At 39.1% G+C, this 72,089-nt stretch overlaps 1 protein-coding gene across 1 annotated transcript; it reads left to right on the top strand.

The window, feature by feature from the left end:
- The first annotated feature begins 39,707 nt into the window (after nucleotides 1-39,707).
- Nucleotides 39,708-62,453, top strand: si:ch211-286b4.4 (uncharacterized). The gene is made up of 29 exons (XM_052109940.1): nucleotides 39,708-39,811; nucleotides 40,550-40,689; nucleotides 40,832-40,957; nucleotides 41,072-41,251; nucleotides 42,405-42,629; nucleotides 43,031-43,157; nucleotides 43,278-43,477; nucleotides 44,688-44,900; nucleotides 45,576-45,721; nucleotides 45,815-45,942; nucleotides 46,433-46,580; nucleotides 46,755-46,887; nucleotides 48,269-48,418; nucleotides 48,514-48,640; nucleotides 50,805-51,016; nucleotides 51,188-51,350; nucleotides 51,773-51,843; nucleotides 51,937-52,097; nucleotides 52,186-52,276; nucleotides 55,028-55,179; nucleotides 55,290-55,356; nucleotides 55,448-55,585; nucleotides 56,838-57,161; nucleotides 57,281-57,384; nucleotides 57,459-57,565; nucleotides 60,214-60,293; nucleotides 60,418-60,458; nucleotides 60,574-60,705; nucleotides 61,878-62,453. The coding sequence occupies exons 1-29, from the start codon at nucleotides 39,708-39,710 to the stop codon at nucleotides 62,160-62,162; spliced, it is 4,275 nt and encodes a 1,424-aa protein (XP_051965900.1). The 3' UTR covers nucleotides 62,163-62,453.
- Nucleotides 62,454-72,089: the final 9,636 nt, after the last annotated feature.

The following is a 72,089-nucleotide window of genomic DNA, read 5'->3' as shown; positions in this document are numbered from 1 at the left end:
TACATCTCCTTTTGTGTTCCATGTAAGAAAGAAAGTCATATGGGTTTGGAACGACAAAGGTATATGATGACAGATTTTTCTTTTTTGTCTTTTTGGTGAACTATCTCTTTAATGAATGCTTTGGTGTAATTTCTGAAATATTTGGAATCCCAATTTGCATACTATCCATCATATGTAATATTAAAAATGAGAGTTAATGTTTCCAAAATCCTAGTACATTAAAAGGTAATATGTCAAAGGAGCCAAGACAACTATACTCTTACTGGTTGATTTTTGAAGTATACATTAATCCGTGCTTGTTGGGTTGATATTTCCATAACTCCTTGAATTACACATTAGGATTAGATTGCAGAGTTTTCTGATGGGGTATCAACACACTTTTTAATTTTAAAATGTTGTAGTACAGCATGTCCCAGATGAAAATTCTCTCATCCTTTACTCACCCTCATGCCATCCCAGATGTGTATCAATTTTTTCTTCTGCTGAAAACAAATGATTGATTTTCTTGAATAATATTTAAGCTCTGTAGGTCCTCACAGTGACTGGCTACCAAAATTTTGAAGCTACAAAATGCACAATAACTAATCCATAAGACTCCAGTGGTTAAATCCATGTCATATCATATCATATCCAAGCGATATGATAGGTGCTCGTGAGAAACAGATCAATATTTACGCCACCTTTTACTATAAATCGCCACTTTCACTTTCACTTCCACTTTATTCTAATTCTGTTTTTGCTGATTTACTTTCTTCATGCATATCACCATCTACTGGACAGGGCTGGTCAAAGGTGGAGATTTAAATTAAAATAGGACTTAAATATTGATCTGTTCCTCACCCACACCAATCATATAGCTTCAGAAGACACATATTTAACCATTGGAGTCATGTGGATTACTTTTATGCTGCCTTTGTGCATTTTGGAACTATCCTTTAATGATGCTCCAAGCCCATGTTATATTTGTTCTCAGAGGCAGCGGCAGCCGATTTTGCCGGGGCTTCAGCCCCGAATGTTTTGAGTGTAGCCCCGAATGTATTTTGAAATGTTGACTGACAAATATGAAACCGGACAATATGCGTATGTAAACCCCCGTAATCATAAATTGCCTTATTTCATTGTGCTTTGGCTTTGCGCATACTGCATACAGCCTGTAAAAATAGACATAGGCATAATCTAGCCTATAGAATAAGTTCCTTTGCTGTCGGTAACCTATGGGCGACTCAGTTTCTTCCACTCTGTTGAATATGCAGCAGGTAGGGGAGGAGCTTGCACAGTCGTTGACATCAACTAACATTACTTAGTGGCGAGTTAACGGCAATTAGCAGGAAAGACAGCAAAAATGAAGCAAATGAGGCTTTGGGGATTTTTCCGAAAGAAGTCAGTGGGTAAGAATTCACATTTGTTTTTGTCCTTAAAGTCTGAAGATCATCATCTGGCTGGCTTTCACCCACAGTAGGCTAAACGTGAAGAGGTGCACTACCGACTGTCAATACATGTTTTAGCCTCTGATTTGATTAAATGGTTTTGTAGAGGGTAGCAAAGATGAGCTCCAGATTGAGGAGCAGCAGCAGCAGCTGTGCCAGAATCAGGCATGGAAACTGGTAACAATTAATCAGTCACTTTACTTTAGAGAAAGTTAAAAGTGAAACATTGTTTATCCCAATGCTCATAATGATCCTAATGAAAGGATTTTGACAGATGAACATGGAGAACTATATACAGTTTGATGCCATGGTGTGTCAATGAACTTAGACTAAAGTCATTCATGTATTGCTTTAACTTAGGATCTTAAACATCATTTTGACTATTTATGTCAAAAAATATAAATTATTTATATATAAAAAAAAAATTGTTTTACTTCACTTTACTCACTATAATATAACTCTTTTGTGATGACTTTATGTTAATGTACATGAAAATTCAAGAATCATGATAGATATTAGGGCAATCCCACTGATCTGCTCTTCCCAATACATTTTCTTCAATGGTATTGGTCTACACTTTGACATATGTAGCACTTGATGAATTAGTTGTTTGAAGCTGATTTGCAATAAGTTATGTGCTGTATCTGTTCTTTTGCATCACAGATGATTCAGGGAGAAGAGAGGATGAGTTAGTTGAGGATAGTACTAGAGTGGAAGATTTAGGAACTGTAGAAACAGGCCCAGCCAGAGCAGAAAAAAAAAAGAAAACCCTCTCACCAGCTTTGGACTAAAGGGAAGTGGTTGCTAGTGTGAAAAAAAATTGTCTGGGCTAAGCCCCGGATGTCCTTCAATGCTGGAAACGCCTCTGTTTGTTCTTCTGTGTAACAAAATGCAAACCCTCTTTTTTCAAGCTTCACATACCAGGGTCACTATTTATTTGCATTTTATGGCAAATAAACACTGTGAAAAATTCCTCTTTTTTGTTCCACAGAATAAAAAAAGTCATACAGGTTTGGAGCAATATTAAGGTGGGTAAATAATAAATGAACTATTTAAAAATATATACTAGGCCATCAGTTTATACTTTTTGTACTTAGAAGTATGCATATTGGGATTCAGTGATAGTGTTCACAATAAAATTGGTTATAACTATTTGCATCTTGTCTGTTCTTTGCCTTCAGCTCATACACATTTGCTTCATTCACAATACCAAGTCAAATCTTAATAAAGTAAGTTGTGCAGTGTTTGAATGACATGTAACATTGCTAATGTGTGTGCTGTGAATGCAGGTGCTGCAGAATGCAGTGACTGTCCCCTTGGATGGCTTTGTCTGGAGGGGGAGGAGCTCCAGTTGTGTCCAGAAGGACATTACTGCCTGGGGGGGACAGTGGAGGACATCCTCCCCTGCCCTCCAGGCACATACAGCCCCAAAGCAGGACAAAGCCAAGTAGAGCAGTGTTTACTGTGCTCAGCTGGTGAGAGCAGTGCCCCTGCTTTACTTACACCATTGGCAGTTTTAATAGCATTGGTCTAGTATTATGTTCATCATACCCACCTATCATTTTAAGGAATGTACTGTGAAGACTGGGGACTAGTTGAACCTACTAGTCCCTGCCAGGCTGGGTATTTTTGCCTTGCAGGTGCGTCAAATTACTTTGACATCTGGCTTATTGACAATCAGTGGCTTTAGCATGTTGATTCGGATTATGGCACCAGCATGTTAAAGGTGTGTTATTTTTGTATGCAATCTTGACTTTTACAGGCATAAATTTCAAGAATCCTGATGCGAATATTAGCACGGGGGTGGGTGGACCGTGTCCTGTGGGTCATTACTGTCCTGAGGGCACTGGTCTCCCTCTACCCTGTCCGCTTGGCACCTTCTCAAATAGGTACCTAAAGCGATTTTACCTTACTGAATAATTATAAAGAAGACTGGATGAACAGATGAATAGATTTATAAATTAAAGTCTTCCATATGTGTCTTCATAGTCTCTATGTCGCAGACAGATCGGGGTGCATAGTGTGTCCTGCTGGTCAGTTCTGTGGTTCAGTGGGCTTAAGACGACCATCTGGATTCTGCCAAGAGGGATTCTACTGCCCTGCCGGAGCATCTTCATCAACTGGTGCGACCATCAAACCATGTTTGTTAAAAATGATGTGTGTAATTTTTTTCGATGTTAAACCCTATTCTTGGATCCTAATACAGTATGCAATATTAATATCTTGTAACTTATTATGCAAAGACATCTACTGTTTAAGTAAGCCATTTGTGGGTTGATTTCAGCTAAAAGTCGAACACTTTGGCTCTATAAAGACCTATCCAGTTCTCAGTCCTCAGTCCTCTGACAGAGCAATATTTGTGCAACCAATGGTGTGAGATTAGGGTGGGACTATCAGTTTGTACAACCAATGGCAGACAGGGAAGTTTTCTGGAATCTGTTTGAAAACAGCGATTATTATTTCAATTTCATGTGGTAACGCTAGTGTCGCAGAAATTATATGCTTCAGTTTTAACTAACTGTAACTTGATTGGGTCATTAGATCATCTGTCTGGAGGTATCCTAAAAATGAAAGAAACCGTTTACTTACTGTATAATATATAATATGTGATTGTACAAGTATGTGATACTATTTGGTGTATTTTGTTTTGTGCAGGTTCTGATTCTGAAGGTGGCCTATGTCCCCAAGCGCACTTCTGCCCCACAGGCAGTGCCATGCCTGTCCCTTGCCCTGCGGGCACGTATACCAGCCTTACAGGGCAGATAAAGTGCAGCCCATGCCATGCTGGATACTACTGCCCAGAGAGTACCAACACATACACATTATTCCCCTGTCCACCAGGGTTTTACTGCCCTGATGGTAAGAAAAAATGGTTTAGTTTAAAAGAATGATCTGGGTTCAAACCAAGTAAAGCTTAATCGACAGCATTTGTAGCATAGTGCTGATTACTACAAAAAAATTATTTAGACTCATGCTTTGTTAATAAAAAAACCAACAATATGTAAAAAAATAAATTGTGGCTACAGTAAGGCACTTACAATGGAAATGAATGGGTCCAGTCCATAAACATTAAAATACACACTCTAAGTGTGGCCATGTTATACATGTTAATATGATATCAGAGAGTTAAAATAGCTTACTAACCTTATCTGTGTAAAGTTATACCTAATTGTATAATTTTGTTGTTACGCCCATGTAATGCTGGTAAACCCTGTACTTTGGTAAACGTTGTTATGCCAGTAAATACCTGATTTTATAACACCAAAATAACTGGTTAACTTTTGGCTATACATTTGAAACAGTGTGTATGTCAATGTCTATGGACTGGCCCCATTCACTCCCATTTAATTGCCTGCAATCTTTAAATCAATGAGTCCATCCATCCATCCATCGTCAACCGCTTATCCTGTGTACAGGGTCACGGGGGGCTGGAGCCTATCCCAGCTAACATTGGGCGAAAGGCAGGGGACACCCTGGACAGGTCGCCAGTCCATCGCAGGGCTAAATCAATGAGTGATGAGTCTAATTTTTTTTTTGTGGTGATCAACATTGTGCTACAAATGCTGTCGATTGAGCTTAATGTGTATTCAATCTGGAACATTCCTTTAAAAACTATTAAATGCCAAATCTGAATGTGTCTGGACAGGATCTGATGAATTAACATGCAAATGACTACACAGACGTAAAGTCATGCCGTATCAAGGCAATAATGATTTTTCACAGGCACAAAGCATGCCACGCAGTTCCCCTGCCCACGAGGCTATTACAACCCAGAGCCGATGACCCACAGCTTGGACAGCTGCCTGCCTTGTCCTCCAGGTCACTACTGTGAGAAAGAGAGACTATCTGCGGTGTCTGGGAAATGTAAAGCTGGTAAGGTCATCAACTGAGTCTGACAATATTCAGCCATGAATTCAATTTGAGTTTCAATCAATTAAAGGAAATGTTCACCCAAAAATACAAATTCTGTCATCATTTACTCACTCTCATGTCATTCTAAATGCATATGACTTTCTTTCTTTTTAAATAATGTTGCGATCACTAATTTACATGCAATAGCAGTAAAGACTCGCTATATAGCTTAAAGGGATAGTTTACCCAAAAATGAAAATTCTCTCATCATTTACTCACTCTCATGTCATCACAGATGTGTATGCCACTTTCTTCTGCAGAACACACACAAAGGTTTTTTAGAAGAATATTTGAGCTCTGTTAGTCCATTCAATGCAAGTGAATGGTGGCCAAATCTGTGAAGCACCGAAAACTCAAAGCCAGCATAAAAGCAATCCATAAGACTCCAGTGGCTTAATCCACATCTTCAGAAGAGATATGATAGGTGTGGGTGACAAACAGATTCATATTCTTAAAAGTTATTTTTTATTATAAATTCTCCTCCCTCACCTGTAGGAGGCAATATGCACAAAGAATGTGAATCGCCAAAACCAAAAGAAGAACAATGTAAAAATGGAGATTTAATATATAAATAAGGGCTTAAATATTCATCTGTTTCTCACCCACACCTATCATATCACTTCAGAGGACATGGATTTAGACACAGGGGTCATATGGATTACTTTTATGCTGCCTTTATGTTCTTTTTGGACCTTCAAAGTTCTGGCCAAAATTCACTTGCGTTGTTTGGACCTACAGAGCTGAGATATTTTTCTAAAAAATCTTAATTTGTTTTCTGCAGAAGAAAGAAAGTCATGCACATCTGGAAGGGTTTTAGGAAGAGTATATGATGAAAGAATTCAAATGTTTAGGTAATCTATCCCTTTTAATAGCACCCAAAAAGTGCCGTAAGGAGTCCATATGATCACTTTGTATGATGAATCGACTGAAATTTATGTCAAGATTAATTGTCAAATCAAATCATTGAACAACTCAAGTATAAAGAGCTCAAATCAAATATGGCAACACATAAATAACATAAAATATCATTGGTTCTTGCGACTTCATTGGAACAACATATGTGTGAGTATATAAGACAGAATTTTAATTTTGAGGTTTTCTATTGTTTTAAAGTGATATGATCTTGTAATACGATGTAGTATTATAGTTAACATTTTCTCATAGGATGGTTCTGCGTCTCTGCTGCCTGGAACCCTCAGCCCTTTGACCTAGACAACTACACTAATGCTAACTGCCTATGCCCCGCCTCCTCCACTGGGGGCAGGTGTCAGGAGGGCTTCTACTGTCCATTAGGGAGCTCTGAGCCTCTGTCCTGCCCTCCAGGAGCCTTCTGTGATGAAACAGGTGAATAACCACATAGATGCAAAACTCACAACTCTGAAACAATGTCCATATCTGGTGTTTATAAAACACTATTAATATAACCATTATTTTTTCAGGTCTAGCCCTACCAAGTGGACCATGCTCTCCTGGGTATTACTGCACAAGAGAAGCAACTTCATCCAGACCTACAGATGGGATCACAGGAAATATCTGCCCTCCTGGGACCTACTGTGGTAATAATTACAGTTTACTGGAATTAAGTTCAGCTCTATTTATGTCTCTTAAATCAGCATCAGTCTAGCTGTTTAAGAATACATTTCAGTTATGGATATCTATCTTTTTGCCCAGATGAGGGCTCCAGTGTACCGGAGCCATGTCCAGTGGGGACTTTCTCCCCAGAAGCAGGTCTGGTGAGTGTGGATCAATGTCAGCGCTGCAGAGCAGGTTACTACTGCAGCACCACAGGCCTTCAAGTTCCTACTGCCCCCTGCAGGCAGGGTGAGAACAGCACAGTTGATATCAAGCCCATCAAGCTTAAACGCACACAAACTAAACAATGCAAATTGAACGCAGTTTTGACTATTTATGATCTTTGTCCTTTTCCTTTTTTTGGTAGGTTACTGGTGCCTCCCTGGTCAGACAGATGACCTAGCTCTGCCATGTCTGGTCGGTCATTACTGTCCCCAAGGAAGTCCTGTCCCAATTCTTTGTCCCTCTGGGACTTATCAGGACAAGCAGAAGCAGACAAACTGTACAATCTGTAAATCAGGCAAGCAGTAGTTTTCTAAAACTAAAAAAATACCATGAATGACATTTCTATTTCTGCAATATTGAAGCTTGTATCCAATTTTTGTGTATTCTATTTTTCTCCACCAGGTTTTTATTGTGATGAAACATTTGGGGTTGCAAATATGTCTGTTCTGCAGCCTTGTCCAAAAGGACATTACTGTCCTCAAGGAACAGGCTTTGCCAAACAATTCCCATGCCCCGCTGGCACCTATAACCCCCGTGAGCACATGGAGAGCCAAGGTGACTGTCTACTGTGTCCATCAGGACATTACTGTCCAGATATGGGCTTAGAAGAACCTGCAGGTGAGACTGACATACTTCTGATTTTCACTTTCATCTCCAAAACATAGACAACATTATCACAAACAAAAATGGCTTTTGGATGACCCAAATGATTGCTTTTACGAGCCCTGTGTTCAAATTATGCTATTGTAGGACTGTGTTTGGCTGGATTCTGGTGTAGAGAGGGCTCCCACTCATCTAGTCCTGTAGACGGTCCTTCGGGTGCTATATGTCCACATGGTTACTACTGCCCTAAAGGTTTTACAATAATTTCATCAGCTCACTTTCATGCAACATTTCATGCTAAATAAGAAATAATATATAAAAAAGAATGCACAAACATGTGTCAAATAAATCAATCTATGTGCTATTTTGTACAAAAATAATTTGGCTGTTCTATTTTTTGGTTTCATTATATGTCACAGCATTTGATATTGAAATTATATCTTAAAGGGATAGTCCACCCATAAATGAAAATTCAGTAATTTTTTACACACCTCATGTTTTTCCCAAAACTATATGACTTTCTTTCTTTCATGGAACACAAGTCACCATTCTATGTATCTTTTTTCCATACATTGAAAGTGAATGGTGACTGAAGCTGGTCCTTTTGTGTTCCACAGATGAAAGAAAATCCTACAGGTTTGGAACAAAATGAGGTTGAGCAAATGATAACAGAATGGTGATTTTTAGATGAACTATCTCACCCTGTCTACACCGGAGAAGAGTGGCATGTCACGTCAAAAACAATAGATCCCATTACAATCAATGATGCTACACACGAAGCATCCATTGCATGCACTGGTGCTACTGCTGCCAACAACACAAATAAACGGTTTACAATGTTTGTGTCAACGCACCCGGTGTAGACAGGGTGCCTCTTTAAGCTGATCAGAATTAAAATGTTATTAATTAAAATATAAAATTTAAATGTATTACAATTTAAATATCCTTCATAGCATTGTTTAAGCTCTCTATTCTTTACTATAGGCTCTCTCAGTCCTGTGTCCTGTCCGGTGGGCACCTGGTCAAACAGCACAGGGCTCAGAAGGGTTGAGGAATGCCAGTTGTGCCCTGGAGGGTTTTACTGTGCCTCTACTGCTCTCACTGCGCCCACTGGACTTTGTTCTGATGGGTATGCGCCAACCCATATACACATGATAACTGCAACAGATGCACAGCTTAACTAGCTCGTATTGCATCATTTTCCCCCAAAGGTATTTTTGCACTGAGAAAGCAGTGACACCCACTCCCACTGATGGGATCTCAGGCCATGTCTGCACAGAGGGTCATTACTGTCCTCCTGGAACCACTTACCCTGTGACATGTGATCCAGGGACTTTCATGACTATCACTCAAGCCTCTCAGTGCTGGCCCTGCATGCCTGGCTGGTATTGCGTGGATGGAGCCCGGATGCTGTGCCCAACTGGTTGGTGCTTTGGTCTCTTGTTGACAATTTAATTTTAGCATGCAGTGCTTATAGGATACAGCAATTAGCATTATTAAACAGTAGTATGCTACATTGTTATCACATGTCCTCATCGTGTACATGTCTTAATTCAGCAAGTGGAATTAAAACAAATATTTTGCATTTTTTACTATATACCACAGAAACAGTAAGGGTAGTATGGTAGTTTGCTATTCCAAAAAAAAAAAGGTGCTAAGATACTACACTAATTTCTGCTAATCTAAATGTAACTTTCTGAGTAATGTGAAAGGCGTAAAGCGATTAGCTGTCTCCCAAATTACACACTATAAACTATGCACTCGACTATGTAGTGTATGAATTTTCAAAGTGTAGTATCGTCCCAAATGAAACACTTTATGGAGTTTTATTACACAGAAGCATTTGCTGTTTAACACTGACGGAATCGACATTTCAAATGCATGCTAGCTTTAGCACATTAGCCATTCTCAGTTCAAAACTTGTATCTCAGATAATGTCCATATTCACACATTGTTGAGATGGTATGAAGCATTCAACTTACATTTGTAAGGTGCTGTCTTCACTGTAGATTTGCTAGTTGCTACATTCTCCATTATTCACAATTTTGTCAGACCAGCAGTGCAGAAATGTAACTCCGCCCCTTTCGCTATGTACGGCAATTCGCGAGCACTGAATGCATGAAGTGTCCAACATTCCACACTCCGTTTAGATGGCTGAAGAAGTGTATCATCTGGGTGTGCGGTTTGGGGCACACCTGTAATTTACCCAAAAATGAAAATTCTGTCATCATACTCTCCCTCATGTTGTTTCAATCCTTAGGGCCCAGCAGCCTCAGTCACTGTTACAACCCATTCACTTTCGTTGCATTTTTTTCCCCATACACTGAAAGTAAACTGAAAACAATTGATTATTAATGATGTTGCATCCACACCACTAGGTGTCACTGTGGAAAAAAGTTATTGAGTGCACCTTTAAGCTGTTATCTATTTGCCTGTAGGTTTCTATTGTCCTGAGGGCACAGGTTATGACTGGAAGCCTTGTCCAGCAGGGACATACAATCCTGATTCTGGCTTGAACGCCCTCTCCCAGTGTAGGGTATGTGACGGAGGACACTACTGCTCTCTTCAGAACTCCACCTCTGTCTCAGGAGAGTGCTCTGAGGGATATTACTGCTCGCACGGGAACATCTCACCTCAACCTCTCACACAGTCTCCAGGTAAAGTGATGTGAAACAGCAACACCAGACTGTTTTCTTTTCATGTGAGGAAACCACATTTTCTAATGCCATAAATGAGTATAACTTTAAAGGTATGCTCATTAATATTCTTATAAATATTCTACAATTAATGTAGATGCAGCATCACGCAAAAACACAAGTTCTCAGTTACAAATATTATAGGAGAAATGCACTATTCACAATCAGCCATTATTCATTTAATCCGCAAGTGAAAGTGTCCTACTACAGGGGATTATTGAGATAAAACAAGCAATATTGGCTGGGCGTATCTGAACATGGCGGTGCTTATAAATGTGCACCCAACACCATAAGACAGCCTTTTTTTTAAGACTGATATGACTGAAGTCTTAATCTCAGTATGGTTATAAACATATTGTTTTTTCAAAAATGCTATTCTAATATTAATATTTCTTTCAGTTTAAATGTTTAACAATTAGCAAAAAATAGAGAGACATTTTTTTTATTACACACTACACCTTTAAATGATGAAAATAGAATCATAGTGTGATATAGCTACTTGATTTTTTTCCCCGTATCATTCTGCAATAAGGAATAAATGGTTGTTCTTTTCCCTGAAGATGGAGGACCTTGCCCTGCAGGCCACTTTTGTCCACGAGGCACCTCTACACCTCAACCGTGCCCAGAAGGCACTTTCAGTAACAAAACTAAGCTGGTCAAAGTGGTATGAGAAATTCATGCTTACTCATTCCTTCATGTAGATTGTAAGTGTAATAATTTGAAACCCACAAATCTCCCACAGCCAGTTCCGTTTGTTAATCCCACTGTTTTCCTGCAGGAGGAGTGTTCGCCATGCCTCGCCGGTCATTATTGTGACATATCTGGGCTGACTGCACCCAGTGGAGAATGCTGGGAAGGGTTTTACTGCAAACAGGGAGCCATCCACCCCAACAGCCTATTCACAGATCATAGAGGAGGACCGTGTCCAACAGGTAACTGACAGATCCCCCGATTCACTATAGATTAAAAACACCCACCTTCCCCTCAAAGCGGCCCACCTCATCCCGTTTTCCGCTCCACACGCAGGTTATTTTTGTTCCAGAGGCTCAGCTGCTCCTCAAGCCTGTCCAGAAGGATCCATCAGCAGCAGAGAGAGACAGGCCAGCTGCAGACTGTGTACTCAGGGGTAGATGCACTTATACACACATTATCATTAGCTCATATGATCAGATTGTATTTTAATCATTATGTAAATCACAAACATTTAATTCAAGTTTAATTTAAAAGAGCCCATAAAATCAATTATGGAGTTTTTTGGCTTTTTGTCCATGTCTAGTACATTTAAAACACTCAAAAAAATTATGAAAAAGAAAAGAAAAGAAACAACACATGTTGCACTACACAGATTTTGGTCCAATCAAATGCTCTTTAGAATGAGAACATCCCTCCCCCTAAAACAGCCTGCAACTGACAAGTAGAAAATGCATGGTTCATGTCTGTGACATAAATAAAGACTATATAATATAAAATATAGTTTTATATTATATTTATATATATATATATATATATATATATATATATATATATATATATGTATATATATATATGTGTATGTATGCAGTGTATATATATATAATATAATGAGATACAATATTATAAGTTGTATTATTAAGAATAATATTATAAAACTCACAGTACTAAAATTCAAATTTTGTAATATACATTTTTTTCCTGGGCAGTTACTACTGTCCTGTCAATGGATCTTCTACTGAGGGCATTGATTGCCCAGTGGGCCATTATTGCCCTACAGGCACCTATCTACAAAATCAGCACCCCTGTCCGGCAGGGACAATTAATCCTCATACAAGGATGACCAGCCATGAAGACTGTTTACCCTGCCCTCCAGGTACAATTTCTAAGAGCAACTGATCTCCTATCATGCCATTTCTCATGTTACACATTTTTTATTCTCAGAGGATGATTCTGGCCTATTTTTTCACAGTTGTTTAGTCTCACCATTTTCAGTTGCAGCCCCTAGTGCTTTCAGCATCTGTCAAAACTCAACTGACGAATGTCCCGTTCTGTCTGGCAGGGTTTTTCTGCAAGACTCCTGGGCTGAGTGCTGTGTCTGGACCATGTGCACCTGGACACTTTTGTTTCTCAAGGGCCGTGTCCCCTGCACCTGTGGATGGAGAAACAGGTGGCAGATGTCCTCCTGGACATTACTGTCCCACAGGGTCCTTGTTCCCTGAGCCTTGTCCACTGGGCTACTACAGCAACAGCAGCAGGAACACTAAGCTGTCTGACTGTTTGCCCTGCCCTTCAGGTCAGTGCTCCTCTTTTGGAGACTTCAGGCCTCCTTTTAGATTTTAATTTCAAACCTTTTCACTAAAATAGGGACATTTATTCTCTTGCAGGATTTGCTTGTTCCAGTAGGGGGCTCTCCTCCCCTTCTCACATGTGTCAGGCGGGCTTCTACTGCCCACAGGGTCAAAACTCCAGCCAGCCAACCCAGTACATCTGCTCACCTGGGCATATGTGTCCACCTGGCAGCCCTGCCGAGATCCCCTGTCTCCTTGGGACATATCAGAACCTTCACAGACAGGTCAGTTGACAGGGAGACATAACATTTTCAGACCATTTTGAAATGTGGGTAACACTTTACAATAAGGTTCTGTTCATTAACATTAGTTAATATATTATCTCTCATGAACTAACTATGATTTTTTTTAACAGTATTTATTATTCTTGTTTAATGTACATTTTTAACATTGCGTTCATAATCCATTTACGTATGTTAATGTATATAACTTTTTAAGTAAAAAAGTAATTGTGTAGGAATTAGCATTTACCAAGAACTTTTACAAATAAATAAATTGTATTTAACAGTATATAAACAGTATTTTTTGGAAAAGACTAAGAAAAGACTCTAGTCATATCGTTCTTATAGAAAATATCTGCTTGCGGATGTACTTCTACTCTGTTTCCATAGGCAGAATGTTCTGTCTGTCCGGCTGGATATTTTTGTGCTGGTTCAGACACAGTTATAGGCGGAACCTTCACACCTGTGCCCTGTCCTAAGGGATATTACTGCCCTGCAGGTACTGGCAAAATTGCTATGAAAGCATGATTAGGACATCTGATGCCTTTTTGCTCAATACTTTATGTATTTTCAAAAGGCGCAGACTCAGGAGAGAGCTTTCCCTGCCCTGTGGGCACTTATAATGGTCAGTTAGGCCTGTCCAGTGTGGATCAGTGTGTCCCATGCCCCCCTGGTAAATACTGCAGCTCCTCTGGTCTGGACGCCCCTACGGGTAACTGTTCTCCAGGGTGAGTGAGATAATTAGCTACCTCAGTGCCACAATGTCAACTATCCCCTGTCTTGTCAAATAATATAAGACAGTTTTATCATGCATGGTTTGAGCCAATCATTTTTTTGTAGTTTTGTGTGTAACCAGGGTGCCACTCTATCAGAGCCAGTTGGAGACTCCTCTGGAAGCAGATGCACAGCTGGCTTCTATTGCCCGGCAGGTGCCAGTCATATGGAGCCTTGTCCGCTGGGCACATTTGGTTCATTAGAAGGTCTTATTCCAACCAATGTAGCATATTTAGCATACTCAAGTTGTTAAATATGGATAAGTAAAACTAACATCACAGGTTTTCTGATAGGAGCAGCATCTGTAGTGATGTGTCAGCTGTGTACACCAGGGCAGTACTGTGCACATCCTGGGCTGAGTTCACCCTCTGGTCCCTGTAGTCCAGGATACTACTGTACTGAAGGATCACACATACCGACACCTCAGTATTATAACAATTCTGGTACTTATGCCACTCACAACACATATTTATCAGTCTTAATGTTATGAGTTCAAGCATCATAACAGTATTTATTATATGTTCTAGAATGTGAAGAGCACAGGGTTCGTTCAGTGAGGGAGGTCTATTCTCTGATTCAGTTTATTGGGGATATCTGTCCTGCAGGGCACTACTGCCCAATTGGGAGTGCACGACCAGAACCCTGCCCACCAGGTAAAGTTTGAACCACAAACTATCAGCTCTTAGCAGGTTGAGTAAAACTATCATCTTAGTATGGCAGCAATAGATCATCCAAAAATAAAACTTCTGTCTTTTTCTCACTCTTGTGTTGTTTCAAACCCATACAGGAGGATATTCTCTGTTCCATGTAACTCAAAAGGCAATATTTTGCAGAATATTGATGTTGTTGTATTTTTACAAGGCATACAGGGTCTTTTAAACTCCAAAAATGTTGTTGCAAGGTTATTTTCCTTCATTAAGTTGAAAACTAGCATTAATACTAATATTATTATTATTTTTTGTTAACTAAAAAACATAACATTTTATGGAGTAGGCTAATTTTATGGTGCTTTTTGTAGTATTTAGAGCTGACAGCCCAGGGTCACTAAGTCATATGGAAAGAGCAGCATCAGCAATCTGCTAAATTTCTTATTTGGTGTTACACGGAAGAAAGAAATATATACATGTTTGGAATGACATAAGGATGACAAAATTTAGATTTCTGGATATCTTGCAATATTTGTATTAAATGTATTAAGAGACATTACTCTCACCTCCAATTTACAGAAGTATACTTAACACTAAACTGTGCAGTATTTTTCAAAACGTATGTTTTAAAGATGCAATTAGTAACTTTGTTTGTGACATCTGTGACTTAGACAGCTAGCGGCTTGGATGCAGCATCATTTAAAGGAATAGTTCATCCAAAAATGAAAATTCTTTCATTATTCACTTACCCTGATGCCATCCCAGATGTGTATGACTGTCATTCATCAGCAGAACATAATTAAAGATTTTTAGAAGAAGATCATTATAATGCAAGTAAAGAAGGGGAGTAGTGGTTCCGTCCGCCAGGGGTCGGAGAACTCGCTGCCGTCCGCCGGGGGAGGCCTTGTAATAGTATATATACTGGCAAAGTGAAGGCAGGAAACGGCTGAACAGTCAACATAAAGTTTAAGAAACTCAACATAAAAAAATATAAATAAACACAGACACACATGAAATGCAGCTGCGTGCATCTCTCTCCCTCTCAAACTGGTTCCTCCGGCTCCCCTTTATCTCACTCTCTTGTTGATCAGCTGATTAAGCGCCAGCTGTGCATCATCATGGCCCGGCCACACCCTCCTCCTCACCACAGCCCCTTAAAGTTACTTTTAGTTTCTTAAATTGCTTTTATAGTCGGCTTCAAAAATTTGTATGAATGCACTTTTGGTGTAGTGATAACTTTAAGATGTTTTTGTGATGCTGATTCAAAAATATAACTGGTCTGATCTCTTACCACACGTGGATGATGTTTGTAAAATGGCGAAATTGCATGATCAAATTTGTGTTAACGTGCCATGGGAACCTGTCCATAATTTTTGAAACTCCAATAAGAAATGCCGGTTAAACTCAAACATGTTTGTGTCTGTCATTGATATAGGGCCTTGACCTCTAGCATTATGGGGGAGACATGAAAATAGGAAAGCTTTCTTCATATTTTTAAATTTGTAATCATTTTTCTGAATTTGTGGACATACGCACCACTCAGACGATTGTTCATTTTAATGTGAGTGGCCATGATTTCCTACAGCCGTGGCCAAAAGTATTGGCAGTGACATTTTGTGTTTCGCAAAGTTTTCTGCTTCAGATGTCGTGGTGTTGATTCACATTGTTTCTAAATTATTGTGCAGAGTGATCAGATGCATTTTAAATAAGTGCAAAAAGCTTCATTGGCCAAATAAATTAACTTTATCACAAAAACCCAAATGTTACTGTTTTTTGACCCTGGCACAAAGTGACCAGCTAACATCATTTCACTAATCATATCAGCAGCACCTGGGAAAGTGTGAACGAGTACTAGTCAGATGAAATCACTCTATCAATCTGATTGGATTATTAGAGCAGACTGATTGCTATAAAAGGAGGGAAGAGGTGCTTCCAATCATTGTGTTCTTTTTAGCAATGGTTACCTCTAAAGAAAGACGTGCAGCCATCATTGCTTTGCATCAAAATGGCCTCACATGAAAGGAAATTGCTGCAAAGAATATTGCAGCTGAAAGAACCATTTAACGGATCATCAAGAACTTCAAGGAGAGAGGTTCAACTGTAGTGAAGAAGGCTTCAGGATGTTCTAGAGTGTCCAGCAAGTGCCAGGACCGTCTCCTCCTGAGGAGTCAGCTACAGAATTGTGCTTGCTCAATATTGGCAGCAGGTTGGTGTGAGTGCAGCTGCACGCACAGTGAGGCGAAGACTTTTGGACAATGGCCTGGTGTCAAGATGGGCTGCAAAGAAGCCCTGACTGTTTGGGACATCTGGAAAATCGATAGTCCGGAGAAGAAAAGGTGAACGCTATCATGAGTCCTGTGTCATGCCAACAGTGAAACATACTCAGACCATCCATGTGTGGGGTGCTTTTCATCCAAGGGAGTGGGCTCTCTCACAATTCTGCCCAAAAACACTGCCATGAATAAAGAATAGAATCAAAACGTACCATGTCACAAGGCAAGAGTGATAATGAAGTGGCTCAGTGATCATTACATTGAAATTTTGGATCCGTGACCACGCAACTCCCCGGATCTTAATCCCATAGAGAACCTGTGGTCAATCCCCAAAATGCGAGTAGACAAGTAAAAGCCCACAAATTGTGATTAACTCCGAGCACTAATAAGGCAAGAATGGACCATCAGTCAGGATTTGGCCCAGAAGCTGATATCCAACATGCCAGAGCGAACGTTTTTACCAATAAAAAATCTTTAAAACTCATGAAATTGAATCATTGTTTTCCAGTATAACATAGAAATATGTGAAAAATTATCTACAAATACTGAACCAGCAAACTTTGCCTAACTCAAAATGTATGTCACTGCCAATACTTTTGGCCACGGCTGAACATATATTGCAAAATTACAATTAATGTATTTTAGAAGTTAAACATTTTTAATGAGGAAAAAATTACTGAGTGCACCTTAAGTTTAATTCATGACTTTTTTTGTATTCAGTCAGTGGGTAACCAAATTATTTCTGCTTGCACTCTATAACAGGTTTCTTCCTGGGCCAGTGTGGTGCTATATCACAAATAGACTGTCTTCCATGTACCCCTGGATTCTACTGCCCAGGCTGGGGTCAGAGCTCTGCACAGCATCGCTGTCCTGAGGGCTGGTTCTGCCCAGCAGGCTCTGAAACAGGACATCAACCTGGTAAGATCCAAAACTGATAAGGCAGAAATTCATATCCATAACTGGGCTGCTGGATTTATAGAGCTCATGGACTACAAGGTTAGGTAGGTTGCATAAATAGACAGAGACACTGTCTACTTCCTTCAGCAATTTATCTTAGTGACTAGCCACAGCATCTCAATAGGGGTGCCCTAATGCTGTCTGAATTATTAAGCACTGCTTCCATGAGAGGTCTAGACATAGCCTATTTATATACTCTTATTCGCGTACCTTTATGTCCTGCCTGCTTAGACCTTCAGTGTCCGTCTGGTCATGCATGTCCGTGTGGCAGTGTCGAGCCTGCCATCTGTCCACCTGGTACTTATCAGCCTCAGCCATCTCAGTCTTCTTGCATATCATGCCCACCAGGTAAATATCATTCTATACAAAATACTGACATAAACAAAACAAATACTATGTTTAATTTGTTTTAGATACATTGAATTTTCTCTTCTACTAGGTTTTTACTGTATGGAGGGTAGTTCTGCCCCCCTTCATTGCCCTACTGGAACTGTAGGTGCCATTGAGGGATTGCACTCTCAGCTGGACTGTACTCCTTGCCCTCCTGGATTCTATTGTAACACCAGCGCATTAACCAGCCCCTCAGGACCCTGCTCTGCAGGTCAGTGCCACTGAGATCCACATTAGAGTTTGTTCTGCTGGTGTGTATCTTAATTTTACATCTGGTTCTTCCTCATAAAAGGTCATTTCTGTTCATCTGGAGCCACGGAGCCAGTCCCAATCTCTCAGATGTATGGAGATATCTGTCCAGCAGGATATTACTGCCCTGAGCAGAGTAGTGCTCCTCTGCCCTGTCCTGCTGGATTCATTCTCAAAGACAAGGGGGGCACCTTCTCTACAGACTGCTCCCCTTGTCCTCCAAGTAGATATTGTATTTCACCAGGGTCCTCTCAGCCCTCAGGTTAGCAGATCTTAAAAATGATGCTGTAAACAGGGTTAATGTTTTTTTTTTTTTTAGATATTGCATTAATAGAATGTTATAGATATTGCTTGGGTTGATTTCCATTTGTACAGTATGTCATGTACCAGTCTTTGGAATTAATAAATATAAATAATATAATAATGTTTTTAAAGTACAGATGTATCCAACAACGCCAAGTTTTACTCTACACCACTTGTTCTCAACCTTTTTGGGTTCAAGTTCCCCCATTGTCCAAGATAATGTTTATGTGGAATAGTGCACCGAAAAAAAAATACAATTCTCTCATAATTTAATCAACCTCATGTCATCCCAGATGTGTATGACTTTATGTCTTCTGCTGAACACAAACATAGAAGTTAAATGCAAGTGAATTGTGACCAAAATGTTGAAGCTCCAAAAGCACATAAAGGCAGCATAAAAGTAATCTATACAACTCCAGAGTTTAAACCAATGTCTTCAGAAGCGACATGATAGGTGTGGGTGAGAAACAGATCAATATTTATGTCCTTTAATATAAATTCTCCTCCCTGTCCAGTAGGTGGCAATATGCTTGACAAATGTAAATTGCCAAAAACAAAAGAAGAAAAACTAGGAAGTAAGAGTTAAATATTGATATGTTTTTCAACCACAGCTATTAAATTGCTTCTGAAGACATGGATTTAACCACTGTGGTCATATGGATTACTTTTATGATGTCTTATATGTGCTTTTTGGAGCGTAAAAGTTTTGAGGGTGAGTCAATGATGAGAGAATTATCATTTTTGAATGAACTATTCCTTTAAGGCCTCTCACCCAGAAACTAGGAGTGTCAATAGATTAAAATAATTAAATTAGAAATAATTTCGTAATTCCAGTTTCATGAACTGTCAGGTTATAAGTTGTATAAGTTGTCTTGATTTCTTTAGCAGTTTTAAAATTGTAATATTATTTTAACGTTTATTTGAAACTTACTTTAAAGTTAGCTGATGCCTCCTAGTGGGCCCTGGTTGCTCTACACAAATATTCAGAAGAGCAACATCTAGCCAATTAAATATTGTAGAACAAAAATATATATTTTGACACTCTAGACATTTCCCTGATTTTGTAAAGAGTTTACTTTTACTTTTAAAGTCCTTTAAATTACAATCTAACTTGATGTCAAAGATGATGAGAAGGGGATAAAGTATCTGTTATCTCTGGCCTGCTTCAGGGTTTTGTGCTCCTGGTCACTATTGCATTGGAGGCGCAGATACTGCAGCACCTCAGACAATGCCCTCTCAGCAAAACTGCTTCTGTGATCTCATACCAGCATCCCACCTACAAAAGTATGATGTTTGCCTCCAGAAGTACAACTTAACCTGCTCAGTTCACACTTCAGGTTGGATGCCAGGCATGACTTCAAATATTAAATAAGATGATGGATGAGCCTGTTACACTATAAAAACAAAATAAACACTGTTCAACACCCTTTTCAAGGAGATTTTGCCAAAGTCTGGACTGATTTGGATCCCAGGCCTGTGTTAGATCTAGTCCAATCTGAGGTTTATATGGAATCGTCTCTGCAAATTACATATGCGTGTGTTGGCTTCAAAGGAGACTTGTGTCCTACAGGTACTCAATGCACACTACTGGAACAGTACTTTTTGTTATTGAAATATTTCTTCAACATTCCATTAAGGGATATCAGCCGTAAAGACTGGTGATTACTGTATATATGGTGATTAGCCAATATCGTCAGCACTTCTCACTAATGTTTAATGAATCTTTTCTTCAGGGTCTTATTGCCCAGTGGGCTCATCCCTGCCCCAGCCCTGTGATGCAGGCTCATATTGTAACCAGACTGGGCTGCACTCTCCCGTGGGCCTCTGTTTTGCTGGATTCTACTGCCCCATAGGCTCTTCAAATCCAAATGCTTTGTTTTGTCCCCATGGTCACTACTGTCCTAGAGGCACCTCATTACCCCTGCCCTGCCCACAAGGCACCATGAGGAGTAAGTACATATGCCCATAGAGCTTGGAGGATCACTGTCCATTCCATTATTTTACAATATTTGTGAATAATGGTAATTATACAGTAAACTTTCAATGAAACTCAAATATCTGCATTGCTTCATAGTTACATTCTACAAATCTTCTTTTAATCAGAAAGCAGTCTCGTTAAAATGACTTGGTGTCCTCCATTTTCTGTCAATGTTACCTATTAACATTTTACTTGCCATTAACCAATTAAAAAGCTTTTAAAGCTCTGCCTCTATTGTGGCTGCTTGCTTATCAATCACTTTGTAATATTACAAGTCACTTTATGGTTTGAACTCTTCTGGAAGCTTTGTAGTTCCACTGTTTAATACTCAACAGGCTCTCCTGGGGGATCCAGTGCAGAAGATTGCCTTGCATGTCCACCTGGATATTTCTGTGAGCAAAGAGGCCTAACAGAGCCGCTCTGGTCTTTGTTCTGTGGGTTATTACTGCCCTGGAGGACAGAGCACGTCAAGACCACCCGAGTATGTGTGTAATGCAGGTCATTTCTGCGAAAGCGTAAGTGTTGCACCCCTCAAAATGGGATCTAAATAATGTCATGCTCACTGAAAACTTAATATACAGCCATGGCCAAAAGCATTGGCAGTGACATACATTTTGTGTTTGCTGCTTCAGTATTTGTAGATAATTTTTTCACATGTTTCTATGGTATACTGGAAAACAATGATAAGTATTTCATGAGTTTTAAAGATTTTTATTGGCAAAAACGTTCAATATATGCAAAGAGTCAATATTTACAGTGTTGACCCTTGTTCTTCATAACCTCTGCAATTCGCTCTGGCATGTTGGATATCGGCTTCTGGGCCAAATCCTGACTGATGGTCCATTCTTGCCTTATTAGTGCTCGGAGTTAATCACAATTTGTGGGCTTTTGCTTGTCTACTCGCCTTTTGGGGATTGACCACAGGTTCTCTATGGGATTAAGATCCGGGGAGTTGTGTGGCCAAGGATCCAAAATGTCAATGTAATGATCACCGAGCCACTTCATGATCACTCTTGCCTTGTGACATGGTGCTCCATCATGTGGAAAAGGCACGGATCGTCACCAAATTGCTCCTGGATCTTTGGGAGAAGTTCCTCTTGCAGGACGTTTTGATTCCATTCTTTATTCTGCAGAATTTCAGTCTGTCCTTGATGTTTTTCTTGGATAAAAGTGGCTTCTTTGCTGCCCTTCTTGACACCAAGCCATTGTCCAAAAGTCTTCGCCTCACTGTGCGTGCAGCTGCACTCACACCAACCTGCTGCCAATATTGAGCAAGCACAATTCTGTAGCTGACTTCTCAGGAGTAGACGGTCCTGGTGCTTGCTGAACACTATGGGACGTCCTGAAGCCTTCTTCACTGCAGTTGAACCTCTGTCCTTGAAGTTCTTGATGATCCGTTAAATGGTTCTTTCAGGTGCAATATTCTTTGCAGCAATTTCCTTTCATATGAGGCCATTTTGATGCAAAGCGATGATGGCTGCACGTCTTTCTTTAGAGGTAACCATTGCTAAAAAGAACACAATGATTGGAAGCACTTCTTCCTCATTGTATAGCAATCAGTCTGCTCTTATAATCCAATCAGATTGATAGAGTGATTTCATCTGACTAGTACTCGTTCACACTTTCCCAGTTGCTGCTGATATGATTAGTGAAATGATGTTAGCTGGTCATTTTGTGCCAGGGCCAAAAAACAGTGGCCAATGAAGCTTTTTGAAATCATTTAAAATGCATCTGATCACTCTGCACAATAATCTAGAAACAATGTGAAACAACACCACAACAACTGAAGCTGAAAATTTTGCGAAACACAACATTTATGTGTCTGCCAATACTTTTGGCCATGGCTGTACAGTATAAAAGGAAAATATTTTTATTAATTAAACGTTTATAAATGTTGCACATTCTATTATCAATCCTTATATACTGTATACACATTATTGTTTTTAATTAGCATTTTATGTTATGCAACAAGCATAAACTATATTTATTTATTTTACGTAACATATTATAATATGACATATTATATTCATTGCCATTTCCGAGTGAATTTTTTTTTTCTCAATTACCCTTTCATAATATTTAAAATTTAATTAAAGAAATAAAATGATATGCTGAGTGACTCCAGCCAGGTTTCCTAAGCAACCAAAATAGTGCTGGTTGCTAGGGAGGGTAGAGTCACATGGGGCAACATCCTCGTGGTCATGATTTGGGGTTCTCACTCTCAATGGGGTGTGTGGTAAGTTGTGTGTGGATCGCAGTGAGATTGGCATGCCACCACGAGGACCTACTAAGTAGTGGGAACTGGGCATTCCAAATTGGGAGAAAAGGAGATGTTTTGATGGCACATTTTTCATAACATATCGATTCACCCCACTTTCAAAACAAACAAACAATGTGTTTAATAGGGTCCTTTAGTCAGGGGCTTTTTACTCCAAATACTACCCTTTCACTTATTGGACAGTTATTGAAACATGTTTGATTTAATGACCTTAAACTGAAAATGATAAACAAGTATTTTGTCTCAAAATCAACCTTAGACACCACACACAAAGATCTCATGGAACAGAACAATTTTCCAGTGCATAGTGTTAAGGAAAATGCAGTGGTAGGTTTTGTTGCTATTTAGTGTTTTGGGAAAAAATGTAATCAGTAGAGACTTTCACCTAGTGGAGTCTTCAGCCCTGCTGTACACTAAAACCCAACTGAGTGCACCTGTAAAAATTTGAGAAATAAAAAAAATGAAACCCCCCTGAAGTGGATAGTTTAGGCAAAAATTCCAGCATCTTTGAACTTGATTGACAGATTGGAAATTGCAAATAAAACAAACTACTGTAAACGTAAAAAATTAAACCATTTGAAATATTTATACAAACCAGATAACAGCATATTTACACATGAAAAATTACATTAACTGTTTGATGCATTACATCCTCCAGAGTAGACCAATTGTCACAATTGTTGTCTGCCCCGTGATTCACTTGTCATAAACTACACTTCCCATAATTCCCTGCCCTCATCACTGCCTGTGCACTTCATTGTTCTCACCTGTGGTTAATTTAATCATGATTATCCTTGTGTATTTAAACCCTGGTTGTTTGGCCAGTCTTGGTCGGTCGTTGTATGTTTGAATGTGAATGTTTAGATGTTCCAATGTCAATGTTTAAAGGTAAATGTTGAAGTCTTGTAGTTTCTGGTATGTGTTCCTGCCTGAGCCGGTTGTGGATGTTTTCCCTTGTTTATATCTTTTGTTTCCCCTCGTGGATGTTTTGGTTTGTTCCAGTCTTGGATGTGTTGTTAATTTCAATAAACCGCACTTAGATCCCCACTCCTCGTCTGCCTGCGTAACACCGATATTAGCAATATTTAACATTTTACGATGTGATGTTACATACAAAGCTCCAACAGGGATGATTTCATTTGAACTCATCTTATATTCTCCTTTTTATATGTGATTTACCTATATATTTCTTGGTTTTATTTATTTATGACAAAATGCATTCAAAATGTCTGGTGAAGCAGTGATGTACCAAGTAGGCCTACCTCTGGAATTAGCCTACAAATTATCTTCTGTTGCAGAATCCTTTTTTCCCCCCTTAGTGACTAATAATTCATGCATAAAAGGGTTAAAAATGTTTGGTAAAAAGTAAAATGGCAGGAATTAAGATAAATTAATAGTAATGCCTTAAGTAATTCCTTATTCTTAATAAATTGAAGTCTCTTTTACAACATTTCAGTCTGTCAAACAAGCATACAAGATTAACAGCATGGCCTTCATAAAACACTGGCTGCATGTCATTTCTGCCCTTACAGGGAAGCATCATGGAGAGACCATGTTTCCCAGGAAGTTTTCAGCCCAGTCAAGGCCAGTACAGATGTGAGGTGTGCCCTGCCCGCTTTTTCTGCCCTGAGAACTGTGAGTGTAATATTTATATTAATTAACAGACAGTGGATATCTGTATTTTATACCTTTGCTTAAGGATGTTTTTCTTAGTTTAGGTATGACACAACCATTTCCATGTCAACCTGGGTTTTATTGTCCAGTTGGGACAGCCAATCAACAGCCATGTCCTCCAGGGCGTTATGGAAACCAGTCTGGATTGGCAGAGTCTTCTGAATGCTCATTATGTGAGCCTGGGACCTATTGTATGGGGTCAGGTATGATGCAGGAACCATGATTATTGTCCCCAGAGAAAGCATGTTAATCCTGCCTGGGCTTTAAGATTTTGTAGCTGACATTTATTTGTCTGTCCAGGAAATGTGTCACCAACCGGCCCTTGCAGTGCAGGATTCTTGTGTTTTGGAGGAGCTTCTTTTCCTTTCCCAAATGATAATGAGACTGGAATACCATGCCCCTTAGGCTCTTACTGTCCTTCTGGATATTTTGTAGCAATACCTTGTCCTAAGAGCACATTTAGGTAACAATTTGACACAACAGTACAAAGCAAACTGAAAAATTACCTGTAGCTCATTTTAAAAATCAGTAATTCCCAATCTGGAAGATTGTATACTTAAGCAAATTCTAGGGGGTACATGAAACAGTTAATATTATTTTATAAACTTATGAAACATTGACTTTAAATTATAAAACATTACAAATATTCAAAAAATTATTATAACTTTTTAATTATTTATTACAACAGCTTTTATTTGTTATTACACCTAAATATATATATATATATTATATATATTTTTTTGGACAGAAACCAAAATGCTTTTTGTATGCATTGTCGATTTGCGTGGATTTGATTCAGTGTGATTGACTATATAAAAATGACACTGCAATTAATAATAAATACATGTGTGCAGTAGTGCTCTTTACTCATCTCACTCACACTTCTCCAGAACAATACAACACAACTTATTATTTTTGTTGATAAAAATATTCTTGAGCTTTTCTGAAGGAGCTGTGTGTTTAAAAATAAATGGTTGGGAAACACTGTTATAAATTATATTTAAAATGTGTTCAAAATTATTTACAGCAATCAGCATCAACTATCAGAGCTTAGTCAGTGTCAAAATTGCACACCAGGGTTTTACTGCTCAGAACCAGGCCTGACTGCAGTCAGTGGACCTTGCTTGCCAGGTAAGAATAACAGCATTTATGTCAGACATTTGTCTAAGCCTTTGCATGGGTTCCTTAAGATGTTTAATGACATCATTTATTCCTAGGGTTTTTCTGCAATGAAGGATCACCAACTGCAGCTCCTGTGTCAGCCTGGTATGGTGATGTTTGTCCACCAGGTTACTACTGTGAGATTGGAAGTGCTGTGCCAACTCCTTGTCCAGTGGGCAGCCATCGCTCTAATAGTGGGGGAAAGGGCACAGAGGACTGCATGCCTTGCCCTGGAGGTAATGCTCTATACTGGACATAAAATCTCCAATAAAAGTGTGCTGTTTATTACAGTGAAACTCATAGAGGGTTAGTACAACTTCTTTTAGAAGAGGTAAAATACAAAATTGCCTCTACTCTTGTTCAACAGTTCAGGTTCTTCTTATAGGACGATGGTTCTTTTTTTCTAATCTGCTATTGTTTGACCACAGGGCATTTCCAGAATCAGAGGGGGCAGAAGGAATGTAAACCCTGTCCTCCTGGGTTCCACTGCATCAACCTCACAAGGGGCTCTACTGGGGTCGGCACTCCTCTCATCTGTCCTGAAGGCTATTACTGCCCAAATGAGACTCAGCCTGGAATCCCAGTTCCATGTCCTAAAGGCACATACAGTGATTCTCTAGGCCTGATATCATTAGGTGATTTTTATTGATTTTTTTTGTCTACGGTATTAAAATATCTGAGGAACTTGTTATTAAAGTTTGATGAGATAAAAATTAAGAGATTTGTGGCTTTTAGTTCATGTGTGTTTGCTTTAAGGTCATTTATGTGCCATTGTACTCGTAAACTTTGAGAAGATTGACATTTAGCAGATTTAAAATGTACATACAGTTAAGCTAATTGCAAGAAGGCATGCATTATATTAGCGGTGACTCTTTACCTGGCCTCATTTTACAGGGGTGCTTAATGGTGCTAATTACTTAGGTCTAGGATTAGTTTTTTTTTAAAGCCAAATCCAAACCTTAAAGGGATAGTTCACCCAAAAATTAAACTTCTCTCATCATTCACTCACCTCAGATGTGTATGACTTTCTTTCTTCTGTAGAACACAAATTAAGATTTTTAGAAGAATATTTCAGCTCTGTTGGTCCATACAATGCAATTGAATGGTGGCCAGAACTCTGAAAATCAAAATATCACATAAAGGCATCATAAAAGTAATCCACAAGACTCCAGTGGTTTCATCAATGTCTTCTGAAGCGATCCAATAGGTTTTGGGTGAGAACTAAAATTTCCAAAATGTAATTTCTTTTCCACTATAAATCTTGATAGCAGTCTCCTTGGCGATTTGTGATTTCAAGCTTAATTATGTGATGGAGTGCAAGAGAAGATAGGATAAATTAAATTAGTTTGGATCCTGCCAAGTACGTCAGATTGTAGCGAGGAGCGGAAAGGGGAAAAATAAAAGCACTTGTGAGTGGGGAGGAATAACTCTTCTAGGGAATACCAATAGAAAAGATGACTATGCCACCCTGTTATTAACAGGGACATACTAACCCAATCAGAAATAGAAAGAGCACACTGGTTCGTAGTTCCAAAACAAAAGGGCAAGAGGCAGGGATACCAAAATAGCAAAATAGATATGTATCAGAAGGACATTGGACACTCATTCCATCTTTTAAAAGTGCATTGAAATTATGATCACAGACAATCAGCTGCATGATTCACAATAGGCTTCACATTCAAGAGACAAAACAAGCATATCTTTACTTGTGCAACGCCGAGGGCTGAGGCTTACCAGGAGCAGGTAGGCTAGCCTAGCGCAGCGATATCCATATAAAACATACCTCACCCACAGGTGTACAATAAAACTCATGCACACAGGTGAAATCAGTTGTGAATAAATCACACACAAAATGTGATTGAGGTAACACCACTGTAAGCAAGGAACAGCCCCTATACTGGTCTTCAGCTGCTGAGAGATATAAAGAGGAGGAGATTAATACAAACAATAACAATAAATGAACGTCATATAATAAACTGCAAAACAAAAAGACAAAACGCTGGCCACCATTAAGAGGACACAGAGCGAATATAAACTCAAACCAGGGTTTTAACCCACACAAAACAAAATATAAAAATGTGAAGAGCAGGGGAGAGGGAGGATGATGACAAATCGCCCTGCTACAATCAATTTCACAGAAATAATAAAGAAAAGTCCAAAATTGGAACAATTAGCAAAGTTTCCAAACCAAAGACGATCAATGGTTCCAGACATACACATTCAGAGAGAATGATCAAACTTCCCTCTGTGAGTACCAGAACGGTATTTTTTAAGAGCCAGTGACAGGGTTTGAATGAAAACCAGTAGAGAATCAAAACAGAAGAAAATAAAACAAACAGAAACAAAACAGAAAAAGTAAAACAAATCAAAACAGCAGGGTCAGAAGTTCTGCCTTGCTGCTTCAATGCAGACATGCACATGCACAAGCAGACTGGAGGAAGGCAGCAGTCAAACAGCAAAGCTCAAACCGCTTAAGAGCAGAAGCATCCGATACCATTAAAGGGGCAGTCATTTGACCATGATGCATGACTAGGTGGTACATAGCCACTCTTATGTACCCCACAAATGCAAGCTGATAGGCCATGACTGTCCTGGCTTGTCCATTTACAATGTAAACAAGCCACTAATTTTGCATTTGGCAGACACTTTTATCCAAAGCGACTTACAGTGCGCTTATTACAGGGACAATCCCCCCCGGAGCAACCTGGAGTTAAGTGCCTTGCTCAAGGGCTCAACAGTGGCATCTTGGTGGTGCTGGGGCTTGAACTTCCTAGTGCTTAACGCTTAACCCTGAGCCTCAACCACTGAGCCACCACTGCCCCATAATCCAGGGAGGGTTCAAGATACCCTGCCACAATTACACTTCATATATTGCTATCTAGCACTCTGTGCATGCGTTAAGCACTAGGAAGTGTAGTCAAGCTTAAAATCATGACCGTTCCTAGAGAATGAAATGGCAAGATGTACAGTAATAAAGGAGTTACATTTTGGTCTGTTCTCCTACCCAAAATGTCATATGGATTACTTTTATGTTGCCTTTATGTGATATTTGGACCTTCAGAGTTCTTCATTTTTGTTCTGCAGAAGGAAGAATGTCATACACATCTGGGATGGTATGAGGGTCAATGATAAGAGAATTTTCATTTTTGGGTGAACTATCCCTTTCTCTGTTAGTGAAACATGAAAACTGATTCTAGATCAGTGGTTGCAGATAATATCATTCAATATAACTTGCTGAATTCATGCACAGAGAACTGAGAAAAGAGAACACCGCTCTCTGCAAGAACAAAGCCATTCCCCTTCTGTCACTCACTCGAAGTTGTGTCGATGTAATGACACTAGGGGTCACTCTTTGAGAAAAGGCCAATGAGAATTGGTGAGTTTAATTTGCATGCCACTTCCCCGGACATAATTTTTTCTTCGGAGCCGAGCGGTTGTGTGTCAGCGAGCTGAATTCCACTGCCGGTCCATTCACTTCTAAAACAAAGAAGCGTATGCTGTTGGATATATGGCGCATTTGCAGCAGCTTCTCTCCTTTTGCACAATCAGTGTAGAGTACGCCCCTGGGTGCTTCAAGCGCTAAAAGGTATATATTCCTTCAAAAGAGTAGATTTTTCATTTTCATGTACATGGGTGCTGCCTCACGTGTCTGGGCCATGATCACAGGCAGCGTCCGTGGATGGTTCATGTTCTCATTGCGAGAACATGACCATGACAACGCTGCGCTTGCGGGTTTCCTTCTTTCCCCAATTCTAATTACGGGTATGGGCCATCCCGGCTGGCGCTGGAGGTGATTTGGGGACTCCAATGGCGCAGCCCCATTGAGTAAATCCCTGCAGCCCTTCCATTCCCAGCACGCTTGTTTGCCCCCGTCAAGTTCCGAGATGAGACTAGCTTACCTTACGGCCTGCTTAACGTCTCTTTAGAAGCTCACGAGCAGGATGAGTTCTCGATCGCTGCATCAGAGAATGTGCTGGCGATGTCGCACACCGAGGACTCGACTGGACTGCCACCTTCTGGTCTGTCCGCCCAGTTTGAGGTCGACGCAGAGCTGACCGCCATGCTTTCCCGGGCCACCGCGAGTGTCAGGCTGGAGTGGAACCCTCCGCCCTCGTGGTTGGATGATTGGTTCCTGGGATTGGGGCGATGCTCACAAACGCACTTTCTTCATGAAAGTGCACAATGAACTGACAAGGTTGTGGAGGACACCTTTTTCTGCCCGAATCCGTCTTCCGTCTTCCAATCCGTCTTCGTCCGCTCTCACTACTCTCGATAGCGGGGTGGCCCACGAGTACAAGGAGATCCCTCAGGTGGATAAGGCAGTTTCGTGCACCTGTGCCTGAAAAATGCAGCCACCTATCGGGATCACCCGGCACTCCCCTCCAGGGCCTGTAGGACTACGTCGTATATGGCGACCAAAGCCTACAGTTCCGCTGGACAGGCATCCTCCACTTCGCATGCCATTGTCCTCCTGCAAGTCCACCAGGCCAAGGCACAGAAAGAGCTGGGTAGTCCTGATCCTGATGCTCGTTGACCGACCTTGCCCTCTGGGCAACAAAGGTCATGGCCCGAGCACTTGGGCAGGCGATGTCCACCTTGGTGGTCCAGGAGTGCCACCTATGGCTGAATCTGGTCAAGCTGAGGGATGCCGACAAGGTTCAATTTCTCAACAAGCCCATCTCCCAGATCTGACGACACCGTCAAGGACTTTTCCCAGCAGTTTTTGGCCGTGATGAAGCAGATGGAGGCAATACAACACATCTTGCCCCGGCGTGGTTCAAGACCCCATACCGTGTCTGCTCGCCGAGGGCATCCCCCTGTGGCGATGAAAGCCCAGGCGGCTCAGCCACAGCCCGAGCCCAGTCCTCGGCCCCAGCGTAGAGCCCCACGCAGAAAACAGATGTCCCCCACCTCACGGCCTGGCAACCCCAAGGAAGGCTCCTAAGCATCCCTGAGACAGATGACCCCAGAACCCTGGAGCTGGTATCCGGACCACTCCATCCCGGTGGAGAGCCGGGAGGTAAATCGTGTGTTCCCTTTTGTGTTAAGTTCGCCGCACCCCGAACACGCTGCGGTACCCACATTTAAAAAAAAAAAGAGCGGTTTCTTCACTCCTTTAGTTCCACAACCGGTGCTTACGACCGCCGTTATCATGGTGAACGGACACTGAGCACCTGCGACTTGGACACCATGAACACGGCCCCCCACCTTCATGCGCCCGACCGCACCACACTCAAACCAGGTGGTTGTGACGAGCTACGAGGATGGTAAAAAGTCCCTACATGGAGCAAGGTAAGTGCTTCGAGGGCCCCCTCAATGCAGCCACCAGTTCGAGACAAAACAAGCCTCCTCGATGTGGTATCGCCTGCTCCCCCCACCACTAGGCCCCACACCCACAGGTATATCAGACACAATTGTTCCCTTAGTGCCTCTGGCACAGAGCTTGGACACATATCTAGCGCTTTCCAATCTGTCATGGTGGCTGGCCAGTACCATCCGACTCGGCTGCACTATTCAGTTCACCAGGAGCCCGCCCCGGTTCTGCGGCGTCCACTTCTCCTTGGTAAAGGGCGAGAACGCCGCCACTCTGCGTGCTGAGATCACGACCCTTTTCGTGTGCAAGGGCACGATTGAGCTTGTCCCTCCAGCCAAGATGAGGTCAGTTCGGCAAGGCACAGGTAGACCTGTTTGCTTCCCGAGAATCCTCCCACTGCACGCACAGGTATTCCCTATGCACAGATGCGCTGGCACACAGCTAGCCCCAGGGGCTGCGCAAGTATGTGTTCCACCTGTGAGCCTATTTGCACAGACCTTATACAAGGTCAGGGAGGACAAGGAGCAGATCATCCTCGTGCCGTCGTACTGACCCACCCAGACTTGGTTCTTGGTTTTTTTGGGGCACGTCGAGTGAGTGACAGAATGGGAACATCTCGGTTACTGTCTGTAACGTGATCAATGGAAAGGAGGAGACGAGAACCGGCTTTTCAATATATATAATAGTTTAATGATAAACTCAAAAGACAACATAAACACACACATGACGGACATGTCCGTTAACGATCTCTCTCTCCCGCACGTTCCCCTGCAGTCGACCTTTAACCCTCACGGAGGCATAATTAGCCTAATACGGGACTGGGTGTGTAGGATCACGACCCGGCCCCGCCCTCTGCCTGCCACATTCCTTGGGCGTGCTTTACGTCTAGTCTGCCGGCAGGTCATCCCCATCTGCCTGGACGAGGGAGGGGACAAGGGGAGGGAAACAGAAATAATTAAAATGGTGGGGTACTTCCTGTAACAGTGTAGTACCCCCCCAAAAACACTGTTAAATTTAAAAGATGGAAAAGGCCAACGCAGAGCGACAGTGAGAGAGAGAGAGAGAGGAGAGAGAGATAAAAAAAAAAAAACTCGCCAGTTCTCTGATACGCCACAGCTTGTTCCTCGGCCACTCCTCCACCCTCCCGCACGATCCCCTGCAGTCGACCTTTAACCCTCATGGAGGCATAATTAGCCTAATATGGGACCGGGTGTGTAGGATCACGACCTGGCCCGCCCTCCGCCCTGCCACACTGTCGTAACCTCCATTCCCTGATGGAGGGAACAAGATGTTGTGTCCCTCTTACCACAACGCTATACTACCCACTGGAATGTCTGGGACCCTGTCTCGACATCTCAGTACAAATCCTGAATGAGGATTTTATACAAATTCCACTCGCCAATTCTCATTGGCCTTTTCTCAAAGATCAGAGGTGTTTGGGGCTCCCAAGAGCAACACCTAGTGTCACTACATCGACACAACATCTCGTTCCCTCAATCAGGGAATGGAGGTTATGACAGCAACCAAGACGTTTTCTTAAGTGCATTTAAACTGGTTCAGTCTTTCTCTTCTAAGAAAAAATATTGTACTCCTCAGACTGATGTGCAATCAAATGCTTTCTAAGATGAGAATGATCCTCCTCCAGCAGCTGAATAGCAAGTAGCAAATCATGGTTTGAGATGCAACTAAAGCCTTTTGGCTGTTTTAAAAAAGGGACAAGAGAGGATGAACCTCCTGTTTCAATAGGTCATATGTCAAAATAGGACAAAACATTTGCACTCAAGCCATTTCACAGGGTCTTTATTCCACTGGGATTTTTCCATTTCTTTCATGCTTTTTGTATCTCTTTTATGTCATTTCAGAGCAGTGCCTCGTGTGTCCCACAGGCTATTTTTGTGGTTCAGATGGACTCCCTCAGCCTTCTGGGCCTTGTGCCCCTGGATTCCTCTGCTTTGTGTTGGCCACAGTTCCCAATCCCACTGACAACAGCACTGGCAATTTGTGTCCACCGGGGGCATACTGTCTTCTGGGAATCAAAGCAGGTGATCTGCAAAAGGAGCTCGTTAGCTCTTTTGAGTCCATTTTTATGAAGCTTTTATGGAATAGCACAATAACAATAATGATAAAAACACTTGATAAATGCTAGAGTTTGGAGTTGTATGACAGCGCATAAGTAACATTCTGTTACTCTAACTGTGGTGTGTAGGTGAATGTTCTGCAGGATACTTCTGTGATTGGGGCTCCAGCAGCCCAGAGCAAAGCCTCTGTCCTGCCGGTTTCTATTGCCCTGCAGGCACACACAAGCCCCTGGCCTGCACTGCAGGCACTTTCAGCTCTGTCATGGGCAACAGCCACAGAGAAAACTGTGAACCATGTCTGTTAGGCTACTACTGTCAGGGTGGGATAATATTTCTCTCTTTCTATTAGCCACTTATTTTTCTTTCAAATCTACGAGTGAAGTTAACCAAAAATGTGTCTGCGCTTGCTCCCAATTCTATTATAAGATTTTATTTCATTACAATGCAGGAGAAGGAGTTGTAGAGCCTATTCCTTGTCCATCAGGGCATTTTTGCTCCATGGGTACAACGCAGGGTACACAGTTTCCCTGCCCTCCAGGAACAGTGCAGCCAAAGTCTGGGGCAATCAGTTTAGAGGAATGTCTACCATGCCCTGCAGGTAGAAATCTTACCACTGCACCCATATTTGTCATGAAAAAGGGATAGTTCACCAAAAAAAGAAAAATTATGTTATTATTTACTCACCCACCATTTGACATTCTTTCTTCCGTGGAACATAAAAAGAGATGGTGGATAGAATGTAGGGGAGTGACAGCCTCAGTCACCATTCACTTTAATTGTATGAAAACAAGAAAGTGAATGGTGACTGATGCTAACATTCTGCCTAATATCTCCTTTCGTGTTTCACACAGAAAGAAAGTCAAATGGGAACAGCATTTTGCTTGGAACACACAAGGAACAACCAGTCATTTTTGTAGTGATTTAGGATCAAATTCTAGATTAAAAAAAGCATCCTAATATTTAGAGGGATCAAAACTATGCCAACCAGATACAGCATGAAATGTTCTCTTTCTTTCTAGGCATGTTCTGCGCTCGCTATGGTCTTTCAGAGCCTACTGGGCGTTGCCAGGAGGGATACCACTGCCCTTCAGGAGCCACAAGCCCTAACGGCACTGGAAACATGGTATATTGTTAGTTCTCTCTGATGATATACATGCTGTTTGTTCGTTAAGAGTTAAACTCATTTACAATGTGTGATTTGCAGATTGAATCTACAGGCAATGGCATGTGCCCGCCTGGTCACTATTGCCCGACTGGTATTGGCTCACCTCTCCCATGCCCTGCTGGAACATTCTCAAGCTCCACAGGGTTGAGTGGGGTGGAGCAGTGCCAGCCGTGCCTTCCCGGGTACTTCTGTGAGAAACCTGCAATGATCCATGCCTCAGAGGCAGCTCTCTGTGATGCTGGGTAATTATCTGTTTGTTTCTGGAGCCATACACCATCATCTGACCCACTTCAGTTCAGCCAGCTAGGTGCACTCATAGGGTGCTAATGGATCTCAGTAGATACATTTGCAAGATTTCAGATGTTATTGATTTCATGTACATTACTGAGAAGTACATTAAAACCATTATTGATATTCTCTGTAACAGAAATGTTATGTAAAGTGCAAATGAGGAGGGAAATGGCCTCAAATGATAGCTCGGATATTAAAATGACTTTGTGTATCCAGTTTCTATCCAATTGTGGCAGAATATGAAAACAGATACTGTCAAGTGGCAGTGAAGTGGTTTAGCAAAAAGCTCTATTCTTTGCCATTTGCTCTTTTAGCATATGAATATTGGCAACTGTGATATGGTCAAAGGGAAATTATAAAATGGATAGTTCAGACTCTAAATTCGAATTTCACTTTGTAAAATGACTATGAACCACATTTCTATATCTATATTTTATTATTATTATTAGCAGTAAATGTAATGGTCTCTTTTATCACATTGCTGATCAATGGGGTATGGTTATCCATCAGACATCTAAAACATAGCATATAATTACAGTATAAGATAATAGTGTGGTCTTGAAAACTAGTTTGATGTGTGACAGCTCTGTTTCTCCATGCAGATATGTGTGTATCAACGGCAGTCGGAGTGCTCGGCCAGTAGATGGACTGCAAGGTTATATTTGTCCAAGCGGACACAGTTGCCCCATTGGTGCTCCAATGGAAATACCATGTGAGCCTGGCACATATAGCATTGCTTCTGGGGCCGCCCACTGTCTCTCATGCCCAGCTGGCACTATATGTCCTTCCTCTGGCACTCAGGAGCCCTTGCCATGTCCTCTGGGTGAGTCTAACTCTGTGCTGAGATTATTGTGATGGATCATGAGTAATTAATTATGTTTCTACAGTTTTTAACTATATTTTTCAGTAGCTGTAAAGTGCAAAACAAAACAGCAAATCTAAAAACACAATGACAAATCCTAAGACAAAATAACAATTCAGAAACACAACAGCAAATCAGAAAACACAACAGCAAATCAGAAAACACAACAGCAAATCAGAAAACACAACAGCAATTCAGAAAACACAACAGCAATTCAGAAGAAACGGAAAAGGTTGGGTAAGGCTTCTCACCTTATTGGATGCATAGAGAAAACCTAGTCCTTTCCTCAGGAATGGCTCTCTGCCCACTTGCATGATTATTTCAAAATTATTTCCAAATGCTCAGTTAATGAGTGGTTTGTCACATGATAAAACAGTAATGGGATACTTTATAACAGAGAGAGCAAAAACAGTGAGCGGAAAATTTTTTGCAGCGATGTTCATCTACTGTGTGTAAGGGAATGTCTAAAAATTCCACAAACTGCTCTACAACGCTGGTGTACAAGCATTCATTCAATTGACTTGCATATTCGAACATAACAAACACTGATAAAAAAAAAGCATTTTCATTCTAAAGGTTGCAGTAGATTGCCGGCATGATGGCTCACTTTCTACATTTGAAGCCAACATGTCAAATTACAGTGTTCAATTATTTTAGAAAAAATATAAAATATTGAATAATTTTTTTAAATAATAATAATAAAATTATTAAAAAAATACAAAGTTACCACTGGAAGCCTCCTACAACCTATGTAATGTAAAAAAGACATCTTGATGAATTTTAGTAGTGTTTTTTCTAAAATAATTGATTACTGTGTTTTTAGATTTGTTGTTTTGTTTTGCACTTCACGGACACCGTAATATATGGCTTATGTTTGCTGTAATGTGTCACTGCATGAAAGAGTTGGCACTGGTTTATCTGGCTCTTATTATATAATACCTTTTCTGTGTTGCATCAGGTAATTTTTGCCCTATTGGCACTGCAGCAGCAGTGCCATGCCCTGCTGGCACACTGGGACAGTTTACCAAGGCTCATTCAGATGCTGCCTGTGTGCCCTGTCCTACCGGCCTCTACTGTAGTTCACCTGGCTTGTCACAACCACAGGGTCTGATATCATCTAATACTATTAATAACCATAAAGCCTTAAAAGATAATTGACCCAGAAATGACAATTTTGTCATCATTTACTCATCATTTAGCTTCAAACCTGTATGACTTTGTTTTTTCTATAGAACACAAAAGAAGATATTTTGAAGAATGTTTGAACTGTTTTTGTCTATTCAATGAAAGTCAGTCGGGCCAAAACAACACTGGACCCTAGAAATCGAAAGGCATTTTTAAAAATATCTTCATTTTTGTTCCACAGAAGAAAGAAATGCATACAGGTTTGGGGCAACATGAGGGCGAGGAAAAATGACTTTTGGGGTAAAATATCTCATTAATATAAAGTGAAGAGGAACTGAATGACTATATCTTCACATCATAAACTGGTTTCAGGTTTTTAGCTGGTCTAGCTGACCTCCCAGCCTGGCAAAGCTGGTGTTCAACTGGTTTAAGGTTTCCCTGCCTGACCAGCGGTCAAGTGCCCAAAACCCCTCTAAAACCAGCAAACTGTCTAGCCTAACCAGTTTGAGAGACCAGCTAATTCCAACAAACTAGATTGGACTGGTTTAAGCTGATAGTTTCAGCAAGAATATGGACTAATTTCTGTTCTCTATTTCACTTTTAGGCCAATGCCAGCAGGGTTATTTCTGCCAAGGAGGGTCGGCATATCCTGCTCCTTTGAATATGACTGGCTACCTCAGGAATGGCCCCTGCCCACAGGGTCACTTTTGTCCCTCTGGGACCCTCACACCTCTGCCCTGCCCAGTGGGCAGCATTCGTAACCTCACTGGTGTGTACGGACAGACAAATATTTATTAATCTTTTGTAGTAAATTTGGTTGATGTAAATGTACATGGTACAGATTAAAGTGCCCACATACCTACACCATTATTTGTAGGGAAACAGAATGTGTGAGCTAGGAATTCAATTAAACTATCCTTATTCTACATTATTATGTAAGGACATTTATAATGGAAATAGTCACGTTCGACAACTGTTATGAAGTAGATAAATAACAAATACTAGATTATTCGTCTGAAGAAAATTCTCCACCATTAAAATCGTAATACGTCTCGTTGTATCTGCTCACAATTTATACTCTAAGGAATTAGCTTTAATAAGGGAATCATGATTAATTCACTTATTGGAGTAATATTCATCTCAAATAACCTAATATTTAGGTGCAGCTTTGAAGCAAAATCTTTTAAAAACAGGGATGAGATTATTTATCAAAATATACCACAGGCAAATTATCTTTGAATACAGACAATAAAGGGAAAATTAACTTTACAGATTCTGTTGACAATGCCTTAAGAAATATTTATCCTTCTTTGCGTCTAAATTGATTACCAAATGTATTTAACTAATACACCAGTACTTTGAGCAAAAGTCTAGAGATGTACTTGCATGTCGTTGCGTTTCCTTGCGTTGCGTTTCCTCGTGTTGCTTGGTTCTTTGGCTCTTTGTTGAAAGTTCGTTGCGTCGATGTTATGGACTGTTATGATCATGGATATTTTGCAAGGATGACTCACGACTCCCGTTGGGTGTGTGAACTGTAGAGCAGAGAGTGAGAGGCTTCCTCTGGACTTTGTGTGTCCTGAGTTTTCCTTGGACACTACATAGCACAGAGGATCTGGAAGAAGCAAGCGACAGTTCCAAATAGAGAGGGAATTCTTCATTTTCAGAATTATCTAGCAATGCTAGATATGGTGTATATTCTGTGGGTCCAAGCGGTCTCTGCTGAGCTAAGAGAGAATGTCCTTGGATTGTGCAGAGGGGGAGAAACAGATGTCTCTTTTTTAGGTTCATGTTGATTTCGTGCCTTGGGACTGTCTTCACAAGTCTCCGTTTCCTGATATGGCCGGACTAAGTTTGTGGAACAAAGAAGGATCTTCTTTATTGGTCAGCTTTGTCATTACAAACCCTAATGTGAGATTAAACAGTCAAGGAAAAGACGGTCTCCTTCAGCAATTTAGGCACTAAAGATTCATTTTTATGACTCTCTAATGGCTCGGTGGATGATCTCTCTGATCTGTGGATGTGGATGTTGTGTTCATTTGATGGCTTTGTTTGTGAATAATCCTAAACTTTTAAACCTAAATATAGCCTCAGAGGAAATATTTTAAAGTAGTTCAAAAGGGCACTTATTTGATATAAAAACACTGCAGGAGCAACATTTAGGTGATTTAGATATTAATAATTTAGCAGTGTGGGCAGTCTAGGCACAATACAGCATTAAAATGAATGAGCTTTCAAATACAATTGACCATATGGCTTCAAGGACTAGCACACAAAAAAGCAATAATGCACAGATTCCTCTTTAGTTGGTGTGAGGTTTTATAAACTCACTCAAGCAATATACTTTTAAATTATTAACATGCATCTAAATGGCCTTCTAATATTCCCTGGGACCTTAAGAACATTAATATTTAAAGATTTGCCTGTATGTTTTTCTTTATTTTCTAATATGCATTATTTTATAATGAAACCCTTTATTGACCTGCCCAATAGGTGGTTACTCCATAGAAAGCTGCCTTCCCTGCCCAGCAGGACACTATTGTGCTAGCGAGGGCCTGGATGCACCAACTGGGCCATGTGCCGCAGGCTTCTACTGTCCCGTAGACTTCTCCTCCACCACCTCCCATGCCTTCCTCTGCCCCAAGGTCATTTTTGCCTCCTACACCCCCTTCTGTTTCTTTTCAATGTAATTCTGGTGTCTTGACCGACAGGTTATGCTTTCTCAGGGTCATTACTGTCCCTTGGGCTCTCCCCTGGCCTTGCCCTGCCCCACAGGACAGTACCAGCCTAATCCAGGCTCTGATACATGCATCCCCTGCCGTCCAGGCTATTACTGTGAGGAGGCAATTATCGGAGACCCTCATCTCTGCCCACCACACTCCTACTGCCCTGCAGGTACTGTAAAGGTCCGTTCACAATAAACATATTTTTTTCCATCCATCTGGGCTGCTTTTCCATTGTTTTTCTGCTTAAACATGCTAAATGGATGTCCTTGACTGCTGTGCAGTGTCTCACTGTTTTTGTAAAAAGAGTGGCAATTTTTAAAAGCGTGTCTCGGGACGCCTGCATTCTGTTATATTTGTGACAGTATGTTTAGCTTTTTTCTGTGCATGAATGCGTTCGGCCTGAACAGCCCTTAACTCAACTGTTTTAGACATTAACTTTGTTACTGCTATGCACATTATCCCTATCTTTTTCCCTATCTGCAGCCACCATGGTTCCTCAACCCTGTCCAAATGGCACGTTTACGCCTCCTGATGTAGGTGGTCTGCAGGAGGAGAGAGAGTGCTTGCCATGCCCACCAGGAAAGTTCTGCAGGTACACCTACAGATTATACAGGTTCTGTTTTGTAATTTTCATGAGAGCATTCATTCTGACAGCAATTTTGTGGGTGTATGCACTCAAACTGTGGGTGTACTGTATGTTAATTAATTGCCACAAAGCACAGTTTGCTATCCTAAGAAATAGGTCATTACGTTAAGAAAAGCACATCATATTTCAGTGCAAAGTCTAAAATCAGTTTAAAGTGGAAGGGAAAGTGAAAGGAGGTGGTGAGAACTGGCTTGGCAATATAAATAATAGTTTAATTTTGCTGTGTTTATGCCTCTCATCCACACTAGAATGGTGTTTTCCTCCACCGGAAACATGGACTTTCTAAAACACTCTGTATTATCACATACAGTACATTGGAAAACAATGACGTTAGGAAACAAAAAAAATATTTTTCAAACAAAAATTTTAAATGAATCTTTGTTAATGTTAGTTAAGAAAAATACAATTGTCATTGTTACTTAATATTAGTCCGTAGTGAATTAACTAATGTTAACAAATACAATGTATTAGTATATGTTGAAATTACCATTAACCAAGATTAATAATGCTTTAAATGTATTGTTAATTGTTAGTTCATGTTAAGTGATGTTGTTAACTAATTTTAGCAAATGGAACCTTATTGTAAAGTGTTCCCCATTTGTTATACTCTATACACTGTAAATATAATATTAAAGCCATGTACGTGTAATGAATGAAGACTCAGATGATCTCATTATTGCACAGGGCTGGCCAGGTCAAAGGCCTGTGTGCTGCTGGATTTGTGTGTGTCTCTGGTAGTTCAGAGTTCACGCCTCAGAGTTCTGTCCTGATCAACAGAGACCAGTGTGAGTCGGGAGTGCTGTGTGCTGGTCCATGTCCTGCTGGTTCGTCACCTAAGCCTTTCCAGAAAGCCACATAATGAATTGATGATATATGAATAATTTTATATAATCCATATCAGACATATCAACACATTCTAGGGTTAGCTTGTGTGCTTCTACAATGTAGTTCTGTTTGTTCGGGCAGGGTTTTATTGCCCTGAAGGCACAGAGGAACCTCTAGCATGCCCTGCCAACACTATAAGGGTAAGCCCTGGAGCAAGTACTGTACATGACTGCCTGCTCTGCCCTCCAAGACATTGGTGCAAAGAAGGTATGTCAGTGGCTATGACTGTTCATTATATGCTGTATGTCAATATGTCAGATACAGTTAACACCTGACAGATGTCCATATGGTAAAACCTGTATCTTTCTGTATATACTGTAGGTAATCCTACACCACACATGTGTCCGCCTGGCTTTTACTGTGATGGCATTGTTGATCACGAATCTAAGGGGAGGCCTGGGCCAAGAGAATGTCCCATGTTCACCTACAGACCCTCACCTGGGGCAGGAAGCAAGGGAGACTGTCTCATCTGCCCACCTGGCACTTTCTGTAACTCCACAGGTCTCTAAAATAATGTTATGTACCTGTATACAGTGGTCCCAAATAGTATTTGCTTTCAAACTTATTTTTGTGTTTGTTCTGCCATTCTTTAAAATAAATGCCACTTGTTTGAAAATGTTGTTATATAATGTAAAGGCATTCGTAAAGGAATAGTTCACCCAAAAATTTAAATCCTGTCATCATTTATTTACCCTCATATGACTTTGTTCTGTGGAACACACAAGGAGTTGTTAGGCAGAATGACAGCCTCCATCCCCATTCAATTTCATTCTATGAAAAAAGATGCAATGAAAGTGAATGCAGGGTTGAGCCTGGCCAGTACCTGGATGGGAGACCTCTTGGGGAAAACCAAGGTTGCTGCTGGAAGAGGTATTAGAGAGGCCAGCAGGGGGTGCTCACCCTATGGTCTGTGTGGGTCCTAATGCCCCAGTATAGTGACGGAGACACTATACTGTAAAAAAAAAGCACCGTCTTTCGGATGGGACGTTAAACCGAGGTCCTGACTCTCTGGGGTCATTAAAAATCCCTAGGGCACTTTCTCGTAAAGAGTAGGGGTTTAACCCCGGTGTCCTGGCCAAATTCCCCCATTGGCCCCTATCTATCATGGCCTCCTAATAATCTCCATCCCTGAATTGGCTACATCACTCTACCATCTCCTCTCCACCAGTAGCTGGTGTGTGGTGTGCGTTCTGGCGCACTATGGCTGCCGTCGCATCATCCAGGTGGATGCTGCACACTGGTGGTGGTTGAGGAGATTCCCCTATACTATGTAAAGTGCTTTGAGTTTGAGAAAAAGCGCTATATAAATGTAAGTTGTTGTTGTTGTTGAATGGTGACTGAGGCTGCCAGTCTCTAACATACTGCCCAACATCTCCTGTTGTGATCCACAGAACAAAGAAAACCATACAGGCTTGTAACAACATGAGGGTGAGTAATTGATGACAGAATTTTCATTTTGAGTGAAATATTCCTTTAACTGTCTAAATCCTCTTTGAGGCCACTGTAATTCCATAACCATACAGTATATGGCTAATTTATTTTTATGAAAGTTCACATAGCAAGACTGCCAAGAAATCTCTGGACAATATTGACAATGATGATTTCCATTCTTGTTTTTCTGTGATCAAGAAATTATCCCTCATTGTCTCTTCAGGGCTCACTGACGTCTCAAGCTTCCTTTGCCCTCCGGGTCATTGGTGCAGTGGGACAGGTATCCCTGTACCCTGTCCTGCAGGCACCATGAGGGTACAGCCAGGGGCTGCTAATGCTAGTCAGTGTGAGCCTTGCCCTTCCGGTAACTACTGCCCAGACCCTCGCACCACAGGCCTTGCTAATATAGCAGCCATCCCTTGCCGAGCTTCTTACGAATGCCCAACAGGTGGGTGCAATTTCTCCATGGTTCAGAATGTGTATGGTACAAAACGTTAATATTAATTATAGACCAATATATTGGCCAGGCAGATAAAAAAGGCAAATATTTGTCCATCAGATTACCTGAATCAGATGATAACCATGCCTGCTTGGCCAATTAACACTTTGATTGTTAATTGCTTGATTAACACTTACATCAAGTCATATTACACATATACACATTTGCATTATATTGGACACCTATGACCCTGCTCTCTATATATTAGCATCTGTAATGGCCATTATTGGTCAAACATGAATTAATATGGAATCTGATTAGTACTCTTACTTTTTTGTTAAAAGGGCTCAAGAGTATAAATATAGGCTTTTGTTTAGCATAATTGTAACAGAATGTCATGCACCATACAGGTTCAGTGACAGAGGTTCCTTGCAGAACTGGTTCATACTGCGGATCTCAGACAGGTGTACCCACCCCGTGCCCTGCAGGCTACTTCTGTCCTGAAGGATCTCACACCTACAGCTCACCACAGCAATTGTAAGTCACACATGTTCCTTACCAACCTACTTTAACAAATATACTTCAGTTAAGCAAAGATCCAAATAAGTTGTCAACACTGATTTACAGATTTATAATGTGACTGATCTTTGTTGGCAGATGTACTTTTCCTCATTACTGCCCAGCCAACAGCTCTGTCATACTGTCCTGTGCTGATGGCTGGATGCCGCTGAACAGCAGTGGACTGAGGAAGTCCCAGGAGAGCAGCTGTGTACAATGTGGAGCCGGCACATATCGGTCCAGTCTGTCCCCTCACCTCCAGTGTCTCCTATGTCCAGCGGGATATCACTGCCCTCCAGGTTAGTATACACTGACTGACTACAATATGACTCTGAGAATACATTCATCCATGTATCTATTTATTATTCGCATATTTTTTGCAACAATATGGACACTGTGGTGTGTAGTACTATCTTAATACATTTTCAAGCTGTGCCAGCAGTGTCTTGTGGTGTGACATGCTACAGTATACATAATTAAACCTATTTTAAACAAAAATGTTTTGTAATTATTGTACATAGAGGTTTATGACTTCTTATTTATTAAAAGACTACATGGAATAATTGTACTTTTAAAAATGAATTTGTTACTCTGCAGGACTATTTAATGGTGCACTCAGTATTTTTTCTTCTAAAGAAATTAATTGTAATTTTGGAACATATGTATAAATTGTGAGCACGTACATGAGATGTAGACTCCAGTCATATCAGTAACCTTATATAAGCTGTTTTATTCAGCATGGAAAGTGTTCCCTCATGGGGGCTGCCATGTTAGAAGCATAGGATCAGTTGAATACTACTCGCTTAATCTTAATAACCACTGTGTTATTGGATACATTCACTCTTGGATTAAATTAATCATGGCTGACTGTGAATAGTGAATTAACAATGGCATCTGTAACTGAAAACTTTTGATTTTGAATGATGTTGCATCCATGCCCCTAGGTGTCTCTGTAAGTACAAGATGACACAAATAAAAATAGTTAATGAGTGCACTTTTAAATGAATTGCTTAAATGCTAAAATGTTAAAAGAAAATAAATTGCAACCAGTTACATCACCTATAATACACATTTTCTCTAAAATTTTCATACACACACACACACATATATATATTTACATTTACATTTATGCATTTGGCAGACGCTTTTATTCAAAGCGACTTACAGTGAACTTATTACAGGGACAATACCCCTGGAGCACCCTGGAGTTAAGTGCCTTGCTCAAGGACACAGTGGTGGTGGCTGTGGGGATCTTCTGATTACCAGTTATGTGCTTTAGCCCACTACGCCACCACCACCACTCCTCTATATATATATATATATATATATATATATATATATATATCACACACACACACACACACACAGTATACTGTATATATGAATGTTAAAGAGAAAGCGTATGTTTGCAGTCTTGTGTACAATTTACTCAGAAATTGTTCATTTGCTCATGATAGCAGCATAAACTGTCTTGATTATTGTTAACTAGTGTGATGATCTGTCTACTAGGCTCACACCATTACAGTGGTCAGCCCTGTCCAGTGGGGTATGTTTGTCCGCAAGGCACATCTGATCCTTTTCCCTGTCCACCTGGCTCATATGGAAACCGCAGTGGATCAGAGTCACCCGAGGAATGTCACAAATGCCCACCAGGAACCTTCAATCACTTACATGCTCAGAGAGCCTGTTTCCCTTGTGGAAGTTCATCCACCTCAGCTGCAGGTCAGACCACATTGGAACAATCCAAAGAAGTAGTTCTCAATTTTTTAACTCAATGCTGCCAATTGTCCAAGTGGCAATTTTCAGAGGCCTTATCCCCTAGAAACTAGGAGTGTCAATAGATCAAAATAATGAATCACAATTAATATGTGATTCCTGATGTTTTAGGAAACTGATTTTCAAGCAGTTTCTAGCATTTAAGTTTTTTTTTTATATAACTTACTTTAAATAATTTTGAGTCATCTTGCTGACCCCTTGGAAGTTTTCTGAGGCCCCCCTAGTGGGCCCTGGGCCCTAGTTGACAACCATTGATCTAGTGGACACTGTATTTAAGTGTAAGGGATTATCATTTATTCACCCTCCTGTTGTTCCAATCACAGATTACTTTTTGTTATCTTTCATGAAAACAAAAGGAGTGGTTGGACAGATTGTTAGTCTCAGTTACCATTCACTTTCATTGTATAGATTAAGGATGCAGATTGGTGACTGAGGCTAACATTCTGCCTAACATCTTCCCATGTTCCACAGCAGATAGAAAGTCATACAGATACAGAATAACACAAGGGTGAGTAAATGATGATAGAATTTACATTTTTAGGTATAATGTCTCTTTAAAAAACATCAACCAGACTGATCAAATAATTTTAGTTTGTTTATTTAATTTTTCTCTTTGCACAGGGGCATCCTCTTGTGGCTGCATAGGCAAGAACCGTGCATTTCAGCACTCGGATGGGTCGTGTTTGTGTAAAATGGGTTTTGTCTTCTACAATGAATTGGATTTCAAGAGCTCAGCTGGAGACAGTGAGCTAGACTGTCAGCCTGAAGTGAGATGTGCACTTAATAAGGGTCGCACTCAGCCCCATTTATTTGTAATTTAACTATGTTAAGACAGAAGTGGCATTCTTTACTCTGTGTAGGTAAAAAAACGCTGTGGGGCAGGTCAAGTGAGACTGGCCTCTACACTGGAGTGCGTTGTCCCCTCCACTTACTCCTGTAACATCACATGTGGACCTCAGGGTGGAAGTCTGGATGTAGGGATGGGAATGTAAGTTTATGCATGGCATATTTCTATTAGGAGTATATCTCCCCTGTTATTATTAGAATAGGTTTTAATCTGCACTGTATTAGAACATTAACACTATGGTGTTGTATATGGGTTGTTGCATAATGTGTCTTTTTTTTATCCACGACAAGATTTCAACGTCAAGAACTTCCATTTATATGAATGTATAAGGAACAAGTATTCAATTTCTCAGTTTTTCCACGATTTTTTATAATCTTTTGCCTTCACTAGTTCATTTGTATTAGTCTTGCACAGGTGTGACACATTTCATTTTAAAAGTATAAATATCCAATGTCGCTGTAAAATCTAGAATAATTATCAGCTGTTTGAAATAGTTTAAGATGGAGTATAGCATGTCATACTGCATGCCATGTCCGCTTTCCAAAAAGTATTTGATGGTAATTACCCATTTGGCTAAGGATTTTTTATTTGTTTAGAGTGTGAAGATTAGGTGATGTTTACTTCCCTGCAGCTGTCACTGTAAGAGGTATGTGTCGGTGGAGGAGCTGTGTAACTCCTCGTGTCTATCCACACTGCCGGTGCTCTCTGCCAGGTTGGTTACAGATGGACAGCTGCTGCTAAGAATAAAATCCACAGATGAAAGCAAGACATGGAGCAGGGTGAGCTCTGGACCAGGGCCTCTTAAATTTTATCAGCTGTATTTGTGTGTTTGAAAGAGAATGTACAGTATAAAATCGTGCCCCTAAAATATTGGTGTACCATGAACACTGATAGAAGTGGCTGGGCATATTGACATGAACTCATACTAGATCCTTGTATCATTCTTTGTGCAGAACATGGTAAATGTACTAGGACCTGATGTCCATGTTAAGAACATCGGGAAGATCCACTTTGTCCAGTTTGCTCCAGATGGAGTGTTTGGTTGGATATTAAAAGACCCCATTCTCATTGACTCTTTACTGACAGGTAGGCTATTAGCCAGCAGGCCTAGGTCAGCTTCACCACACAGTTTATCTCAGCTCCAGATGCAAACATTTTGCCCAAGCCTCCCACCTCGTTTACACCTGGTATTAAGGTGCGTTTTTGGTGATCTAATCATGTGGTCAGTGATAAATACAGGTGTAAATGGGGTCTAAAACATTTTGTGATAGGATTACAAAAAGCACATAGGAAGGTTGTCAAAAATGCATGTGGCCACATTGCAAATGAGATGTAAACACTTATCCATCCTAAATGTGTCCTGGACAGCATCGAAGCACCACCCCTCACCTGTCAATCAACCGATGCACAAAAACAAGAGTTTAAACTTTGCCGGTTATGAGCAGATTTAAAAGGGAATAACTGTCTGATTGGAAAATTTTAAAAAGCGAGTACATACACAAGCACGAGAACTTTAAGGATCTTATTCAGTGTGCCTCATGTCAACACAGATGAGAAGCACAAACATCTGAAGCTCATTTAAAACAGGTAATGCACTATAAAAACACATAATTCTGCTCGAAATGTCGTATTTGTGTTTAGATTCAAGTTCAGGTGCATCGGGGAGAAAGAGTGCGCCACATTTTTTGCCATTTTTTTGTATTTTCTGACTTTGTTGCGCTTTAATGTCATGAAGAAAAGTGATTGATGCGTGTCGTCATGACACAGAGACCCACCCCTTGAAATCCGAACACAAATGGTTCTTTAAAAAAGAAGCAAAAATCAAGATTACAGTGAGGCACTAACAATGAAAGTGAATGGGGGCCAATTTTTGGAGGGTTTATAGGCAGAAATGAGAAGCTTATAATTGGATAGAAGCACTAATTAATTATTACATTAATTCTTCTGTTAATAATCATGTATTATTTGAGCTGTAAAGTTGTTTAAATTGTCATTTTTACAGTTGTTTTAGAGTTTGTTGACATTACATTATCATGGCAACAAATTTGTAAAATTGGCTATAACTTTACACAGAAATGGTTAGTAAGTGATTTTAAAACACTAAAATCATGTTTACACACATATCTTTTATGTCTTGTGGCTTTACTTTTGAAAAAGGGAGTATTTTAATGATCAAAAATTGGCCCCCACTCACTTCCATTGTAAGTGCCTCACTGTAACCTTGATCTTTTATTTTTATTTTTATTTTTTTTTTAAGAAACGGAGGGACAAGTCAAAATAAATGTTTTTGGTAATCAATAGTATGCCATGACTGATCAATAGAGTGTCGATTGAATTTCACTTTGAACCTGGAATATTCCTTTAATACCAGGTCATTAAGTATAAGATACATGGGCTTTTACTCATGAATCTTTTATTGGCATTACCTAGAACATAAAACTGTATTACTTGCAAAATTTCCTTTTAGAACCAGTTGAGATTTTGGAGAAGGATTTTAGGAGGAAAAGGCACATTGATCAGAATGAGCTTTCCAAGACTCTCCCACGCATTCCAAATCCCATAGCATGCTTGTCCCCAAATGACATGCTCATCTTTCAGCTCACTATCATCCAAACTGGTATGGAATTGTAATAGTAAAGCAGTGCTATAAAATAGGATTTACAGTATACATATTTGTATGTATGTGTTATGTCAATCTGTTTGTCAATTTAGACCGCCACCTTAGTCACTTCCCAGTGTACCAGAAGGACCATCTGTTCAGCAGTAACCCTAGCTGGGACTTTGGCGCTTTCAGACGTCTGGAGCATCTTATCAAACACACACAGCTAAATTCCAGCAGGTACAATGGCCTGGAAAAATAATGCCCTAAACCAGTACAAACTAGTTTGCTGGTCTTATCTGGTTTAAGCTGGACAAGCTGGTCCCCCGGCTTGGCCTTGCTGGTATTCACCTGGTCACTTACCCAAAACCTTTTTAAAGCCAGTAAACAGACCAACCTAAACAGGCTGGGAGACCAGCTAAAACCAACAGACCCTCTTAGGTTATTTTAAGCTGCTTTTTTTCAGCAGGGTAGCCATATTTAAGTTACATCACATCTAAGGTGCGTTCCAATCAGCAGGGTCCCTACGCATTGTTCACTTCTCCCTACTCACTGAGCACTGTATATCTGTTGAAGTTCACTTCACTTAACAAAATTAGTTCATTTGGAATTCCCTGCAACATTATCAAACACAGGCAACACTTGAGTTGCGCTGATTATAGGATGACACAATATACTCGTGTAAGTGCATTTAATTGTACTATAAATAACATCCATAAACAGTATATAAATGAATATAATACATCTACATATATTCTTATAAATATATATATTGTTATATATTTAAATTAATATATTTCTACAGACTTATAACGTAAGTTAATTGATTTTTGCTGCTTAATATAAATAATAAATGTTATTTGGTTGTTTTATAATATGTGTGTCTTAAAGGAATATTCCAGGTTCATTAATAAACATAGTCCCCCATCATAAAATGACTGTAAAAATTATTATCTAGACAATTTTACAGCTCAAATAATACACACGTTTTAACAGAAGAATGAATCTAAGTGCTTTTATAAATTATAAGCTGCTAATTACCATAAATTGGCCACATTCACTTCCATTGTAAGTGCCTCACTGTAACCTTAATTTTTGCTTTTTTAAAGAAAAGCAGAGATGAGTCGAAATTAATTTTTGTGGTAATCAATATCATGCCACAAATGCTGTTGTTGAGCTTAACTTGTATTTAACCTGGAATATTCCTTTAACTGTTATTTAACAAATTGTCATGATAATGGACATCACTGTAGCATCTTGTGCACTTTACACTCTCTCACAACAGCAGAAAGCACACCTGAGGTTACTTAGGTTTAATTAAAAAGCCAGCATCCCAAAACCCTTTTATTTCATTTTAGTTTTTATTTTAGCCAGTCTACATTACTCTGCTGGTTCGTAATTACTGGTGGGTAAATTTCCCTCTGCACTTCCTGTGAAGTGATGTATCAATGTACACTTATTCCCATTGCCATTTGGACTTCCTTTCCAACTGAATATGTACGCCCCCTTTCAGATTGGAATCTCACTTAAAGGAATATTCCAAGTTCAATACAAGTTAAGATCAATCGACAGCATTTGTAGTATGATGTTGATTACAACAAAACTTGATGAAAACTAGCGGTGCGTTCCAATCGACCGTTAGGGTCCTCCAAAATGGACTTCACACAGTATTCAGCCACCTTAAAGAAATATTACAGGTTCAGTGTTTATTACCACAAAAATGTATTTTGACTTGTCTCTCCTTTTCTTAAAAAAAGGAAAAATCGAGATTACAGTGAGGCACTTACTGAAGTGAAGTGAATGTGGCTAGCTTTTGGAGGGCCCCTTACAAAAAACAAAACCAGCCGCACGCAAACTTGCCACAAATTTGCTGCTTGTTATTTTCACTTGCAAATGAGCTTGTGATTTACCACAGATGTTTGCCAGAAGTTTGCAGCTCTTCACGGGTAGTGGTGAACCTCAGCAAACCTTTGTCAACAATGGACAATTTGCAGCAAGTTTGCCGCAAAGCTCATTTGCATGTGAAAATGATAAGTAGCGAATTTGTGGCAAATTTGCTGTGTACTCTTGATTTTTGTAAGGGGATTTAAAGGCACTAATATATATATATATATATATATATATATATATATATATATATATATATATATATATATATATATGTAAAGTGAGTATTTTAAGGTTCAAAATTGGCCCCCATTCACTTCCATTGTAAGTGCCTCAGTTTGTTTAAGAAAAGGAGGGACGTCAAAATAATTTCTTGTGGTAATAAACACTGAACCTGGAATATACCTTTAAGGTGGCTGAATACTGTGTGAAGTCCACTTTGGAGGACCCTAACGGTCGATTGGAATGCACCTCTAGTATTCATCAAAGATGCAGCTGATTCTTTTGATCTTATCAGATTTGCACATGTGTTCATGGAGCCGGGAAAGTATGTGTTCCTGGATAATGCAGTGTTGGACTGGAGCCTGATAGTGGTGGTGAGTGAGCAGGGATCGGAGTGCAACCCTACAGCTGCCATATTCCATCCCACAACCCCTGCACAACTAGTGCGACATGGGATTGTTAAACAGCACAACTTAAATCTGCTTCCAGACTGGGGTCTCATCACAGGTAACCCAAATACTTGCTATAACTTTCAGTTTTGTAAGTGTAAAAAGGGTAATAGGCCAATAGGATGTCACAGTCAACATGTGATGTTAAGTTCACAATATAATAACTAGAGTAGAAAACATGACTGATGTAAAACAATCTTAACATATTGTACTTGATATTACTCAACAGGGATCTTATCTTTGCTGGTGTTGCTGATAATAGTGTTGACAATCACTGCTCTAGTCCTGCAGCCTAATCGGTCCAAACTCATTGCTCAAGGTCGGCCAAAGCCCAAGTGGCGCAGCTTGGGTGAACCCACTGTTCTCAATGAATATCTTTATAATACGGACTGGTAAGTGAACCAATAGCTCAGTGTTTGTTACGGTTTGTTACAGTTAACAACATCCAACATCCAACTCATTCTTTAAAGGAGCAAGTTCAATAGTACAATAGTATTACCATGTTTTTGGTACCATGGTTGTTTTTGGACATAGTTACCATGGTAATGCCATTGTTTTGGACAATCACATCATTATATACCATGGTGTTCTTTGTAGTACCTTAGAGTACCATGTTAATTCCAGAGTAATCAAACAGTACCATGGTACAGTATATATCAAAATACCTTGATATTACCTCATGATAGCATTGCTACTATATAGTACAGTGCTTTTTAGTAACCATAGAGCACAGCACACAGCCTAAAGCAAGGATATATTGTTGAGTTCTTGATGCAGTTGTGAGTGTTGTTTATGTTTGTTGTAATGTGGACAGCTCTGAGCCATTAGGTCTGAGAGGGGTGGGTGAAGGAGCAGAATCAGAGGAACCTGCTGTGTGCAAAGGAGGTAACTAATAATCGGAAATATCTGACAGCTGAAAAAATACAAACACTCTTCTGTGGATTTCTGTCAAATAATGTATTGAATCAACATTTGAAGGTTTCAGAAATTCACTAATGGAACTGGAGGAGTTCAATGTGAAAACGCTGTATGACAAGTTAGAGGATCAGAATCTACACCTGGCATCCCAGCTAGCAAAGCACCGCAAAGACACACAGGAGTTCTACAGGAACATGTGCCAGCTAATTGATGCTCTAAGGGTAAAATAGAATAGACATATAACAAAGGTAGGAAATACTTTAAAAACATTGTTAATGCTCTTCTTATCAGCATGTCTTGTTTTTTTAGGACACACTAGAAAATATGGAACCCTCAAAGCTGAACCAGCTGAAAAAAATTCTAGACAATGAAGTATTGGTTAAAAGAGAATCTGCTCACGGTAAGACAGCGTTCTTTAATTAGAACATCAGTCCTCAAGTTCTGTTGTTATAGACTTTTTATATGGGATCCCAAAGATATAAGAAATAAATAAGTGCAATGATAAAAATTATAATTATAAACTAAAATGCAATTGATGATTTTAAATTTTATTTTCACTGCAATATTGAGGCAAGACTGCCAATATTAAATTGAAAAAGTAAATGTGAAAAAAAAAAAAATTGCAAATGTATTTTTTTTCCTAAGCATTTTCTTAAATGTGCACTAAGAAGGTTTTTGCTAATTAAAAAAAAGTTTTACACATAAAGTCATGAATAGAATTTTTGGGAAATATGTTGAAAATGATGTACACAAATGGCATACTCACACTAGGCCCGGTTGCCTTGTACTGTGCCCAAGCACGATTGTGCCCCCTCCCTACTCCCCCGCTGACCTGCACTCGCATAGCACTTAATGTTCCGGGCCTGAGCACGCTTACGTCATTACGATGTGACTTTTTGTTTTGAAGAAAACAGGAAGAAAAGCAGAGACCAATGGAGTCCATCATTGTGACGTTACTTACTTTGTGGCTTATTTTGAGTGCGGTGACATACGGCCCTCTCACATGCCTAATTGTCAACTGCATCGTACCATTGGAATTTATCCTTTTCTTCTGATGAGCTGCGAGATTTACAGAATACATCCCGTAACTTCAGATACTGGACCCACATTTTTTTCAGCTTGTCACGTCATTGTTCAATGGTTCTTTGGTATCCACGAGCACAAAGATAGTTGCAAATTTTACCAAATATCTCGTAGTTCTTGTGTGTTCTTGTGTTGTATACAGTTGTTCCTGTGTATTCTCATCTGCCCAAATTTCCAGAAAACACTGCTTCTATGCCTTAGATCTTCAAGTGGGCCAAGCAGGGTTTTTTCAGACCATTCTGGCACCCAAGGCGAGATCCCTTTTTCTGCCCCCTTTGGTGGGTGGTGGTTTGGGGTGCGTTGCGGCGGCTTCCTCTTTGGCACCCCCTCAGCAGGTGGCGCTCTAGGCTACCGCCTAGATCACCTATGTCTAGAAACAGCCCTGGGGACAAGGCACGGTTCAACGGTAAGGAGCGATCACACTAGTTAAACAAACTGGACTTTGGGGGTCAAACTTGCTCGGGCACGGTACAGATTGCCTAGTGAGTACACCCTTACATGAGATGAAGACTCCAGTCTTATCAGTAACCCAATAAAAGCAGTTTTAATTTTACAAGGAGGGGTTTGCCCCCTAATGGGCACCGTCTTGTTGACAGCACATGACAATATTCATGCAGACTGAGTTACTACTTATTTACTAATAATGACAATAATATTTTGTCTTTATATAGCGCTTTCAGCCAATTCATAAACATAAAAGTACATGTAAACAAAAGAAGTCCACCAAACAATATACAGTACATACTATAAACAACATCGGAGCACAAGTCAACAGTATAGACCAGAGTAATGGCATGGTTTTCTTTAGAAGGATTGATCCACAAGGCAGTCCGAACACAATGAGTGTAATTGAAAGATAAAATGTCCAAGCATGAGGTCCCTGCTAGATTGATGAAATAAACATCAAGCGTGAGCACATGTTGGTGTTCAGCCGGCAGAGAGCTTGCGAGTCGACTCTGCCTGGTCATAGTCCAGCATGCATCACCGCATGAAAATTTATTTGGATTAAATCCAAGAGTGTCCATAATAGGCATGTGTAGTATGAGATGGAGAAAAACACAGACTTAATGGAACAAAACAAGATAAACAAACATCTTTGGTGTAAAGCAGCAGCATCCAGGACAATGGGTTTGAGTACTACTGGGACTGATGTGGCAATTAAGATTCATCAATAAACTTACAAAGCACACCTTTAATCATAGTCATAGAAAAGTAAAGTTCAGTTTTAATTAATGTTTTTATTATATATTTTTATTTTTCAATGTTAATTTTCCAAGCCAATATGTAAATTCTATGTTAATGAATGAGTGGTGCTCAAGAGAGGATACTTTAATACACCTGTATTACAGAGGACTCTTTAATACATTTTCCACTAGGGAGCACAGAGTGGTTGCAAGGGAGATAGATGTGTATTTTTAGGATTTTTACTGATTAATTAATCATCAATTATTTGCCATTATTGATTTAATCGATCAATAATAGTAATTAAACAAAATAAGTTGAAAATCTAAAGCATTAACCATGCTGAGGATTTTAATTCAATGAAAGGAATACTTGGGATCATGCCAACATCCCTTTTGCCACACCGTCACTTCATTTTCGCATATTATGTTTATGATTCATGAAGTTATGCGACAAAAACTTTGCAGACACTTGAAAATAAAGTCTTTAAAGGAATAGTTCACCTATTGAACTCGACAAAAGCACATTGTAAAAAGTACAATAAAATAAATTCCATATCAAATTTCTCAGGATCTATTCATTGCATTTAATTATGTTTTTTATTTCTAAACTCTATGAGACTCCAAACAGATGTAATGTAAAATATTTCATGGAATAAGTTTGCAATATGTTATTAATACATATTTGTTCTGATCAGATCTCATACATTTAGGAAAAGCCATTATGAATAAACTTAAAATTTCAATGTTAAGTATGTTTTTAGATATTTAAAGGGCCTTGGTGTCTCTCAGACCCCAAACAGAACATGAGGGTTAAATGTGTAAAGAATATGAAGTCTCACAAGTCACATGAAAGTATTAGTGTAACTGAGGTCTGACTGCACTAGAGCCGTGTATGGGGCTGATGGAAGCCGTGTTGAAGTCTTTGGAGGGAGTGCTGTGCAGGATGAATGCAGAGGTCTGGCAGCAGCAAGACAGCACAGCTACGAACAGCCACAGAGACACCAGAGAGAGCGAACTGCACACTGGATACACTCATGTTAGTTATCCATTATAGCAATGCCCATTTAATCCAGTAAAACAGGACAGAACCACATTTAAATGAATTAAAAAAAAAAAATTGTGTGAGATTACATATTTCTTTGTCAGTTTTCTCCAGCAGACATGACAGAGCTCAAAATGAGGCCTGAAACAGAGGCAGCTTCCTCAGATCCAGGTTGAACCTTGTTAAAGATCAGTTTATCATCTTACACCTACAGCTGCTGCTCTGTCTTTGAGTGCTAACAGTATACGCTCTCGTCTCTCAGGTCAACAGCAGAGCACCGTTCCCTGTGTGAGTGAAGAGGAACTAGCCAAATTTGTGTCTCTGACACCTCTCTCCAGAACACTGCAGGAGATAAAGGACTCTCTTCAGACTCTTGCTCACATGCCCAGGATAGGGGAAGGTCAGTATACATTTGTGCATTTGGACTGCAAGTTCTTAATCCCATTCACTAGAGCAGAACTGTTCAGCCAACCAGGATGGCTAATTCACCATGGGTATAATAGAGTTTCTAATGGGTTTTCAATTTATGAGTAAAGTCTGTGGTTATTAAAGGGATAGTTCACCCCAACATTTTTATTCTCTCATTATTTACTCACCCTCATGATATCCCTGGGGTGTATGACTTCTTCAGCAGAACACATTTGAAGAAAAATTGAAAAATATCTTGGCTCAGTAGGTCCTTAAAATGCCAATGAATGGCTATTTCCCTTTTAAAGCTCCAAAAATCACAGACAGTCAGCATAAACATCATCCATATGACACCAGCTGTTAAATTAATGTCTTTTTAAATGATAAGATCACTTTTGGTGCGAAAAAAGATAAATATTTAAGTACTTTTTAACTGTAATCTAATGCTTCTGGTAAGTTTCACGAGAGGGTGGATTCCAAGTGATCTCTTGTGTGACGGATTCACGTTGCCATGATACAGATGTAATCTCACGTTCTCTTCACGGTTGATACATCCAGAATGAGTACACAAATGCATCATTGTGAGTAAAAAAACAGATAAATACAGATCAAAACCAACCAAACTACTGGACAGTGATCCTCCTTCTCACTTGTAAACAGCGCTGCTCTTCCAGCTGTGACGCTTGTACGTCAGTCCAATGCAATTACATTACACACGTGTACCGCTCGCATGACTTAGAGATAAATAAATTACTTAAATATTTATCTTTTTTGCACCAAAAGCGATCATGTTGCTTAGGAGTCGTATCGATAACGTTTATGCTAACTGTTTGTGATTTTTGAGCTTCAAAAGAGGCATTGTTTCACTTGCATTTTAAGGACCTACTGAGCTAAGACATTTTTTATTTTTGGTGAAGAAACAAGTCATACACACCTGGGATATCGTAAGGGTGAGTCAATAATGCAAGACTTTTCATTTTTGGGTGAACTATCCTTTTAACAATTTGCAACATAAAGACAATACAAAAGCAAATACTGTACATATACATCTTTATGGTAGTTGTAGTCCATATGTAGCAACTATGATCTAAATTAAAATGATTTGCATTGACACTTACATGCAGTATTACAAAGTAACTTATAAAGAAGGGATGTGTATGGTTTTAAAATAGTTTTTCCACAATTGTCTGTTTGTCTCACAAGTGTTGAGTAATGGTCTGCCTGTCTGCATGTACTACTTCCAGTAATTATCAACAGCCCAGTGGAGAGCGAGCTGACACACCTGATCCCGGTTGCCCTTGACAACCTTTCACCACAGCATTTTGCAGTCTTCCTGTTCGGCTGCCACACTGTGCGTCTGTTGAGCAGAGCTTGTGCCTTCCCCCCTGTCATGCTGCTATTGGCCAAGACAGTGCCAGTCTCTCACTGTGATAACCTAATTGCCTACTGCAACAAAGACTTTTATTATGACACATCCAACCAAATTCTGTACATCCTAGAAAATAAACTACAAAATGCTGGCCAGTTTATCACTATTCTGCTACACTCTATGGCCTATATTACCTCAGGTAAAATATTTCCTTAGCCTTTTGTAATAGTAGTGCTTCCATGTAACATTGTTACTTTCTGTAATGATGGCGTACGTTGAACATCTTTTATTGCAGTAAAGTTTATTTACATTTTTCAGGCTCAAAGACTCTTGACTTCATGAAAGCCTTCCACTTGGCCATATCGACATTAAGCATGCGTTTGTTCCATCACTCTTTCACTGAGGAACAGAGGAATGGACAGGTAAGGCAGTTCTTGAGTTTGAAATATATATAATATCAAGGAAATGCTCTAACTGGCTTTCCTTCTTGGTTAAGATGGATGAGAAAAACAAAGAAGAGGCCTTTGGAGCAATAGTAGAGGACTTCTTTAGTGTTAAAATACCTACAGAAACTAATTTCACTCAGCACCTACTAGCAGAGAGGTTAGTATCCAACCCTAAATGTACCATATTTAAGAAAACATGAAACAGCATTCACAATGCACTTAAAGGAATAGTTCACCCAAAAGTGAAAATTATCTCTTTTCATTTGCTCTCCCTCATGCCATCACAGATGTGCATGGCTTTCTTCTGCAGAACTCAAACAAAGATTTTTGTAAGAATATCTCAGCTCTGTAGGTCCATACAATGCAAGTGAATGGTGGCCAGCACTCCAGTGGTTTAATCCATGTCTATTGGGGCTGGATGCATAAACATAGCCATTAACTTAAGATTTCTTCTATGAATTAGTCTGACTAGCTAAAGACGCCACGGAAAGCCGGATGCATGAAACAAACTCACAGTTGTAATACAGTGTAATTCCTATTGGATTGTGGGAAAAGTAAGACACTGAATAGCTTAAAAAATGGCTGACTGTGGACACTCAATACAGTTTTCCTTCACTGATAATATTTGCTTATTAGAGGAATACGTATTTGAAGGAAATGCTTCAAAATGTATTCTAATGAACAAATTTAGTGATTTTAACCCAAATAAAATAAAAAAAAAAAAAACGAGAAATTTTGTTACCATCATAGAAGTCAAAGTACAGATTAAAACATTACCTCTTTTTCACTATGGATGTGTCTCATTTGTAAGGCTGCGTCCTCCGGAGATAGTGTTTCTCGGCTGCATTCATAAAAGCAAGTAAAACACTTCGAATGCTGCCTTTGAATGCAACCTTCTGTCATGGGAACTCGGAGGATGCATGAGGTGTGTCCTTCGTGGCCACTTACAAGCCACAATTCTTTGCTTCAACGTAAATGTCTAAAAAAATGAATGCCAATTTGCCGTAAATATGAGGTTCAAACGCAAGTAATGTTAATTCCCAAGTTGAAGTACCTCAGTAGATGGGTGTAGAGTATATAATATGTATAATTATATTAATATACACTGTATAATTAAAATGAAGTATTAGACTAAAAGTACACCTGTAAAATCTATTTTCTTTTCTCTTTACATCATTATTACTCTCCTAAAATGTACCTCATACATTCCCTTCTAAATAAACTTACCATCTCACTCAAAGCGCTCACGCTTGTTAAAGTGTGGCGTGCTTGTCCTACGAAGGCCGTCTCATTTGTTTAAAGGAGGACGCTCGGTATACTGCAGCCTTCAAAGTACGCTTCCTACCTAGCATGCAGCCTTTGAAACGAGACACAGCCTATGAATCTTAACATCAGCAGTCTCCTTGGTGATCATGATTTCTAGCTTGATTACACTTCCTATTGCCATCTAGTCCTCTGCACATGTGTTGAGCACTAGGAAACGTAATCAAGCTTGAAATCATGATTGTTCCTAGAGACTGCAATGGCACAACACCATCAAGATTTACTCACCCTCATGATATCCCAGGGGTGTATGACTTTCTTTCTTCAGCAGAACACATTTGAAGAAAAATGGGAAAATATCTTAGCTCAGTAGGTTCTTAAAATGCCAATGAATGGCTATTTCCCTTTTGAAGCTCCAAAAATCACAGACAGTCAGTATAAACGTCATCAATACGACTCTTTAAATGAATGTCTTTTTAAATGATAAGATCACTTTTGGTGCGAAAAAATTGTTTGTTCTCACCCAAAACTGATTGGATGACTTTAGAAGAAATAGTTTAAACCACTGGAGTCATATGGATTACTTTTATTACTTTATTTTTTGGGAGATTTGAAATTTTGGCACCCATTCACTTTGTCAGGACCTACAGAACTGAAATATTTAAAAAAAAATCTTAATTTCTGCAGAAGAAAGAAAGTCATACACATCTGGCATGGCATGAGGCTTAGTAAATGATGAGAGAATTAAAATTTTTGTTTGTACTATTCCTTTAAATTTTATAATGTTACATATTTCTGAGTAAAAGAGGATATTCAGCAACACATATTGTAAAGCAGGACTTTACTTAGAGAACTGAGCAGAATTAGACTGGGTGAAAACATGTTATTGTGACCATTTGGTTATGGCTATTTCCCTGCCCATTGCAGCCTTTGTTAAATAAGAACAAAATAAAAGTTTCAGAAATTGGCAAATTTATTACATTTTAATGAACAATTATGAAAATAAGCATGTTTTTTTTTTTATTTAGCACTGAAATGAGGGTCATTTATTAAAGGTGCACTCAGTAATATTTTCCTCATAATTTTTTTTTCACTCCTTAAGAAATTAATTGTAATTTTGAAATCTAAGTGTAAAATCATGAGCTCTCACATGAGATGAAGACTCCAGTCATATCAGTGACCTTATAAATGCTGTTTTATTCAGCATGGAGAGGGTCACACATGTGGGTTGCCATTTTAGAGTCAAATGACCAGCTGAATACTACTCGCTTAATCTCAGTAACCGCTCTGTTATTGGACATTTTCTCTCATGGAATAAATTAATCTCGGCTTACTTTTGAATAGTAAATTTCAACAATTTCATTGATAACTGAAAACTACTGCATTTGAAATACGTTATATCCATGCCACTAGGTGTCACTGTAAGTTCAAGATGGCATACATAAAACATTACTGAGTGAACCTTAAAGAAAGTATATAAGATCCAACTTGATTTCTCAAAACCAAAAATATCAATAGACTCATCTTTTCAACTGATTATAGACTTCAAGTGTATAAATACTTCAAGTTGGAGCAGCTCCTCCAGGAACTAAAACCAACTCTAACAGAAAAATATGGAGAAGGTGAGAATTAAAAATAAATAAATAAATAAACACACAATTACACAGTTCTTTATGAGAAAAATGTTTCAACATAGTTAATTTTGTTGGGTGGTTGGGTACTTGTACAATGTTTTTGTGTATATAGTTGTGGGACGTGGGCAAACCGGCCTAAAAACTGAAACACCAGTGAGTTTCAACCAACCTCTGCATAATACATCTTTTGCATCTTATGTTTTATTTATTCTAAAGAGTGTATGCTCCTCTTTTTCATCTAACTGAGGTTTTGCTCAATTTGCTTTAGGCGCTGTTTGTGGAGCGAGAAATATACAGATTTGATGAGGTTTACCAGCAGCTATCTTCTGAACTCCACAAGAAAACACACATATGCAGCCCACCAGAGAAAAAACAGTCCAACCATGACAAACTGCTTCAGGTAACAACCAGTCTGACTCAGTTCATTATTCAGAGCAGTGCCTCTAAATTGGGCTTTTAGCCTCTGGCAACTGTTAGCTAGAGATGTTGCACCATTTTGGGCTGTACAGTTTACCAGACATTGACACTTATCTCCTTCTGTGGAAGGACACTTCTTCAATGTCTGTGGTGGTTACGCCCCTGGTGCTTGCTAAGAAAAGTATCACTGTTCGCATTCACTTAAATTGAAGTTGGAACAAGAACCATTTCTAAAGATGAATTGAATATGATGATGGGTTCTTTTACTTGAGCCAGTAAGAAACCACCTAGAAAACCATCCAGACATGACGACCACCCTAACAACTGCATAGCTTCACACTAAAACCACTCAGAACACCTTAGCAAACTGCATTACACTGCCCTGGCAACCACTTACTGTAAAGGGATAGTTCACCCAAAAATGAAAAATCACTCATAATTCACTCACCTCATGTCATCCCAGATGTGTATGAAGTTTTCTTCTGCAGAACACAAAAGAAGATTTTTAGAAGAATGTTTCAGCTCTGTAGGTCTTTAGAATGCAAGTGAATGGGTGCCAACCTTTTGAAGCTCCAGAAAAATGCATCATAAAAGTAATCAAGTGGTTAAATCAATATTTTCAGAAGTGATATAAGTGTGGGTGAGAAACAATCAATATTTTAGTCCTTTATTTTACTATAAAGCTCCACTTTCAAATTCTTCTTTTGTTTTTGCCAACTCGCATTCTTTGGGCATATCGCCACCTACTAGGTAGGCAGGTTAATTTATAGTAAAAATAGGACTTAAGTATTGATCTGTTTCTCACCCACACCTATCAAATCACTTTAGAAGATATGGATTTAACCACCAGAGTCTTCTAGTGTACTTTTATGTTGCCCTTATGTGGATTTTGGCACCCATTCACTTGCATTGTAAGGACCTACAGAGCTGAAATATTCTTCTAAAAATCTTAATTTCTGCAGAAGAAAGAAAGTCATACACATCTGGGATGGCATGAGGTTGAGTAAATTAGATAATAAAAATGTTTGGTTCAGCTCCCTTTAAGACACCCTAGCATTGTCGCACTGAGTTTTGCACGGGCAAGCACCACGCATTTTTTCTCCTGAAATTGCACAAAGCTTTCTTTTTTCCACTATGTTATTTTTGCTCATGCAGGAGCATGAAATGGTGCTGGAACATAAGAAGAATACAGTGGAGCAGAGACTGAAGGAGATGAAAGAGAGACTGTCTAAACTCAGAACAAGCCAGAGAGTGAGTCCTAATGAGGACAGACCAGCTCAGAGCACAGTACTAGCACAAGATGACAAGCAATCACCCAGCAAACACAAACCAGACAGCAGTGGAGCAGAGAAGCAGACACCTGCCACAGAACAGTCTAGAAACAAGAAACAGAAGAGCAAACATAAGGACAAAGATGAGGAAAAGCGTGTTACCTCTTAGCAAATGTGTAAAACTTATTTATTAATTATTATAAAAATATATTATTTAACAATAATATGTAACAAGCTGTCCTTGCCTTTATGCTAAACATCATCACAAACTTAAATGTATAGTGTTTTAAATATGTGAGGCTATGTCATCTAATGGAATTGCTAAAATAATGACTCATTTCAAAGTTTCTATCTTTTTTATCTCTCTCTCTCTCTCTCTCTCTCTCTCTCTCTCTCTCTCTCTCTCTCGTGTTCTTCTTTTGTAAAGTTGATTTTATAGCCTGAAATAAAATATCAGAATGTTTAGTTAACAGAAAAGGCCCACTGTGCTTATTTTATTTAGTTTGTTTTACAATATCTATATTTCGTTCACTAATAAGAGGCAATATTGCTTTTGTAAACTAACTTTACTTTTCTTATCAACACTAAATCTGGCATGCTTTAAATTTGCTGTGCTTTTCCATTCTGTATTCTACATAGTTCATGTCCGCTCATGCTCAGAGCAGAGCTAAACTCTATTGCTCTTGGAGAACCGACTTAGGAGGGAGAGTGAGCTGCAGCTATCATCACCCTCTATCAGTGTTACAACTCTGTGTCCAAGCCAGTATTTGAGTGAGCTGATACGCTCAAGAAAGTTCCATTGGCTGTGTGCCGTCTGCCTCTATCGTTTAGATTAAATAAACAGTGTCTACGCTCACCGAATCTAAGACAGTCTGTCCACTTAACATACCCATCTGCCACTCAAGTTGGTACAGTGCTTGCAAGGCTGCACTGAAACCTCTCAATTCTTACCCTCATCATTTACACTTTCCTGCAATTAATTCAGCAACAAACACTTAATTTCCAGACCTGATTTTGACTTTGTTTAGTATGTCCATTTCAGGCTTAGATGTTTAGTATGTAAATGTTCTGCTTTCAGCCTTAGATGTGCAATGCATTTGTTTAAAGTATAACTTTATACTTTAACATTAAAGTTTTAAAGTCTTTATTTACAGAAATTGCAAGATATAAACTTGAAATTCTTGGAAACAATTATGAAATTGTTTTTAAAACTCGAAGTTAGAGATTTCTTTGTATCTCGCAGCTGCAACTATTTCTTGCAATTGCAAAATGTGTGTTTTTAGTCTTGCCATTGAGAGAGTTTGTTTCTCTCAGTCTCACGATTGCAACTCTGTTTCATACAATTGTGAATTTATGTCTCACAGTTGTGAGATATAAACTCACAATTATGAGAAATAAATCACAATGGTGAGGCTGTTTTTAAATGTCACAAGTGAGAGATTTCTTCATTCAGTGTTTTGCAGTTGCAATTTTAATTCTCGCTGGTGTGACTTTACATCTCACAATTATGAGTTTATATCTCGCAATTGCAAGTTTGTTTTACACAATACAGATTTAATGTCTCACAATTTTGACTTAATTTCACATGGTTGCGAGATCTAAATTTGCATTTATGAGAAATTAAGTCAAAAATCAGAATCTCTGAAGCGGGATCAGGCTTGCATTCTTCTATCTTGCTTAATGTATTTAACTATCATTTTATCTAAACTTAATTACTATTCATTTGCTACAGACCACTGCAAGCACAGTAATTCCTTCAGGAAATGCTAATGTGTTGCTTTTGTTCTTGCTCTGATGGTTTGATCAATAAATCACAATCTAAGATGAATAAAGCCATACACACTTTTATTCACAGCTTGCCATGCTGTTTTTCTAGAGGAGGTAGCTGTGATCATGCCTATTTCTGTCTTGGCTCTCTTCATTGTAAATGGACAGCTGCAATATCTGAGAGGACATTGCTTGTGTAATGAACACATATTCAGTTCTCTAGTTTACGGTGCGGCGTCGTTTATTACAGGCAGCACGGATTTATATGTAGAAATAATGTGCTTATGGTCAATTAAAGGGTTAGCCAGTAGATACATATTGTCCTCCTGTAAGTGTTGTCAATAATTTTTTATACAGTTGAACGTAAAATGTTTTAATTATGATATCCATTGGTTCATCATTAATGGTTAACAAGTAGTATGAAATGTTGTTAAAAGAGTATGACCTTCTCTTATAAGTGATTTTCAGACAACAGTATTTATACATTATTAAGGTACATAAACATCAGTCTTATCATATTTCAGCATTACATGTACTGTACTAGGCAGTAACTTCAAACAAGATTAATTTCTCAGAATTACATGTGGATAACTACACTTATTTACTACTAAAATACATCAAATACATTTCTAGTGATTCAACTGTGTGTATTTTACTGCACGCACCCGTTTTTCTATCTTTTTTCAGCTTGTCTACATCTTGCGTCTCGATTGCATGCATTCGTTTTCTCCTCTGTGTTTTACGCAGATTATTGCATCAATCTCAAACCTCTACTGATAAGGAACCACATAAAACCACAACAATCTCAAACCTTCGCCACTCATGAACAACCATAACAACAACAAACAATTGCGGTATGTCATGGCATCCGCTCATGTTATTTCTTCCTGCATTGCATGCCACATGTTTACTATAGCTTCTTCCATCAGTCATGTAGCAAGTCATACGTTGCACGTTCATGATCAGAACAGAGAATATAATATACAGTGACTTAAATTATGACTGAAGTTTCAGTTTTGGGCAAGCTATTCCTTTAAGAATAAATTTTTGTGTGTGTGTGATTGCTTAATTGTGCTTAACAATAGTATTGCATTTATGATAATAATTACATAAACAATTAAAATAGATGGATTGTTTTTACTCGTATACTCAAAAAATAAGTTTGCCTATTTTTCAAATGTATGCATTTCAATTTCATAAAACTAAATCCTTCAAATTTAATAGAGTAGTCTTTAACAAAATATATCTATAAATTATTTAAAAAAAAAACATTATAAAATTGAAATGTGGACATTTTTAAAATAGATTAAAAAAATGTCATGAACGGTGTAAAATTGTAATAGTGAACTGAAGCTAATAAACAAACTCAAAGGGTTTCATCATCCAGAGTAGGAAGAAAGCATTACACTGGGCTGCACTGTCTATGCTGTCCTTTTGCATTTCTGTTACCATGGTTTCGCTGCATCAATAGCCAGACATTATTTAGCAGAAATGGGCCACTTCTATTAAAATGAATGCGAGAAACTGGAACGCTCACCCAAGAAGCTCTGAGCGCACAACGGTCAATGGATTTATAAAGGGAGTCAGACCTTAAAGGTAAAAGAGCCAATCACCTTTTAGATACAGACATCAACTGTCATTCAACTCTAGAACGTTGACATTTTTTTTTTTTTTAGCACAATATGTAATGATCACAATGTATGATGCACGTATTATCAGAATTTATTGCTGATTTTAAATATGCTCTTTGATCGTAATCTTGACCAGCTGTTTTGGAGATTTTGGTCTTTCTCAATTCAAGTAGAAAGGAGCAGCAGGAGGGATTTACATGTGATAAATGAAAGGAATTAGTCAGGCTGATGGAGAAGTTTAATGAGTTAGACACGCATACGAATGCTAGTGGAGGTCAGTGAGAAAGAAAAGTCGGTAGATACTGTTTCGGATACAGGAAGTAGAGCGAGCCCTAGTAATAGGTAATTCTATTGTAAGGAATGTGGAAATAGCGACTCCAGCCACTATTGTTAAATGCATTTCTGGGGCTCGGGCATCTGACTTCAGGTCAAATTTACAAATGCTGGCTAATGCTAAATGTAGATTTTTCTAAAATTGTTATTCAAGTCAGCACTAACCATATCGGAGTAGGAGATCACTAAAGATAATGTTAAAGAAGAGTGTGAACTTGCAAAACCAATGTCAGACACTGTAATATGCTCTGGCCCCCTCTCTGCTCATCGTGGTGATGAGGTTTATAGTTAGTGTCACTGAATGGCTGGATGTCTGAGTGGTGTCTGGAGAATAGTTTAGGATTTATAGACAACTGGAAGAGTTTTTGGGTACACCTGACCTGCTAAAGAGAGACAGACTCCATCCCTCCAGGGAAGGTGCCACTCTCCTCTCCAGTAATTTGGCTCATAGTATTAATAGTGATATTATTTGACTAACTGGGGCCCAGGTCTGCTAGCTGCCTTGAGACTGTGTCTGTTCCCCGAACTACCAAACGCAAAACTCTCACTAAATTATTTAGAAAAAACTAAAGATAAACACCAACACAAAATCGATGTTTAAACACTGACCCTTATTAGTTTAATAATTTGAAACCATGACTTGCACTATACATAAGTAATATTGTCATTATATTCATGATGTTAGCTAGTGGGGAACTGGCCCCCACAGTGAGTCTGGTTTCTCCCAAGGTTATTTTTCTCCATTAATCAACATCTTATGGAGTTTTGTGTTCCTTGCCAAAGTCGCTTTCAGCTTGCTCACTGGGGTTATTACAGTTTTTTTCGATTGCTAAACGACAGTGAGCACAACTGGAGCTACATGTGCAAAACTCTTACTACAGTCTGCACTTCCAACAGTCACCTGAGCTAAACAGTTCACATCACCTGCAAAACTCATTCCAAGCAACACAACTCTTAACACATGGCTCAAAACAGGCTCAGTGCAGCCAAACACTATGCACAACCCTCACTGAGATAACACACACTGTCACTCAGAACACACTGAGAGGAAAACACTAGCATCAAACACCAATACACAAAATACAAACTTTTCATCTTTACAGTTTGAACAATTTCAGTGACTTCATACAAAGTCATATTTTCTTCAAAGAAAAGAGTGACATTCTTTCACATGATTTATTTACATTTTTACAACATAACAATTCTTTAAGGTAAATGAAAATTAGCAGTTTGCTTCAATAGTCTGTAGTAATTTACGGAATTACAGTAATGAGAAAAAAAAGGTAGAAACTAAAAGTACATACTGTAATTCGGACAAATAATTGAGGGGCTAATCCTGCCTCTCTCTAGCATCAGGTCACAGGTTTCCATCAACATCACATCTAATGTTCTCTCTTGCCATGCACAAGGCTGAAATCTATTCTGTTTTGAATGTGTGGTTCACAGTTTTGACAGCAGTGTGTTAGCATTTGAACAAAGTGCTGTAAATCCACAGTGTTGTGCAGGTTGTGGTTAAAGTCATGGGATAAGTGTGTAGAGTTTTGAAAACTGTGTTCAAGCAATGAAAAATGAACTAGAGTTTGGTCCACATGAACTTCTGCTGTGCAGACTGTAGTTAGAGTTTTGCACATGTAGCTCCAGTTGTGCTCACTGTCGTTTAGCAATCGAAAAAAACTGTAATACAATTATTATTTAATTACTTATTTTTAAACATGATTAACAATCATATTTTATCTAATTACACAATGATGATTCATCGACATTATAGACATTACACTTTTATCGTCTGTTAATCCTGATCTTCTTTAAAGCTGCTTTGATACCATGTGTGTTGTGAAAGGCGATATACAAATAAAATTGACTTATTGTATTTTACTTGCTATAAAGGCAAAATTCCATTAGGAATTGTGAGTACTTGAACATACAAAAGTCTTGTTTAATATAGCAAATTTTGCAACGTTTGCTCTGTCCCTTCAGACTGAATCTGATAGGGCAGAGGGGAGAATAGAGGAAGATATATTTTGGAGTGATTGAGGGAATTATACTGAGAGGTAGTTGAGGACTAGGTGTTAAAAAGCTGAAGTATTTGGAAATGTGTTCAACCTGAGGTGTGAAAGGATGTGAATGTAGAATATGGCAAGTGTTTGAATGTTGGTATTTTCTTAGGCCGTCTTCAGTTTCCAGGATGGAAATGGATTCCAAGATGTATATATTGGAGTTACTGATTGTGAAAGGATTCAAACTTTAAAGCATAAACCCAACAAATATGTAATATATTTAGCAAAAAGGAAGAAGATAGTTGATTGAATGTTATCTGGAAATTTTTAAGACAACATGTCCATCGAATATCTTTGTCACCTGGATAAAGCAGGAACTTGCTAGAAAATGGATCCTTTCTTTTGTAGATACTTAAGCAACCTATTCTCAAACTAAGAGATTGAAACAAAGGGGTTACCCACCATGAGACAATTATGCATTACTTTAAAGCAAGGCGCTTTTGCCCTAAGATAATCTGATCTCACTGTGAGGTTAAAAAAAAAAAAGTTGCATTACATGTTTAAAAATAGCTAACAAGCACATACTGTATGTAGTCATGGTCGTTTATAATAACTCTTCAGGGGAATTCCAGACCAAGACTGTACAAATGTGAGGGATCCCCTCTAAGTATCACCACAAGACAAAGTATGTCAAAACATGATTTTACATGCTTTTATTCTTAATGAACACACTTTTGAGAGCACTTTCCTCTCACATCTTTGGTCTAATCTGCAATGTCACTCATTTATTATCAGATATCAATGGGATTTAAAAGTGCAATGAATAGACACCGTAAAAGGTATAGTTCACCCAAAATAGAAAGTTTTTTCTAACCTTTATTCCAAACCCGTATAACTTTATTGTGTAGAAGACAAAATAATAAATAAAATGTATGTTTCAGTCCATCTTTTCACTACAACGGCAATTGATACTGGTAGAGGAATTCACTCTAAAGCTTCAAAAGAACCCATGCGTCATATTCCAAGTCTTCTGAAGGCATCCGATAGGTTTTGGTGAGAACAGTCTGAAATTGAAGTCATACGTTGCACGTTCATGATCAGAACAGAGAATATAATATACAGTGACTTAAATTATGACTGAAGTTTCAGTTTTGGGCAAGCTATTCCTTTAAGAATAAATTTTTGTGTGTGTGTGATTGCTTAATTGTGCTTAACAATAGTATTGCATTTATGATAATAATTACATAAACAATTAAAATAGATGGATTGTTTTTACTCGTATACTCAAAAAATAAGTTTGCCTATTTTTCAGATGTATGCATTTCAATTTCATAAAACTAAATCCTTCAAATTTAATAGAGTAGTCTTTAACAAAATATATCTATAAATTATTAAAAAAAAAACATTATAAAATTGAAATGTGGACATTTTTAAAATAGATTAAAAAAATGTCATGAACGGTGTAAAATTGTAATAGTGCACTGAAGCTAATAAACAAACTCAAAGGGTTTCATCATCCAGAGTAGGAAGAAAGCATTACACTGGGCTGCACTGTCTATGCTGTCCTTTTGCATTTCTGTTACCATGGTTTCCCTGCATCAATAGCCAGACATTATTTAGCAGAAATGGGCCACTTCTATTAAAATGAATGCGAGAAATTGGAACGCTCACCCAAGAAGCTCTGAGCGCACAACGGTCAATGGATTTATAAAGGGAGTCAGACCTTAAAGGTAAAAGAGCCAATCACCTTTTAGATACAGACATCACCTGTCATTCAACTCTAGAACGTTGCCATTTTTTTTTTTTTTAGCACAATATGTAATGATCACAATGTATGATGCACGTATTATCAGAATTTATTGCTGATTTGAAATATGCTCTTTGATCGAAATCTTGACCAGCTGTTTTGGAGATTTTGGTCTTTATCAATTCAAGTAGAAAGGAGCAGCACTGGCATGACCTCCAGAGAGCATCCCAAAAATGGTTGATAGTGCGGACTGACTTTCTAGAGAGACTTTGGTATAGCAACCACCAGGCCTGCCATTTTTATTCTTTGTTGAGACAAATAAACCTGCTGGCAGCATCTCCTTCTCGAAGCACTCTTGCTATTGCTGTAAGTACTCTTAACACACACAATACTTAGCACAGTGAGGTTATTTGCAATCTCTTCCACATCTGAATTCTTGTTTTTGAGTGTTTGAATAGACTGAAAAGCAGCTGGCACAAATGGTCTGTGTATCATGTAAAAAATTAATTCTAGGCCTGTGAGCCATACGCTCTTCTTTTTCCTGTGAGGTCATCATAATAAAGCAGCCTCAGAATTAAAGTCATGATCCCAATAATGAAATCCATAATCCTTAACTTCTACTAAGCTTCACTGGTTTCCCATAGATTAAATCATGGACTTTCTCATTGTAAGATTAGACACAAATTTTCCATTTGTGTTGGAGGTCTAATCCCAACAAATTATCTGTGCCAACAGTACAGTAGAGAAGAGGAATCCGTCTTAGCTGTATAGAAAAGAAAAATGAACCAATATATGCAATAATACATAGGGCTCAGCCATAGTAAGCATACGTTTACATTAATGCATTTCAGATGGTATGGATTACTTTTATGTAGGGAACTAAGAGTTGATCCTAATTCTCAGATGTTTGCCATTCAATGTTTGCCATTATGTGTGCTATTTAATTATATATATATATATATATATATATATATATATATATATATATATATATATATATATATATATACTGTATCTGTTTATGCTGTGGCCGAAATTGATAACCATGCAAACTATACCACAAGTTCTTTTTTGTTTTCATTTTAGAAGGCTTGCTTAGTGTTGAACATACGCCACATTTAAGCACAAATTTGCATTTTCCATTTGTCAGTGCTTTCTAAAGTCATCCATATTGTTACTGCAAACTGGAAAAGGTTAAATTCAGAGTGACTCACATAATAGCAGTAATTGCAATGAAGCTGCTTTCAACGACCACGCAAAGGTTAAGTAGGACCAGTGTGTGGGTCTGAACACTGAACTGCTGTTGTTGAGCAGATACAATTGTAGCATGTAGATGCATACAGCTCGCTGGGCTATTGTCTCCAGGCCTGATGGATGTTGTTTATGAGTGGAGGGATGGATGCAGGAGCTGAGACTGTATGCTAAATGTGTGGGCTGTGTCTAAGCTTAATCCTCGCATCTGCCTCTCTCTCTGTTGCATACATCACTGACATGAGGTCACTCAGACTCCACTGTCATCTATGAATTAGTCAAAAAGTAGCCTGTGCCCTGGATAGAATTATATATTAAAAATATAATAGGACTGCAAAGGGATTATTATTATTATTTTTTTTTATCTATGTTGCTCTTACATAATTGTTTGGTGATAAAATACAGGAATAGTTCATCCAAAAATGAAAATTCTCTCATCATTTACTCACCCTCGTGTCATCGCAGATATGTATGACTTTCTTCTGCTGAACACAAATTAAGAATTTTAGGAGAACTGTTTGGTGCTGTAGGTCCATACAATCCAAGTACAGAAAGAATATCTCAGCTTTGTAGGTGAACAGAGCCTTGAAGCTCCAAAAAGCACATAAAGGCAGCATAGAAGTAATCAAAAAGAATACAGTGATTAAAATAATGTCTTCAGTAGCGATATACAGTAAGTGTAGGTGAGAAACAGATCAATACTTAAGTCATTTTATACTATAAATCTTCATTTTCACTTCCACATTCATGTTCTTTTAGTTTCTTTTTGCTTTTTGCTGATTCACATTCTTTGTGTATATCGCCACCAACTGGTTGAGGCTGGGTGAAGATTTATAGTAAAAAATTATTTAAATATTGATCTATTTCTCACCCACACCTATCATATCACTTCTGAAAACATGGATTAAACCACTAGGGCCACATTGGTTACTGTTATGCTTCCTTTATGTGCTTTTTGGAACTTCAATGTTCTGTTCACCCACAAAGCTGAGATATTCTTCTAAAAATCATCATTTGACTTCTCCAGAAGGTAGAAAGTTAATTACATCTTGGATGGCATGAGGATGAATAAATAATGAAAGAGTTTTCATTTGTGGGTGAACTATTCCTTTAACCTTTATCCAGGCCCATTTATCATGTCAAAAACATAATTAGCATTAAGGTTTAATGATACTTTATGACTTCTCCTAATCTAATGAGAACTGATTAAAAGCTACTGTTTAGTTCAAGCTGATAAAGTGTTGTATTATTTTATGTTTGGGGTCTCAGAGAACCCAGGTGTAAACAAAAATCAGAATGAACAATTATTTTTGCTAAGTGTGTACACAATGTAAAAGTACAATACTTCCAATTGTGTTACTTTGATTTGC

The sequence above is a fragment of the Xyrauchen texanus genome, chromosome 38 (assembly GCF_025860055.1).
Source record: "Xyrauchen texanus isolate HMW12.3.18 chromosome 38, RBS_HiC_50CHRs, whole genome shotgun sequence".
Classification (NCBI taxonomy): Eukaryota; Metazoa; Chordata; class Actinopteri; order Cypriniformes; family Catostomidae; genus Xyrauchen; species Xyrauchen texanus.
Note: the sequence above shows the minus strand (reverse complement) of the source record. Positions and strands in the feature narration are given on the sequence as shown.

Bases quoted from the DNA above. Each gene is read 5' to 3' on its own strand.
- si:ch211-286b4.4 (XM_052109940.1), top strand. From the start codon at position 39,708: ATGGTTCCTCAACCCTGTCCAAATGGCACGTTTACGCCTCCTGATGTA. The intron at 46,888-48,268 runs GTAGGCTATTAG...ATTTCCTTTTAG, and splicing joins CATTGACTCTTTACTGACAG to AACCAGTTGAGATTTTGGAG. The intron at 57,162-57,280 runs GTAAAATATTTC...TACATTTTTCAG, and splicing joins TATGGCCTATATTACCTCAG to GCTCAAAGACTCTTGACTTC.